Source organism: Rhamphochromis longiceps, linkage group LG7, assembly GCF_057381845.1.
Source record: "Rhamphochromis longiceps isolate RC_006_pf linkage group LG7, R_longiceps_female_GT1.1, whole genome shotgun sequence".
NCBI lineage: Eukaryota > Metazoa > Chordata > Actinopteri > Cichliformes > Cichlidae > Rhamphochromis > Rhamphochromis longiceps.
The window spans coordinates 62,926,101-62,995,245 of NC_140563.1; the positions used below are offsets into that span (position 1 = coordinate 62,926,101).

Here is a 69,145-nt window from a genome sequence, read left to right on the forward strand (position 1 = left end):
GAGGATCAGAAACATGAAATCAAAGAAGCATTTGAGTTGTTTGACACAGACAAAGACAAAGAAATTGACTACCACGAGCTGAAGGTGAGCACTGGATGATGAGAGGAAAACAAGTTTGACAGCTAAGAACAGTCCGGTGACGCAGTATTTAATCTGCTGTGTTTAGTATGTTAAAATGTGCAATATGTCTGTCATAATGAACTCAAAAAACAGTTTTTCCTCACATGTTTACATCTGCTGTACTGCTGTTGGAATACAGAAACATCTCACTGTCACAAACTGTCAACAGGTGGCAATGCGTGCACTCGGCTTTGAAGTGAAGAAAGTGGATGTTCTCAAGATCCTTAAGGATTATGACAGAGAGGGAAATGGGAAAATAACATTCGAGGACTTCAGCGAAGTTGGTAAGTTTGCTTTCCCTGTATGTACCCCTGTGCAGACAGGGGCCGAGGGGAAGAAAATCTCTGACATCTTTAACTGAAGTGTTTCAGTAACTCTGATGCATGTTATGTATGGTTCTGCAGTGACTGATCGCATCCTAGAGCGAGATCCGAAAGAGGAGATCATGAAAGCCTTTAAGCTGTTTGATGATGACGAATCAGGAAAGATCAGTTTGAGGAACCTGAGACGTGTGGCGCGGGAACTTGGGGAGAATATCAGCGATGAAGAGCTCCGCAGCATGATCGAGGAGTTTGATACTGACGGAGATGGTGAAAGTAAGTCAGCACTTGCTCTTTTCTTCGACATTGATAATTATTGCTATACATTTAATCCCTAGAAGGGAAATGCGTTCAGTTTGTTTAAGTGAACAGGAGTGGATGAGCGGGACTTTTGTTTGTTTTGGTGTACGTACAAAAGAGGCGTATGAACACCATTTATAAGGTGCTCGTATGGAGACATATTTATCGTCAAGTAGTTTGGGAAAAATACATATCTTAATAGTTTTTTATCTTTACCGTTTACGACTCTGGCTACTGGCGCTCCTCTGAAAAAGAAAGCCTCAAATCTCAAAAAATTGTTTGTGGTTCTGTTAAGCGCTATTGAGTCTCTAAACTTACTTAATAATGCCTTCATGAGATTTTAACCATTAGAGCAAAATTACTCATAACCATCTCACAGACGTACCATTATGTTCAGCTACTTTCAGGACCATTGATAATTACGTAGACTCTTTTTCTCCTATTAATCTTTGAGTTAAATGATGCAATTACTTCCTCCAAACTGTCAATGTATCCATTTTTTTCTACCCTGATTTTATGTTTTTTTTTCTGATTTTAAATATGAAATATACTCAAATTTTAGAGCCAGTTAGGGGTTACAGTGGGATTCAGCTGGTGGGGGGGAACCCTTAAATTGGTTGTAATGGCTTAATGTGGGGAAAAGACTCATAACTCACAATAATTTCTACTGAGACCTTCAGTAGATTTTCTTATTGTAAAGGCTGTGATCAGCTGATCAGATGTACACAACTGAATTCAACCAGATGTTAGCAGATGTTTTATGAGTTGTCCTAGCTGATTTCCATCTTCTATGCTGATAGTAAACTATTTAAGCTGTCTTTTTCCTATACGGTATGAAGGTAGAATTAAGTCAGTGGATTTCAGCATCATCAGTGAAAATTCATGTGAATTTCTGCTACACTGAATGTAACCTCACACTGACCATGGACCCACAGCCAGTGTGCGCTAGTCACACACTGTTCTTTACTTTAAATCCATCACAGTACAGCAAACTAACTTGTTTACCTGCACTAACCTGCAGAGGATTTTCATGCAGCTTTTAAATAACACAACAGTTAGTCTATCTCAGTTTGATTTGCAGCATGTTTCACAATATGAAAAAACATAATGTCACATGTACAGACCTGATATCTGATTTAAAAACATGAGGACTGACATGTAAGCTTTTAAATATGCATAATCTGCATTTAAATCAAATACCACTGAGCAGTCCTTACCTTTAAATCTAAGCTCTCTTCTTCCTCTCCTGTCCTGTCTTTCTTGGCTTTCTAAACTTTTCCATCTTTCAGTGAAGTTAGCGCTCTTTCTTTTGTCTTCCCTGTGAAACCCAGCAGCTGGACCTGTAGGTAGCAACACACTGTGAGACAAACTGTACACAGTTTGTGTGTTTGTTGACCTGATAGAAACCTTGCATTTGAAATTACCTGACACAAATAGCTTGACCCAAATACATTAAAGCAAAAGTAATGAACCTGTTTTGAGTAAAAGTAAAAAGAAGTTGGAAAGATAAATACTGAAGTAGAGTAAAGATACCTGAAAATTGTACTTAAGCACAGTAACAAAGTATTTTTTACTTTGTTACTACTTCCTACTTTTGGAAGCTAGGTTGCACAGAGAGATGGGGGTGCTGGATTTAAATGCCTGCGTGTCAGGAAAATGTGAAGAAACAAGCGAAAAAGTAAATTAAGCAGCATCTGGCTGCATTTCAGTGATTTTGTAGACTGCAAAGCTTAGTGCAGAATTGATTAAATGGCTGAAGTGATACCCTTTCCATTTTCATTGTAGGGGGACAGAAGGTTTCAAACTGAATGGCAGAGATGTAGAAATGTCTGCATGTACCACTTTTTTTTTTTTTTTTTTTAAACCACTACAGTTTAAAACAAACCAACAAACAAAATACCCTTTGGGCAATTGGCTACCAGAACCTTTTCTGTAGTTTTATTCTTACAATTTAAGTCCAAAGAGTCCTGTTGACAGATTTCTTTCTTTGTCACGGCAGCTTTTTTTTTGTCATGTAAAAGAACAGTAAATTATGTAACATGTTTACACTGACAGAAAAAGGAGTTTCACAGCTCCAGCCCACTTAAGGTCAAAGTGGGCTGAACAGAGAAACTGTAGTCAAAATAAAAGAATTTAAATAAATGAGATAAAAAGATTACAAGAAATTCATATATACACATACATGCAAAAACGAAAGGTTTTTTTGTATTTTAGAGAACTGAAACTGACATTTTTAAAACTTTTTTTCTTTTGTGTTTGGTGCTCTCATTGACTGACTGGACTTGTTTACCCCCTTTCCAGTAAACCAGGAGGAGTTCCTTACAATTATGGGCGGGGAGTCCTGATGAGGGATTTCTCTGTTGCTGAGGACTTCTTGGTTGGATTGGTTGTCCAATTTGTGAGCAGTTAAGCGACTTGACTGTCAACAAGGACGCACAGCTTCCTCTGAAGCATCGCAGGTGGACAGAAGTTGTTTCATTGACCCTGAGGGTTGTACTTGAGTCATTCCATAAAAGCACTGAACTGTGTGACAGATTCAATGTCAGCCAAACTCATTTCTTATTGAAGGTGAAAGTTAAAGTATCAATATCATGCTAGTCTTTAAAATTAGCTAATTGTTGTTGAGTTTTTTTGTTGGGTTTTCCCCCCCATGTTTTAACATCTTTGTTAAATATTTACGGTAATGTGTTTTGCAACCATTTCACACCTTTCTGTAATTAGATCCTGTAAAAAGATCTTTTCACTCTTTTATAAACACATTAATTTACTGTTGGGGAAAATATAGACAAATAGCAGTAAAATGTTGTTGCTTTTATCAGAAGTGTCTGTATATTGTAAAGGACACCTATTTCATACATGGCTATTTTGAATGGTTGTATTTCCAGTTTACATGTGCATGTTCAAGTGTTCTATTTATTTTTGACACAATAAACTGGTTTCCCAGCAAGTCGCACCATTTTTACCCTTTTACTTTCTCTGAGTGCTGGTAAGTGTGTCTCTGTTGTGCGACCTAGTTTGTAGTGATGGCCAAATGAAGCCTTGTGAAGTATTGAAGCTTTTATTGAAAAATGGTTCATTACTCGAACCTTTTCAACACAGTCATCTTTAGTGACATCTGGTGGCCTAAAATATGATGAACACCTTAAATCTACAACTTACAATGAACTGTATGGGCAGAAATCTGTGCCATCAGAAACTGAATTTGAATAAGTTCAATTTGAATTTGAATTGCTCAGATTGAATCTGAATTGTAACTTGAATAAATGCTTTTGAAAACTGAATTTGAATTAGTCTAATTTGAAATTGAATTTATGGTTTGAAAATGATCATCACTAAATTGAAATTGCATTTTATATTTTGAAAATGAATTGATTTGCTTTGAAACTGCATTTTATCCTTTAAAAATTCAGCTCTCGAATAATTTCAGTTTCACTTCTCACCATTCAATTTCAGTTCCAAAATTCAGTTTTTTGGAACTTACATCCGGTTCCGGTTCAAGCGCAGATTAATAGAACTACGTTTTACTAGCGGACCGAAAGTGTTACTGACAGGAATCTATAGCGTCTTGAGCTGAATTAAGACTTCAGAAGTCATTCGTCATGTCGAATGACCAGCGGATAAACTCTCAGGTTGGTAATAAATTAATTACATGCATAAGAACAAGCGTCATGTTAACAAATGATAGCCGTAAGGTAACTTTTATGCTTATTGTAGCTGTTAGCTAAAAACGCTAATTTAGCTTAGTTTGCCCTGAATTCAGCTTTGACAAACAAATATGATCGACTGTTTCTAGTAGAATTCCAAAGTTGTCATCTTGTACCCTCTCAGAGTACCCCCTCTGTATGCTTGCAGAGACCCCTACAGTAGGGAAACATGCAAAACGGTGCCCAAACCTTTGTGTTTTAGCTTTATTTATGTCTTACACAGCATCCCAACTCTTTAGCTAACTTAATAACTTTAGCTAAAGTGAATAGTTAGTCTAATTCATTAGTGCAGCATTACTGGGTCACCTCTGTTTGAAGTGATATAATATGATATACAACTATCACTGTGTTTAACTACCATAATAATTCTTAGGGTACTGAGTGCATGCTTAATTAGATTTTTTTTTGTTTTGTTTTTAAAGCATACTGCTCCATTAATGTGTTTGACAGGCTGAAGTTGTCGGGTCACCTCCTAAATCGACCATCTTTTACAGGTGTTTTGTGCCAGAAATGGAGTGTCCACTGAAGACTGAAGATACTGAATCTCTACGCCTTGCCATTGATCCCTCTTGTGCCTTCATCTAGACAAGAGACATTAACTTAACCACTCTCATATGCTCTGTACCTACATCACCTTCCCTGACAGTTGTAGCTTGGCTCATCTGAGGGTGAAATTATAAGAATGTGTTATTTTGCAAAGTGCTCTCTAGGGTTCCTAAATAAAATATGGCATTGAGGTCATTTCTTTTGAATTAAGCCCTTCTTCTGAAATATAAGAACCTCTCCTGGTTTTAATGGCACTTTGGATTTCCTTACTTTCTGTTCCACTCCCAACCCCAAATAGATGCTGACAAGCTGCCACAGTAACATGGAAGAGGGAAAGAAGTTGGAAAGGACTACTACAAATAAACCTAATGCCTAACAATGTAAAATAATAATAATAATAAAGATAAGATGAAGTAACAAGTTTTTAGTATTTTGTTTATTCCAAATGATCATCCAGATGTCTGTGACATGTGATGACAAACACCATAATGGAAGGCCTTAGTCATCACATGCTTAAACTCATATATTTTTGCATATGCTGAACAGGCAGTCAGACATGCTGTAACTGTGGGGTAGAAAACAGCATGAACACCATACGGCAGGGGTCTCAAACTCCAGTCCTCGAGGGCATGGAAAAGTTGCATGACACTGGCCCTTGAGGACTGGAGTTTGAGACCCCTGCCGTATGGAATATGACAGGTGTGGTTGAACTGCATGAAGACTCTGAAGTTAATCTTCTCTTCTGGCAGGACAGGAATGTGGCCTTGTCCTGTGAGCCACTGTAAGGATGTACTTAGAGTAGAACTGGACTGTCACCGGCCTCAGGCTCTTCACCCTTTTCAAAGACAAAGCAGTCATTTAGTTAAAATATTAGATATTGTTTACCTGTAAATGCACAAAGTAAATTTTGAAATGTAATTGTTGTTAAGAGTGAACAAGCACTGATAGTGTAATCTACAGCTGTGGCCAAACGTTTAGAGAATGAGAAGTGTTGTTTGCTTATTTACAAAGTTTGCTGTTTCAGTGATAGTTGTATATCATATTATATCACTTCAAACAGAGGTGACCCAGTAATGCTGCACTAATGAATTAGACTAACTATTCACTTTAGCTAAAGTTATTAAGTTAGCTAAAGAGTTGGGATGCTGTGTAAGACATAAATAAAGCTAAAATACAAAAGTTTGGACACCGTTTTGCATGTTTCCCTACTGTAGGGGTCTCTGCAAGCATACAGAGGGGGTACTCTGAGAGGGTACAAGATGACAACTTTGGAATTCTACTAGAAACAGTCGATCATATTTGTTTGTCAAAGCTGAATTCAGGGCAAACTAAGCTAAATTAGCGTTTTTAGCTAACAGCTACAATAAGCATAAAAGTTACCTTACGGCTATCATTTGTTAACATGACGCTTGTTCTTATGCATGTAATACATTTATTACCAACCTGAGAGTTTATCCGCTGGTCATTCGACATGACGAATGACTTCTGAAGTCTTAATTCAGCTCAAGACGCTGTAGATTCCCGTCAGTAACACTTTCGGTCCGCTGGTAAAACGTAGTTCTATTAATCTGCGCTTGAACCGGAACCGGATGTAAGTTCCAAAAAACTGACTTTTGGAACTGAAATTGAATTGTAGAACTGAAACTGAATGGTGAGAAGTGAAACTGAAATTATTCGAGAGCTGAATTTTTAAAGGATAAAATGCAGTTTCAAAGCAAATCAATTCATTTTCAAAATATAAAATGCAATTTCAATTTAGTGATGATCATTTTCAAACCATAAATTCAATTTCAAATTAGACTAATTCAAATTCAGTTTTCAAAAGCATTTATTCAAGTTACAATTCAGATTCAATCTGAGCAATTCAAATTCAAATTGAACTTATTCAAATTCAGTTTCTGATGGCACAGGCTTATATTATAACTTATACTATAACTTCTATAATTATAGCTATAGTATGTGTACTTCTTATGTACATTTTAGACCTGGGAGCAGAACTGCTGATAAACTGTTTTTATTTAGGAATAGGCAGAGCGTCCACTCTTCCTGGCTTTATGTCTGTAATTATGTCACACACTGGTTTGCTGTCACACAAAATCACCACCAAAACAGCATAAATCCCACCAATGATTCAATTCCTTAAAAGCCACTAAATCAAGTACTGAAGCAGTCGCATGGCAATTGAAGCTTTGATCACGTCATTGATCATGTGACTCTTTCAGACAAACAAAGCCTCGATACAGTGTTTCTGAAGCAGTGTGTTGATTTATTTATTTTTGACACATGAGCTTCAGCTTCAAACGCGCCATCACTTCTAGTTTGCGTTCGTATTCTCTGCCATTTCCTCGTTATAAAAACCTTTTCTTCTGTTTTGTGGCCAGGCACAGGCATAGTACTTTTTCTTTGGTCTTAACCTAGAATTTAGTGTGTTCTTCTTTTTCCCGGAGGAGTGGGGTTTTTGTTTCTTGTTTTGGCCTTGGAGACCCTGAAAATTAATATGCTTCCTTTTCCCCTCCTAATTAAGTTAACAGTGTAAAGAATTTGTAAATTGTTTTTTTGGAAATTGTAAAATCTTTGACACTGTTTGTAGTCTGAGCTTATATAGCTCGTGCTGTTGCCCTTGTTGTGTTGCACCCCTCATGAACCCTAGACTTTGCTTCATAGTTGAGTGATGCCTTACTCAATAAGGGGGGACATAAGGGTATCGGCCCTCTGCCGGGGTCTCTCTAAACATGTTTTAGATTATCCTGTGGGCTCGGTTGTTCAGTTCAGGTCATACGGTACAGAAAGTGGACTCCATTTTCTTAATTTTGGTTGTTTTGCAACTATTTTTGATCTTCTCACTGGGTACCAATTTATGGTTGACAAGCCATTAGCCAATGAGCATGCAGTTTCAGTCAGAGCTGACCCTGTTCATCGCATCTGGTTTCGAAACACCAAAATGATGTCCTGCCAGCTATATCCATACTATATACTGTAATGTGACTGTGATGAGCTTTGAACTCTTCTTCACTGATCCAACATGAATGACTGATATGAGGTGTGCATGACTGCACAACCAGTGAGACTGTGGGTCTTGATTAAAAGGAAGCAGTGGATATTTAACGTGTGTGAGCAGGGAGCAGGATGTTACATGCTTCAGCTGTGCCCTCCTCTGGAGGGTGGGTGTTGTTCAGCTGCTTAGGGCTGCCAGTAACAGTGAGGGGATTGGTTGTTCCTAAATTAAGAGTGGAGGCTTGTTGCATCACTCGACTTCCAACCAGGGCCACCTAACTTCATAGTTGAGTGATGCCTTACTCAATTATGTAGAGACTTGCTGTGGGATTTAGGAGGGATTTCACTGTGTTCAACTGAAAAAAAGCATTTTCCCTGCATTTTCTGTGGTTGTTTTAATCACCAGTTATTGCAATACTGTTATTGCTCACGAAAGATGACTAATAAAAACAAATTTCTATGTAGCAAAAATAAAGGGCATGTCTACTTATTTTTTATGTAGTTAAATATGGGCTAAAAAGGCGAGGCTTGTGGAGTGGGTACTGAAGACTGTTTCACTCTGGAAATTAAGCATGACATTTTGAGCATCGATTGTTAATCTCTTAACAGTTTATTTCTTTTTTAACCTCTCAGCCTTAAAATGCTCAGGGGGCAGGCGTGGACACCCAAATAAGTGGTTTTTAAAATTTAAGTTTTCTGACATTTAGTGGGAAGTCCTCCTTTATTAGCAGCATATGTGATAGCATGGGATATCAAATATCTCCTGTGTCTGTGCTCATGGGAGTGGAGCTGAAAAAGATGGCACAGTCCCTTGTGGAGCTCCTGTATGCACATCAGACATTTACTTGCATACTGTGCAGCTTATCTCTTTAGCAGCGGGATGGTGTGGGGTGTACTTAGGTTTTCACAGGACTCTGTAGTCCTGTGAAAACTTTCCAAATGGCTGCATAGTAATATTCAAGGTCATGTTAGTTACACTAAATTAGGGCACGCCTTTGCCTCGTGTACATTGCCTCGTAGTGGAAAAAAAATGACATTCAAAATTAATGGTACACAATATAATTGATACACACTAGTATATCAAAACCACAAATTACTACAAAAAACAGAGTATTTGATACCAGTTACTTAAAATAATATGTAAATCCAATCGGTCTCCTGGCTCGGCAGTTATGAATAAAGCAAACAAAGTGTTTGCTGTATGTTAATGTCTCCACCTGCGGACAGAATGCACACTTGCATGCAGTAGTTTTGAACCAAGCTTGTACAGCCTTCCTGCTTTACTTCGACTGCCCACAAGATGGAGTGATGTGTGACAGCACATTATGCACCTGATCACTGCATGCACTCTGTGTCCTTCAGGTCTTTGTGAGCACTACTTCTGGTAAAGTTTACATTTTAATTTTATTATTTTATGTTAAAATTGAAATTAAAAAAAGAGGACCGTGGATAAAAGTACAGTAAAATTTTAGTTGAGTGTGATTTACAAACTGCAAATGATGTCACAGCATAAAGCCACTAAGCTCATGTTTAAAACAATAAAGGACACCTTCCATACAGACTATAAAAAATAGATACTGCTAAGAAATCTCATCTCATAATGTGATGTATGTGATGAAATAATAACGCCAGTTAGTCAAGGCCTTTGTCACACACTGCACTTGTGATGCAGAATACTGCCCACAGAGCTTTTCGGCGAATCCTCATGAACTCCGTCACTTGACGCCCCACAGGCTTCTACATATTGGTTTGGATGAAGGCATCTGGATCGCATTGCTTTACACTTCATCTGTCCCAGCCCCCATCAAGTACTCAGATGTTTAAGATGATTGGGGTTGAATAACCCAGTTTGCTTTGGTACTACCCTGTGCCAATGAGTAAATGAGTCTGTGGTTTTTCTCTTGAGCAGTAGAGTTGAATTCTGTAAATGGGATAAATGTTAGTGATGCTGTAAAAGGCTGAGAAACAAAGTATTGTATGTATGTACATGACTAGGCTGAAAGTCATCACTAATGTTGATTATATGAACGTGCATGTGGTTATTACAGTGAGGCCCTGAGCTTAGCCTTCCTCTGGTACATGCTCAGCTGTCACGTCCCGGACTGGAGCAGCACATGCTCTAGAAATAACCCAACCCAGTTCCTTCCTAGTTACAACCTCAAAGTCGCCCCCTGTGGTTTCCACTACATGACTTTCCACACTCACTCTCTTGTATTACTAGTAGTAATCTGTGCTGATGAGAATTCTACAAATGCATCAGATGGCAGACCAAGATCTTATTGCTCTGTGATTGGGGGTAAAAACATAGGTTACCTGTGGTTCCACATGTAGATGGGCTAATTGGCTTGGTTAAAAGGCTTTCTGGTTTCTATGAACAGTCCTTTTGCAGTTGATGGTTTAATCATGTCTTCCTTGAATTCATCTAAATAATCTGTGAAGTGAGAAAACCATCTGCTAAAATGTAATCTTGAAATAATTTGATGGGATCAAATAATTTAGGTCTTTATTCAGGTATTAACTGCATTTGTACAAAGAAAAAAAAAAGTCTTAGACAATAATGGTGGGCCATACAATATTATTACCAAGGAATAAACAAATGGGCCTCTTGCACAGAATTCTGTGGTTTTATCTTATCTACTTTGTCATAATGGTTAAAAACAGATGATTTGTATGGGACACATCAGTGAGACTAACATGCTAGGATTGTTTTGAGGACTCAAAAAAGGTCCTTCGCCAGATGCTCCTCCATTATTGTCTAGTATTTGGTTGTACGGAAATAAACTGTGTGGCTGTTCAGTTCAGTTGCTTCAGGTGCTCTGCTGGGCTCTTCTTCCCTTGGTTCCATCAAGATCGCCAGAGGTCTCTGTTATACAACAGCCACAGAAATCTGATGTTCATCTGGGTGTCATGAGATACCATCAAAAGAGTAAGCAACTGGACTGAAACACTGGAAAATCAGTGGCTTACTGCAAAAACATGAAACATGTCTGCAATGGATGATATTCTTCTGAGCTAATACTTTATGAATCTTTCTTGTTCCTGTGATGGATTTCAATGGTTGCACGAGTATAGTGTCATAAAATATAATGATAATCTAGTGTAAGTGTCTGCCATCCACAATGTCCTCACCTCTCAGCACAACGGGGTCTGCACATCTCTTCACTGTCGCCCCAATGCCATCTGGGGCACCCTTGCCATGGGATGTAGGGAATTCCATGTTGCATTCTTGAATCTCAGTTGGAGGAAGGACAGCAAAACTGTTTGCTTTGACCATTATATCTTTCAGGACATGATCCATGTCAGTCCATATGGCTGCTGCATCCTGGTGCTTGGACTGAAGTTGTGAAGAATCCTACCTTTTCATGTTTGGTGTAAAACATGCCCGTGTGAAGTGTTATCTGTAGGTTTTGTCCATAATGGCATAGTTGTATTTCTGAGCTGAATTTGCATTTCCAGGCCTCAGAAGTCAACATGCACAATAACTGTTGTTTCATTGCAACTTCTTATGTTTCTGTACTCCTCATGTTTGATTTTGAAGTAGGTGGACATGGGCGGTTGTTTCACTTCTTAATTTGTCTTGGTTGAGAACCATAAACTCTGACAGAGTACCACTATGTTTCTGAAGTTTGGTGTGAAAGTGAGCTCCATCTTCTATTTGCCTTTGAATGCTTTAATCTCTTTGTAATGCATTTTTTCAAGCTATGTATCTTAATGATTCACCAGCAAGTAGCTGCCTACTACTGCTCGGTTCCTCAAAACTGATGTTTAAAGGAGTCTGTGGGTTTATGTTTACATACTGCTGGACTTGTTGATTTTTTCCCTTCAGATCACCAATGTTCTTTAATTTTTCCTCTTAAATTCCATTTCTCCATCTTTCTCTTTCCTTTCTGAGCTTTGACTGGCTGTTAATTTTCTTTCTCATTTTTTGATACTCCCTGATCATACTTCCCTTCTTCTACTAAAAAGTTAAGTTTTGCCATTCTAGCCTGAAATTGACCATTTTATACTTACTAGAAATTTTTCTGACACGTATTTATCCTTAAGTGTTATTTATATGCATATATACAGATTATGTATTAAGCAACAGATGCTATTACAATGAGACTGTAAAGCTAAATTATACTTTTGTTGTATAAACATTGCCTTGGTTTGCCTTTTAGTTAACTGGGTTAAGACTTTTATGCATGTTTTTAGCCCAATAATAAGGTTTTATCTGGGGGACATGTTTTGTCCATTATTTTGAGAATCGCTCAGCTACATTTGGTTTCAAAACACTTTAAAGACAATGGATTCAGTGAAAAGTCAGAAATTATTGACATTCAATCACTAAAACTAATTTTTCAAGAATGCAAGTAAGTATCTGTTTTCTGGCATCTTAATAAAATGTTTTTAAAAAGCCAAATATTTTTACTTTACTTTTTTCAACTTTTTTTTTAAAACAGCATGGATAACGACTATAATTATATTTTAATATTAAAAATATCCTTTTGATTAAACCAGTCAATTAACCATTACAGATAGATTTTTTTTAATTATTTTTTTTAAAAAGGAGTTTGGTAATTATCAATACTTTTAATTTAAGGCAGCTGTGGAATAAGCCTTACTTTCTGTATTTGCAGGAAAATACTGAAAATGTCAAATATTGTTAATTACACAGGTTGACCACCAGAGGGAACAACAAGATTTCTTGTTCTTAACCAAAAATGTCAGTGTTATTATGTATCTTAATTATAATTCACGTCTCACAAAAATGTATCTTTTTTTTTTTTTTAAAGAAGCTGGTTGAGTGACTATTTTCAGACAGTCCCTTAGTTGTATGACCTAGACATGCACCTCATGGGGGTTGACTTAAAATGCACTTCATGAAATGTAACAGGAATGCCTCCTTAACTGTGGTGTCTCTAGCTGTTTGTGTCCAAAACAGAGGGTAATCTTAAAGAGGTGCTTGTAATCAAGTCCCAGTCCAAAGATAACTACAGTTTTTCATCACTTCTTGTGAGCTATGTTTACTGTTCACTCAGATTTTGTTGTTATGCAAAGTACATAAAAATATCGTGGTAATTTTTAAAAACTTCAATATCCAAAGTTATTCCTATTCATGAGAAACCATCTAATAAATTCACAAAAATGTATCAGCAAGGATATCTCAACATTTTATATTTTTCAAACATTTTCAAAATAATGATTCTACAATACTTTAATTTTGGTGATAAATGGCAGACAAATATTAACAAATATTTTACTAAATAAAATATTTGTTAATATTTGTTTACTAAATAAAATATTTGTTTGGAATAATTCTTTGTTTAGTTGGGTTTGTGTATATCTGTTTGGACAAAACCAGACCAATGTTTAAATTTGTATGTCAAATGCTTCAAAACTGCTTCAAAACTGATGGGAAACAGTGCCAGAGTTCAGATCTGGTGCCCACCTGTCAGTCATTAGGCGAGCTATCCCAAATATGTGACAACAGTTACCCTCTAACCCTGACAGGGGAACATGGGAGGAAAGACCACTGGACTGTTTACTGTTGTGCTTGGTTATATCTGTGTGATGGCTGCACTCACAGCCACACAGTGGTAATATCACCATGTTAGTGTAGAGGCTTATAAGTAACCTTGCATTCACATTTCTTTCTTTAAATATAGGAATTTATTTACAGAACAATAAATAACTGGTTTTGGTTTAGTTAATTCACATATCCACATAACACTGCATTCTAAAATAAGTGCGCACATTTTAGTTTACACTGTTATGTATGATTAATCTTTTGTTTTCTGAGTTACCTTAGTTGCAGCTGTTCCAGTCCCTTGATTAAGGAGCCAAGAGGTGGAAAAGGGGCGGAGCGAGCTTTGAAGGAAGACTACAAATTGGTTCATACCATAATTCAGGACCATGGGGGGGAATTGGAGTTGATTATGTTTGGTTTAGTTAGGTTTTGTGTGTTTTACCCCTTCTCCTGTTTTTGTGGGCTGATCAGCCACTATTTAAGTTTCCCCTTTGTCTCATTAAGTGAAGTCAGGTTGTTTGAGTTATCAGTTGTGTTGTTAACTTTGAGTAGAGTTTTGTTAGTTTGACCTCTTTTATGGGCCCAAGATTTTGATTCTTTTTGCATGAGTTAACCAATTATGTTTTTTGGGTTAAATAAAAAAAAATATTTTTGGACTTTAACCTGTGCCTAAGTTTCCTTCACTGCTCGGTCCATCACAAGTGGTGTCAGGAGTGGGATCAGCAGTTGAAGGCACAGGATTTTTTTTCTCTTTTTTTCCCCTCTTCACTTATCAAGCCATGCACAGAATGGGAAGGAGTGGCAGAGGAGCAAAAGGAGATTGTCAAAACCAGCCAGTTGGAGTTGTAGAGCAAGTAGAAGGAGGAGAGGAAAATGGAGCCTCTGGAGGGGTGGATAGTACTGAGAGCCAAGGTAAGGAGCCGACAATGTCAGAACTGATTTCCATGCTTCGTTCTCATATGGGTCAGCAGGAGGCCCAGGAAGCAAGAAGAAGGGAGGAGTTTACCCGCCAGGAACAGCGCTTTAGAGCACTGCAACATCAGTTTCAGCTGTTGCAGGTTGCAAGCTCGTACCTCCCCGGTCCCTGAGCCTCAAGTGGAGGAACCTGAACAACCAGAGGTAGAGTCCTTTGAAGAGGAGAATCCTCCCTGTGCTGGCTCCAGTAATGAGCAAATACATCCTCAATCAGGTCAGTCTCGCTTTTATGAACCCAGGCTGGAAAAATTGACAGAGGAGGATGATATTGAACATTTTTTAACAACATTTGAACGCATGGCTGTAGTTTGCCGGTGGCAAAAAATGGACTGGGTTTTTCATCTGATTCCTTTACTCACTGGCAAAGCAAGAGGTGCGTATGTTCATATGGATATGGATGACTCTCTAGACTATGACAAAGTTAAAGCAGCTATCCTTCAAAAATATGACATTAATCCTGAGACACATAGACTGAGATTCCGTTCACTGGAGGTAAAACCTGATGAGAATCCAAAAGAACTATATGCAAGATTGAAAGAGTTATATGAGAAGTGGGTGAAGCCAAAGGGAAAAACGGTGCATGAGGTTAGTGAAATATTAATTTTAGAACAATACTTGAGAATGCTGTCTCAAGTATTGGGGGCGATCGTGGCTCAGGGGGTTGGGAATCGCATCTGTAACCGGAAGGTCGCCGGTTCGATTCCTGGGCTCTCTGTCCTGGTCGTTGTGTCCTTGGGCAAGACACTTTACCCTACTTGCCTACTGGTGTTGGCCAGAGGGGCCGATGGCGCGATTATGGCAGCCTTGCTTCTGTCAGTCTGCCCCAGGGCAGCTGTGGCTACAACTGTAGCTGCCTCCACCAGTGTATGAATGTGAGAGTGAATGAATAGTGGTATTGTAAAACGCTTTGGGTGCCTTGAAAAGCGCTATATAAATCCAATCCATTATTATTATTACTCTGCATGTAATCATTAGTTCTTATGAATCCTTGGGGCTTTTCCAAAGTGTGTCTTTGTGATTTGGCATTATATAAATAGAATTTGAACTGAAGGTAATTCAACAGAGGGATAAAGCATTTTAATTTCTTATTTCATAGCATAATCTCATCTAAATGTTTTTAAATAAATTGGCGGCACAGAACACCACTGTCCATCCTCGAAGCCAACAGACATGCTGGGTCTCCAACTCCAACACAGCACCCGAAGGACACAAAGGGAGGTACACAAATAAACACATAATTTTGCTGTGTGTTACACGCACAAAAGACCTAGGAGACAGCAGCCAATGGCAACAAGAGGGCTGAAGACCCAAGGCCACACATCTCGTTGACAACCATGCGCTCACCCCAGCAGAAGGAAGAGGGAGGCCATGTTCCTGCATTGTAACAGGAACATAAAGTGATAATATACCACTGAGAGAGCCAAAACCAAGTAATGGCCCCTGAGACAATATTTTTGTTATGTTTTCTGGACGTGTGAAGGCCATGAATTCACAAAATTGTTTGTTTAATGGTCTTAAATACCATATCTGTGTTTCATTTTGGGTGTGGTTTATGGCTCAGCTGGAGGATCAGGATCAGGGGACAGCGCCGAGGAAGGCTGGCTGGCACAGCTGATACCTGTCACGCTAACCACACCTTCCCCATTTCAGTACCTGCTGGGGCCTGGAGGTTCGAGCCCTGTGGTGTGAGCCGAGCTGGAGCAGAGGGCTGAAAAGCTGCACATACTGAGCTAAAAAATAAATACAAATCACTGCCGAGCACCAACTCCTCCTTTTTACACACACTTGCAAACAGCTTACTGAGAAACCAGAAACAGACTGTTCACCTTCAAATAAAAAGTTGGGCCTTTTCAGTTGCTTTTTATTTATTTGTTTTGTTTCTATGACTTTTCTACCTCAACTCACAAGTCGGGAAAACTCACAAATCTTTTTCATGAACAGTTGGTTGTTCTAGACTATTGGAATAAATGGCATTTATGATTCTCCTGCGATGCGATATAATGCTAATACGGTTCTAGTCCTGGCTGGGACATTTCTGCATGGAGTTTGTATTCTCTTTGTGTGAACTTCCTACAGGCAGTCAGGTTTCTTCCCAGAGATATGCATGCTAGGTAAATGGTACTAAAAAGGAGGACAATTTTGCAACTATTTAATTATATAATTGGCAATAGGCCAGTAGCATAATTGGGTATAAAAAGAGCATCTTGGAGTTTCAGAGAAGTAACGATGGGCAGAAGTTCACCAGCGTGGCTTTGTAGTAGAAGAGTCCGGGTGCTGAGCTAGGCTGCCTGCAGTCCAGACCTTTCATCAACTGACAACATTTGGAGCATCATGAAACCAAAAATGGGACAATGAGAAGCCAGAATTTGATTTTTTTTTTTCTGTTATTTTGTGAATAAAAGATTGATTTATAAGATTCTAAAATCATTGCTACTCATCTCAACTCTTTTGGAACTGTGATGGAACTGTGGAGAGTTAGACAATATCTGTGCTGTGCATGCTTTATATATTCACCTCCACCACAACCACCTCTTATTTATAAATCAAGTACTGGATTTTAAAACAGTGAGTATGATTCTGAGACTAATGACTTTACATACAGTAGTGTCACAAGTATTATGTTGTTCAGCAATTCTTTGCAATAAAGTATTTCATAAATTGTATTGTATAAGATAAAAGAAATGCTTAATGCTGATGGAGGAGCTGGAGGAAAACACAGACATGAAGAGGGAATGTCTTGACACACGCAGTGGATTGTGGACTATGCTTGGCAGCTGGGTGAAAATGGATTCGTTTTCACACGCTCATGGATTTCACAGTAACTTCATCTCTCGACATCCCAGCTTCACCCAGCCACACTGCTGTGGACCCTCAATGGCACTGAAAGAAAAAAAAATTCCTCCTAACAACATTGTAGTTTCCATACATTTGATCATTTTATTGGAATTTGGCAAAGTGATGGAGTGACTTTTCTATTATAGTGGCACATACTTTGCAATAAAGCACACAGAAAAGTTGTAGTTGGACAAAAATAAAACTTGCCTCTAGTAATAACATTTTTAGGATTAGGGTGTGCCCCTGCTATGTGCCTATTGTGGGGAGGGAGCCTGTGACCACTAGGAGTATTAGGAGGTGGTCAGAGGAGGTCTTAGCAGAACAGCAGAGCTGTTTTGAGGTTGCAGACTGGGAGACACTCTGTGAACCTCACCTTAAGGACATTAATGGGCTTACTGAGTGTATCACTGAGTACATAACCTTCTACATCGACTTCATTTTCCTAGCTTGGACTGTCCATTGTTACCCAAATAACAAGCCGTGGGTGACAGAGGACATCAAATCACTCCTGAATGGCAGGAATGGGGCCTTCAGAGTGAGAAACAAAGAGGAGGTAGCCTTACCTGTAGTCAGCCTGCAATCCACAGCCACACCACTCTCTCTCCACATTGCACCATAGCCTCCTGTGAAAGTCCTGACACTCCTTCGCCACCTTTTACTTTCATTCATTAACAAGTTCAGAGACAAATGAGAAGATTCCACTCAGGCAAGTCTGCTGGAACAAAAGAGGTGAGTCCCCGTGTCCTTAAGGCCTTTGCCCCCAGCTTGTGGAGTCTTTCATAAACTGTTCATGATGAATCTGAGTCATTCCTGACACCACGTCCCAGTGGCCCCCAGGATTACAGACCTTTGGTACTGGATGTGGTTGTGGTTGTGGGTTGTGGTTAACTGCTTCATCAAGTGGTGTGAGCGGAATCATCTGCAGCTCGACATGACAAAGATCAAAGAATTGATTGTGGACCCCTTTTTCAATCCAAGAGGTTGATGTGGAGGACTATAAATAGCTTGAGTACACGCTGAGAATAAACTAGGCTACCTCTATTTTAGAATAGAATAGAATAGAATAGCCTTTAGTGTCACTGTACATGTACAACAAAATTGTGTTTTTTTTTTATTTTTTGCTTCTTCTTTTTTTTTTTTAGAATAGAATAATTTTTTTGAGATGGTTGAGGTCTTTCAACATCTTTTGGACAATGGTCAGGATTTTCTCTGAGTCTCTTGTGGCCAGTTCCATTCTGTATGCCGCTGCATGCTTGGGCAGCAGGTCGAGGGTCGCAGATGCCAACAGACTCAATAAACTGATCCGCAGGGCCAGTAACGTTGTGGGGATAGAGTTGGACACCGTTAATATGGTCTCAGAGGGGGATGTTGTCCAAGATAAAGACAATGGTGGAGAATACCTCTCACCCACTCCATGACCTGCTGGCCAGTCACAGGAGCATGTTCAGTGACACACTGAGTGGCACCACTGAACGATCTCCACCACTAGTATTTCAAAAATAAAACTATTAAGACACTAAAAATAAATTTCCTGTGGTGGGAAACTATTTTATGCAACTTTGTATTTACAGTTTTGAGGGATAAGCCTCTTAAATTTCTCTAACTAGAAATATATGTTTAAAAAAACAAAAAAACAAACAAAAACCGATTTTCAATGTTTTTGTAGTTTATTGCACTTTTGTGCAATTTATGTAATTAATATGCACTTAATGCATACATATTATTAAAATATGGGCAATAATGGTTGTATTGATGTTTATCAACTTGAAAACTTCCCAAAAATGGCACTAGAGCATGTGAAAAATATAATATAAGCTCTGGTGGACTTGGATGAAATTTCCCCGTGTGGGACTAATAAAGGTATCTTATCTTATCTTATCTTATCTATGGTAGGTCTTAAAGGGTTAAGGATATCAGAGACAACATAAGCAGCCTGTTGAATTTTCAAGTATATAAGTTAAAACTTTATGCTCACACTCAACAAATGCAGCAAAGTTGACCGGACAGAACTCCAGGCTCATGAGAACATAAGAAAGAGAAACCGCATTGTTTGATGAAATTGCAGTCATTAACTCACTACAAAAGCAATCACAAAGTTATTAATGTTAATGGTAGTACCAAACAATATTATTTAGGCCAGTGTTGTATATGCTAATGTGTAGCTCAAACCCTGAGTTCCTGCCATGATGTTAGTCACCACTATTGTTATCATTCAGCCTGTTTAACATTGTGTGTGTGACATGCTGTTGAAAAATACAAGAGTACATATAATATTTTAATTGATTTTATAGTATTCAAATTCTTATCACCAGTGGTTGTTTTTAAATGTAATGGAACCAACTAGTAAATGTATGATTTTGTGATAGCTCTAATTTCCATCTAAAATTTCAGTTAATCTGCTTTGGAATAGTTGTCTCCAGTCTAGAAACAAGTAGGGCTGTTGTCTTTGGGGTTTTCAGACACTCAGCCTGCACCCTTGTCTGATGGTTTCATAGACTAAGAAATTCAACCGAACACACTTGTCCCCTTTCCTCCCTCTGCTCAGAAGTGACAGGAGTGGACAGCTGACCTAATCCTCTGCTGCAGATGCTTGGAGTGCTGATATCTACGACATGCTCACAGGTTTGATCACTCTCTCTATCTCTGTAATGTGTAGAGCCAATGGTCTATGGGAAGTAATCCAGGGTTCTTACACCACGGCCCATGTAGGCTTCTGAGTGTCAGCAACACATTTCTGTCTCTGTAGCACACACACACACACACACACACACACACACACACACACACACACACACACACACACACACACACACACACACACACACACACACACTGGTAGCATCTGTGGCAAATCTAAATATACCATGAGTGATAACAACAGGTGAGCCTGCTCCTTCAGATACATACACTCAGCTGGCTCAGACATAGGGGGTCACTGGGTGTGTGTGTGTGTGTGTGTGTACAACTGTGTGTGGTGGTGGAATGGAGTGGGCGGTGTTTGAGTGTGTGGGGTATCTGCTGCTCAGTGCAGAGAGAGAGCTCAGATCCAAACACTGCCCAGTTCTGGGTACCCCTTCTTCTAAGCCAGCTGGTCTGGCTTAAAATCTCTTCTGTTTTTTCTTTTATAAAAAGAATCCTTTCTTGTTTGATACAAGGGATTGACTGAGCAAACCCACAGCTGGAGCTGCTGGGGAACCTTCCAGGTGAAGACTGAACCAAAAGCACCGGTGAGTTGGCGAGAGAAATATGTCTGTTAGTAATGGACAAATGGAAGGACTGAATTAAACTAGAACACTCTTGTTTAGAAGGTGATAAAGCGTTGTTATTACACGGGAAACAAATATTAACTTTGAAGACAATAAGTAAAGTTGTGGTGGAACTGGTAGACTTTCGACCACTTGGTGGCAGCAGAAACAAGCTGTTAACGTGCTAAATACAAATATCCATGAGATATGAAGCAACACTGACACTAAATATAGATGAGCTCTATTAAACCAAACCAATGATCATTCGCATTGTGTTTGCCATTCAAGTGAGGCTCATTTGATTCAGTGTTAATACAAAAATATTGGTTAGTGCAGCTTTAAATATTGCTCTTTGTTCAGGATGTTTGATGGGCTGGGGTTCGATGCTGGTGTTTAGGGTTAGGAGTGAATTGCACAGTGTGTTTTTGAACTGTATCTGCTTTTGTATGTGCTTGTTATATAGATCAGAAATGTGCAAACTGTATATATTGTTATTTGAATTAACGTGTACGACAAAAGATTCCAAATAAGTGAAAATTGCTGAAATTTAAGTACTGACATACATTTAAAAATTCACTTCATATAAATGAAGGCAAAATAAAGATACTTTAAAGCAAAGTTTTGCAGATAATACTGAACATAAAGGAATAATAGTATAAAAAGTGTAAAGGAGAACTTAAGGATGAGTAATATTATTTCTTTTATTTAATGTACTTATTTATTTATGTGTATAAATAACACCAAATCACAACAACACTCACCTCAAGGCACTTTATATCGCAAGGTAAAGACCCTACAATAATTTGAATCTAACACACGCACGCACACATGCACACACACACTACCAGTCAAAAGTTTTAGAACACCTAAAAACATGTTGCCTAATTGGGCAACATGTGATTTCTTCTTCTATAACGTCCTCCTCTCCCTTCAAATCTCAAATTTATTCACAGTATGAGCTGGCTACATTAATGCATACATGCATAATAAATCATCTGTCAATCAAACTTTATTCATATAGTGCCTTGCACACAAGTTTGAAGGCTCTACAGCTGACTGAAGAACTAATAATAAGAAAATGTAAACAGTATAAGAAATTGGGAGAAATGCACAAGAGAAATAAAGTTTTATAAATGAAAATTGTGGAATGATGTGCTGTGGTTAACAGCTAATATATAGACCAATGACAGGCAGATGAAAGTGTCACCGAAGCTGTTTATGCTGCCTGTCAGATAAAATAGGAAAGCTGATGACAATTAAAGCAGATAAAACCATCACTCTATTATGTATCTGTTTATGGTGAAATCCAACTAAACCAAGTAGAAGAAGCCATGTGTCTTTGGGTTCATTCAAAGAAGTCATGTAGTAGTGTTTGTGACCAGCTGTTTTCATAAAAAAATAAAATAAAATCTTATAATTATATGTGATATTGTACATGCTGCATTTATCCAAGACTTACAACATTTTTAACACTTTTGACTTTTTAAAATTTATACACTGCACAGCAACAGCTACCTAGTGATATGGTACAAAGCAAACATAACCAACATATGCCACATATGTCAGCATATGATGACATTAAATTGTTGCCATCAGGAATAAAGATCTAAAAATATAACAGATAAAATATTTAAAAATATAACGGACACTTCTTCTGTACTTTCATGGAAATAAAATAGACTTAATTTCTGAGAAGTCTTCCACTTACTTTCTCCATATGAAAAGGGGAATACACAAATTTCCACAAAGGGATTTCCCAGTAAAATGTTTTGACTTGTCATCCTGTCAGCATTTGTGAGGGGACCTATTAGATGCAAAGTTACTCCAGTAGTCTCTACTAGAGTAGCTTTGTATCATAGTTCAACAGAATCCTTATTAACCTAATACAGGGTGTTGGTGGAGCTTAGGTTCACGACTGAAGCCAACAGTTTTAGCTTGAGCTTCTGTTTTAAACAACTTTTTTCTGATTGGCTGCACCTCATGAACAAAAGACCTGAACAGCATGTGGACCAGGAGTCAGTGCTCTTGAGGAGACCATATTAGAGATCTACACTCTGCATGGCATCATATAGATCCAAGAGTAGAAAAAAATGTGTGTTTAATGCACCCTGAAGTGTTGGCTTTTTACTCAGTGATACTTGTACATACCTTGAGTTCAAGTGTTAAATATAAGCATTCACCAGTGAAACAGGACATAGATGACAGAAGATAAAGTCCCTTTGAAATAAAGACACTTAAATGTTAAGTTCACACTATGAGCAACAAAGGCTACATTCTTACCAACTTGCTGCAACGTCGTCTGTGGACTCGTGTGTTAGTGTGCCAACATGGCATGTTTCATCACAAGTGCAGCACTGAAAAATTATAGTCGAGGTCAGCTTTGTTGCTGTCAAACATTCATTTATAGCTTCCACTGAAAAGGAGTGTGAACACATAAAATACTCTTGAGAAATGAATAAATTATGACAGAAAGTGAAGAAAACAAAACAGGAACTATCACCAAAAAAATGAAGCCTAATCAACAGGTGTAAATTATATTATGTCTTTGACAGTTCAAATTCTTAACTTAGTTGTCTTGTTGCATGCTCAATCACCCAGGCAAGGAAACCCCCAAATGTTGATTCTGTTCATCTCGACGTAGCATTTTCAGTGGGAGAAATGCACTCACTGACTTCTTCATTCTCAAATGACTGCAGGTTTCCTCAACATTATAAACAGTCCATTTACATAATGACTGAAACTAGCACCACTGACGAACAATGGACTGTGAGGCCAATTTCCTGATCATTAATATGTAAATTGTCATGACCACTAATCAACAACCACTCATCATGAGTACCATTTGCAGAGAATTGGTGCACTTTTCAGTAGTTTCCACAGAGAGACAGTAGTGAGCCTGAACAAGAGTAAACAGTGTGTTCCCGTGTTTGTAGACCTGTTGAAAGTATGAATTCAAATGGAAATAATCAAGAAACAATCTAGACTATGTCTTTTCAGTCTAGATTGTGTAACTAGAATCTAGTTACACAATTATTTTTATTTAACCAATATATCTCGTTGTTTTCCCTCGCAAGTTTCGTTTATTTCATTTTTGTGTTTCTGCCTCTGTGTGTGTGTGTTTGTGTGTGTTTGTGTGTGCCCGCGTGACGATGCCGCCTCCTGACGTCCAGGTGCTCGTTGATAGTCAGAAGCGCGTGCTCTAGGAGGAGACTCACCGATGGAGTGATCCGCTGGACGGAGGGAAGTCACAAATAATTAGACATGCGGGAGTGAGCGTGGAGGTAAGCTGCTTCACCTCAATGCGCTTTGTGTGTGCGCGCGCGCGCGATGCTGGCTTGACACGGCATTTGACAAATAAACAAGAGGAAGCAAACAGCAGCGGGTTATCCTTCTCTGTCTGCACATCGGATTCAACAGTCAGAGGAGGCTCGCCGGTTTCGGGACAACTTGTATTCCGGGGTCGGCTCCCTGCTAACTTAATTTAATTGTCTTTATTTTTGTTCGGCTTGGTCGTACTATCGCGTAGTTTACATTTCGGATCGGTACTCGACTTGCCCTCCGGTTCAGACTGGTGGAGTCACTCGGGACCTTTCCTGTACCGTCGCCGCTCCGCCTCAGGAATGTTTCCGCTGTGCTGCAGCAGCGCAGGTAAGACAGCTGGAGTGAGTGCTTGGAGAAAGTTTGCAGCTGATGGAAACCACTGTACTTATTCATCCGCCTGTTTATCGAGGTGCTTATCTGGACGGGATGAATTCCTGATGAGGCAGGTTTGTTGTAAGTGACCACTATTAAAGGCTGAAGCTGTGTAACCCAGAAACTGACCAGCTGTAGCCAATATGACAAGAATCTTGATAAATAAATAATAGTTGAAGTTATATGTCTCCGGTACTGTATCTCCTCAGGTGATCTCGTTCACCAGTTCAGGATCTAAAGTTGTTGTGTAAAAAATGACTGTATAATCACTGAAAAAATAATAATAATAATAAATAATAATATTTAAATTTGGAAAGCAGGCAATATATATATATATATATATATATATATATATATATATATATATATATATATATATATATATATATATATATATATATGTTTTTTTTTTTTTATATAAATAAAAACACCCAGCACGCCCCTGCGGGCGGTTTATCCTTCAAGCTCGGGTCCTCTACCAGAGGCCTGGGAGCTTGAGGGTCCTGCGCAGTATCTTAGCTGTTCCCAGGACTGCGCTCTTCTGGACAGAGATCTCCGATGTTGTTCCTGGGATCTGCTGGAGCCACTCGCCTAGCTTGGGAGTCACCGCACCTAGTGCTCCGATTACCACGATTATATATATATATATATATATATATATATATATATATATATATATATATATATATATATATATATATATATATATATATATATATATATATATATATACATATATATACATATATATATATATATATATATATATATATATATATATATATATACATATATATATATATATATATATATATATATATATATATATATATATATATATATATATATATATATATATATAACTATAACATAACATCTTGCACCCACATAACAGCAGGGTGCAAGATGCTAGCAGGCAAGGCATACATGGAACGCCATAACCAAGTGGCCGGCATAGTGTACAGGAACATCTGTGCCGAGTATAACCTGGAAGTCCCGAGGTCAAAATGGGAGATGCCCCCAAGGGTGGTGGAGAATGACCGAGCTAAGATCCTGTGGGACTTCCAGATACAGACGGACAAAATGGTGGTGGCTAACCAACCGGACATAGTGGTGGTAGACAAACAGAAGAAGACGGCCGTAGTGATCGATGTAGCGGTTCCGAATGACAGCAATATCAGGAAGAAGGAACACGAGAAGCTGGAGAAATACCAAGGGCTCAGAGAAGAGCTCGAGAGGATGTGGAGGGTGAAGGTAACGGTGGTCCCCGTGGTAATCGGAGCACTAGGTGCGGTGACTCCCAAGCTAGGCGAGTGGCTCCAGCAGATCCCGGGAACAACATCGGAGATCTCTGTCCAGAAGAGCGCAGTCCTGGGAACAGCTAAGATACTGCGCAGGACCCTCAAGCTCCCAGGCCTCTGGTAGAGGACCCGAGCTTGAAGGATAAACCGCCCGCAGGGGCGTGCTGGGTGTTTTTTTATATATATATATATATATATATAAATTTTTTTTTTTTTTTTTTTTTTTTTGCTCATAGCAACTTTTAGAATTACATTGGTGAGATTACAGGAGACGAAACTTAAGTTTACATACAGCATGCATCCAGGGGGCATGTACAGAGGTGGTCACAGGGTGTCCCACACCCCCTTGTTACTTAAATTCTACTAGAAACACTGTCAAGCCTAAATGAAGATGTGGTCCCAGCTAATAATATACATTTATAATAGGGCACGCATCCATACACAAGCCTGATGTGTTCCCCGTTATATCTATGTAGTATTCTGAGATTCAGAATCAGAACACCCCATTTTTTTCAGTTATATATTGCAGTTCAAGTCGTTCAAGTCCAATGAATAGCTTGAAATGGTACCGCCATTGGTCTACTGAAGACTGGAAGAAGGTATTATGGACTGATGAATCAAAATTTCAAATCTTTAGTTCATCACACAGCATCTTTGTATAATGTCCAGTAGGCATTGGTTCTACAGTGTGGCATCAACTGTCAAACATGGAGGAGTAATTGTGATGGTCTCGGGCCAGCAAAACCCCATCAAGCTGGTTTGGGATGAACTGGACATAAGAGTGAAAGCAAAGCAACCTACAAGTGCCACACATTTATGGGACCTTCTGCAACAGATATGGTCCCATAAATATTTGATTTAAGCCACGGGTGTATTCAGCTTTTATACCTGCCAAAATTTGTGTCTTCCAACAACCAAAAGAACTGGGGATCTTTTGCTTGTTAGGTGAATGTTTAAACCACTACACTATAGAGCCACTCAGTGGCCCAAAAGACTAAATAGTACTTTCTTAAATAAAATGTTAGATTTTTGTGTTGTGTGTTTCTGAAACAGACATTTACTTGCACTCCAGTTCATCATAGCTTTGCACAGATAAATGTAAAACCCTTTAAAGATGCTGCAAATGTCTGTATGATGTCATTCGCTTATGCTGAGCATGTGTTTTAGTGTCTGTGCCACACAGTGACTCATCTGCTGCTTATAGAGGGATGTCCCTAACCAAACCACATGTATTAGATCAGGTTACACATGTCTATATCTGAAGCCTTAAAAGGAACTTTAATCAGAAGTTTAGCCTTGCATACTTATTTGTTGGTAAAAGTTTATGAGAGACTTTGAACTTTGCTATCATATTGCTCTGCCTCGTATCAGGCACCCAAACATAACCAATATGCTTTTTGCACTTTTGAAGCATTGCACAGCTCTCCCACACCACACACCAGCTGTTAGCCTGCTGTGTGCAGTACTCATGAGGTTGCTTTCCTCCCAAAGTTTAAATTTGCCAATAGTAAAAGTCTTCCAACATTTTTTTAATGTCCACTTCCACAGTAGGTAGAAAATTGAACAAAGTTTTGTGCAGAGGTATCAAAATGCCCGAGGTCTGAAATGATTTCTTTATGCCACCGCTGGACAGAACAGCCTGGATGTTTAAGTGTACTATAGTAGTTCCCTTATCAGTGTTTCTGTGAGACAGAGCTGGGTGGAGCCAGCTGGTTTACGGAAAGTAGGCTTTCAAAATAAAATGCCCTGGACTTTTCTCAGTGAGTTCTGTTTATTAGCAGTAGGTCCTCTAAGAGTGATGAGACAGCCATTTCTTCTGTAGCTCCATGTGTTTTTGTCAAAGTGCAAACACAAAACAGCTAAACTTGATTGTAGGTTTTTTAAAGTGTGAGCTCAGAAATGCTGTAGAAAACACAAAGGTAACATTTTTATCTTTTGGGGGTTAAACATTCTCTCTGAATTTGCATTTATATCCTGGTTCTTCCAGGATAAATCCCCCAGAGAGGTCATCTCCAAAGAAGATCAGGTTACCAAACCTCAGTGTAAAAGTGCACCCTATAAAGAAAGCGCTGTCAAAGACAAAATGGGTGCTTTATAGAACAAAATACAAAAAAAAATCATCATAATAGTATCCAAGTTATCACGTTTTTATGGTCATTAAAATCCAGAACTTCAATTAAGATTAAAATCCAGCAGGGAGAAATCAAGTGAGAGTTCATTAAATGGGTTCTTTTGCTCCAAAAATGTCTTTTGAGTGCACACCATTAAAAAAAAAACCTACTGTGTGCTGTGTGTTACTGAGATATTTAATGATTATCACATGGCTACACAACCATAAATACTTGTTGATCTTTGCACCACCATTACAATGTGTTATCACTGGGTCTGTCAACTTAGCAACAGTATATTTGTACTAAATCAGTTAAGTTGCCAGTGTTATCTTCTACAATAACTTTCAGATAATGTCACCTCATAATAAAAATCATAAAAGTTTCTTAACTAGCAGCGTCTCGATAAGCTGAGTAAACTGATGCTCTATTTGGAGTTGTGTTCACTGTCTTTTAGCTCTTTTTTTGGTCATCACCTTCACAGGTAATCAACCTGTTAGGAACAGTTTAGCAGAGGTCTAAACAATTGTTTCTCTCTACCTTGAGGAGTGTTGCTAGCAGGAGTGAGTCCACACATTCAGAACCAGTTCTGGAACTGGAACGCATCAGGTGTGACTTGCTCCTGTTCCTGATGTCTGGTGGTTCTTGTGAACTGGGATGCCTGGGATGGAGTCAGATTTCCGGCATGATTTACTGCTGTCCTATGCCTCACTGTGTCCACCAGCTAGTTGTTAACTCTGCCTGCTGTTTGTTGTGTCTGTGCTGTAGCTTAAATGGAGTTTGTTTGCTGCGAAAATGCTGAGAAAACTGTTTGCAGTCAAGAAATATCAGAGAATTCCCATCTGGACCTGAGATTAAATATTTTCTATGCATACAGCTAATTTCAAGCTTTGTGGCTTGTAGCGGAAAATCACATTTTGTGACTTTTGTTGATACCCATTTAGTAAAACATGGACAAATCCAGAGAACTGCAGTACCTGTTACCAGTGTTGGGCAAGTTACTTTGAAAAAGTAGTAGTTACTAGTTACTTCTTCAAAAACGTAACTGAGTTAGTAACTGAGTTACAAGATTCTAAAAGTAATTAATTACTTGAAAAGTAACTATTGTGTTACTTTAAAAAAATGTTTAATAATGGGGTCCAGGGTATAATTGGCCATTTTTAACTACTTTTGATTTGACCTCTGCATTTCACCTTTAAAAACTATTTACTTTGCCTTGTTTGGTATCATTCTTTTCAGCACAACCTCACATGTCTGAATTTACAGTTGTGTTTTCATTTTGACATACTGTATTAACACAATTGATCTAAAATCAGACAAAAAACATAAAATCTGAGTAGAAAAAGTTATATTTTTTACTGTAACAACCACAAACATGTTTATTGAATCATATTTCATAACTTTCAATTCAAATATAAATATAAATTTTAAAATCATACGCGCAAGTTTTGCAAACAACAAAGTTATTTGCACCAATTTACCTTTTACCCTTTTTTTTTAAATAACCTTCAAACTATTTACATAACCATCAACTGTTCTGCAATCAATAAGATGTCACACAAATTTTTTGTGCCACTCCAAAAAAATAATTTCTGTCCACCATAAAGGAGAACATCACAGATACCTGCAGGTCTGACAGCAGCAGGTGTATCACTACTCCGTTTTTCATTCAGCAGTCGCCTCATTGTTCTGACACACAACACAAAACTATCCACAACACTACACACTAACTACACAAGACAACACATTAACTACACACTCCAAACATGCTAAACGTCACAAATCTCTCACATTTCAAAACTCGGTCTCTCTGTCTCTCGCCGTCACTCCTAAAACTTCCCCCTCTTCCTAAACAACCAAATGTCATTGGCTCAATTGGCTCTTTCAAAGGAAGAGTACCCAGCCACTGGTACAGATATTTAGACGACACCTGGGTCAAAATCAAGACACAAGAAGTGGAATCCTTCACTGCGCACATTAACGCTGTGAATAAAAACATCAAGTTCAGCAGGGAAGACACAAAGGATAACTGTTTGCCTTTCCTGGACTGCGCTGTGCACATTGAAGAGAATGGCAACCTCAGCATCGAAGTTTACCGGAAGCCCACACACACATGGACCAGTACTTCCTCTCTGACTCCCATCACCCTCTGGAACACAAACTTGGAGTAATTAGGACCCTACACCACCGGGCAGAACATGTTCCCTCTAAGCCTGAATGAAAAAAGAAGGAACACACACATGTAAAGGAAGCACTCAAAACGTGCGGCTATCCTAAATGGGCGTTCTTAAAGTCAGCAAAGAGGCACAGAAAAGAAGACCAGACACCAGCGAGGGAGGATAAGAAGGACAGACGCAACAACATTGTCATCCCCTATGTAGCCGGTGTATCAGAAAAACTCAGGAGAGTTTTCTCCAAGCATGACATTCCGGTGCATTTCAGACCCAGCAACACGCTCAGACAGAAACTGGTTCACCCGAAAGACAAAACTCCTAAACACAAACTTAACAATGTGGGGTATGCTGTACAGTGCAGCGAGGAATGCCCAGACCTCTACATTGGAGAGACCAAACAGCCACTTCACAAGCGCATGGCACAACACAGAAGAGCCACCTCTTCTTCACCACAGGACAAGACTCAGCAGTCCATCTGCATTTTAGGGATAAAGGACACTCTTTCGAGGATGCCAATGTTCACATTTTGGACAGAGAGGACAGATGGTTTGAAAGAGGAGTGAAAGAAGCCATCTATGTCCACTGTGAGCGACCATCTTTGAACAGAGGCGGGGGTTTACGACACCAACTCTCTGCCATCTATAATCCAGTTTTGAGATCCCTCCCCAGATGCCTTAACGCCCACTCACATCCTGGGCCATCTAACCTCAGGAATTCGCATGATAAGGTGGGGCCAGGTTTCACAATGAGCTCACCCGAAACCCTGGCTGATTGGGACCCACACCCAGTTTCACACCTTGGCTCAGGCGATTAGAGGATCATCAGGGGGTCCTTTTGTCCCTCTGTGGGGGGTTACTCCCACTAGGTTTATATCTGGGACTCTCCACCATTTGACCTTAGAACTGAAGAAGCTTCTCGGATGAGAGGTGAAACGTCTTCAAGCAACTTAAAGAAGTCCAGACGCTTTTCTTTGCAAGCTCCTTTGACTACGATGACCTGGATGACTGAGAACCTTCACAGACAAATGTCATGGTGCGATATCATTTTTTGATTGGTCGACATGGTGCATTTTTCCACCAACATGAATGGACTGTTTTTTTGTTTTGTTTGGTTTCTTGTTTTTTGGTCATAAGCAGAGAGTGCTTGCTAGCGCTGTCCTTAGGCAGTAAATGTGACAAAACTATTGAGGAAAAAACGCTGCGTATATATTGTTTATCATGACTCTGGTTTTACGTGGCCTATCAACACAATTTAAAAACTGGTATATGTCACCTTGTTGCTTTGTCATCTTGAAGTGGTCATGCGATTGGCTTACCATGATTACTTTATTCTTACTCAGTCAAACAGCAGCACTCGTGCAATGTTTTGCCCCCTTAGCTCCAGGTGTTGTGCCAAAAGTGACTGCCACCCGCGGGAGCGCACACAGCTGCTTAAAGCTGTAGCGCCCAGATTACTTACAGCTACTTCCGTGCAGCTGATATAAGATGTGATAAGCTGAACACAGCTTCAACCGTCTGTTGCAAAATAGTAACGCGACCGTACCGCATTTTCTTGTTAGTGACGGTAACAGCGTTGTAAAGATACAAATAGTAATTAGTTAGATTACTCGTTACTGAAAAAAGTAACGCTGTTAATAACGCCATTACTTGTAACGCCGCTATTCCCATCACGGCCTGTTACTGAGAGAAGACTGATCACAGCAGGTGGTATTAGCAGAAATAACACTCATGCAGTCTTCTCACATGACACATTTGATTCATTGCATGTTGATTCCAGCACCCTTAGTTCTGCTCACTCTGTAGCTGCTGCTTTTCAAATGATTCACTTCCAGGTTGATCTAAAAACACTCAACATTAGACTCACTGAAGGCAGTGATCACATGGGACCATTCAGAATTCACCATCCACATCCTGTATCTGTCAGACCCCTCACACCCGCAGTCTCCACCCACCCCCACCCTCTCTGGCTCTATGTCTCTATATAGAGACATGCGGTGTCCTGCCAAGAAATACAAGGGCATTGCCGCATGTCAGCCATTAGCCGTTCCTATGTAACAAGACACACGCACACAGAAAAAATGTACAGCGCATAGGCAATCACATACACACAGCCACACTCTGTCTGTGAGGTTTGGTGTGTAGGAAAATAATTGCCGAGGGAGCAGCTGAGGGCTGCGTGAGACAGCTGATTTTCATCTTTTCCTTTGTTTAACAGTTGTTCCTCTGTCTGCAAACCAAAAACCAGCCGTATTGTTGTTCAGGGTAAAAAGTTCATTCTTGTATTTTTGGAATCCTGTTTTAAAACGAGTCTAAAAATACCTGGGAGGTTCGTGCATGTGGGCGTGTGGAGTGTGAGCTGGGTGTAGATTTGCCGTCATCCAAGAAAAGATCAAACTCTGCGTTAAATCACTGGCAGACAAGTGCCCACATACTGATTTTTATTGTTTTACGCAATCTTCCTTCACCAGCTTACATCTCCATTTGGCCTAAAATTCCCTACAATATGCTGACTGTGCTCGCCTGTGAGGCCCTAAATTTAAACCATGTTGTTCCTTGTAATGTCCTAAAATGAGGAAGGCTCACAGGCAGGATGACTCACACACGAGATATTCATGTAATGCTCTTTAGTCGGCATGCTGCTACTTGCTGCAGACGATTTTGATACTGTAAAATAACTGCTTAATTTTGGTCATTTGTTGTGGCAATACCAACAACAACTATGGGGCTTCATGTCATGAACAATCATTCTGTACAATACGATAATTATAATTCTACAACTGTTTACAACTGTTTATAACTTGCATATTTCTGTATAGTTTCATATTTATATCCTGTTTATAGCCTGTACATAGCTTGTATACCCACTACAGCCTGTACATACTTTTAGTTATAGCATATTCATAACATATCTTCTTACCTTGTACATTGTAACATACCCATAATAGACCCATTTCTGTAATATAGCTATATACCTATATTATTGCTAATATATATTTTGTAATATATCTATATCATGGCTAAAGCACTTCTGGATGGATGCAAACTGCATTTCGTTGCCTTCTACTTGTGACATGTGCAATGACAATAAAGTTGAATTCTATTCTATTATATTCTATGAGCTGTCTCTGTTTGTTTTTGACACAACAACAAAAAAGTAGACAGTAATGGGGACGAGGTAAAGAAAATTACACAGTGTAAGTTTTTTCTCCATTGTATAAGTGAGAACTGAGGCGGAGAAGTTTGTTTCTCTGTCTACAAAGGAAGAAGCCTTTTCTGTGTGGCTGTAGCTCATGAGGTAGAACTGGTCATCTACTAATTGGAAAATTGGTGGCTTGATCCCTGGCTGCTTCAGTCTGCATGCCAGACTTGGGCAAGATACTAACCCCAAGTTGCTCTTAGATGCATGCATTGGAGTGTGAATGTGTGTGAAAGTTAGATAGAAAAAAGTGCTTGTATGAGTGGGTGAATGAGGTATGCTTTGAGTGCTTCTTGAGAGCAGAAAATGTGTACAGTATATAAGAATCAGTCAATTCACCATGAAAAAAGTTACACTTTGGCATCTATTTAAGAGTGAACCCCATGAGATCAGGTGATACCTTATGATCAAACACTGGGTGAGGGCAAAGTCCCTTTTAACAGGAAGACCTCTGGCAGAGTATGGCTGAGGCAGTGGCGGCCATCTGCTGCAAACACAAAACATTGAAAAATGTCTTCTTACTCGTTGTTCTTGCTTTTATAACTCGGGCACACAGTATGAACCACTGAGGGGTTTTGAAGCACATGACGAGTGCAGAAGGGTCGTGATCAACATGAACAAACCACTAAAGCCAGCACTGCAGTTTCAGCTTTAATCATTTAAAGTGATGCTGCCTTTCTCTCCTGTTGCCAACAGCCTTATTTTATACAAAATCTTTTACTGAATTCTCAGTGGTCACATTGAGCGTTTGGTTGTTGTTTTATGGATTATTTATGTGTTATTTGTGACATGGCAGACTGATTCAGCTCACACATTTAGTGTGAACTAACACACTATACAAGAGTGTTTTGGTAGTAATTATTATTTGGATGGATCTTCTCAGAGTGCAGTCAATCTTTGTTCTTTAGATTGTGTAACATGAAAACAAGTAGAGATGTGAACACCAGGGCTGAAATGAGAAGTAGTTTTCATAGGTAATTAAGGTTCAGAACCTTCTGTTTTTATTTTTAGATTGGTTAAGCTGAAAAATAGTCACCAGTACAGTGTCCATTGACGTATACTCACCTCTTGCCCCTGCAGGCGGTCTATCTCTCAAGCTCAGATCCTCTACCAGATACATGGGAGGATCCTGCCCAGCATTTTAGCTGTTCCTAGGACTGCGCTCTTCTGGACAGAGCTCTTGGATGTTGTTCCTAGGATCTGCTGGAGCCACTCACCTAGCTTGGGAGTCACTGCACCTAGTGCTCCGATGACCACTGGGACCACTGTTACCTTCTCCCTCCACATCTTCTTGAGCTCTTCTCTGAGCCCTTGGTACTTCTTCAGCTTCAACTGTTCCTTGTTCAGAAGATGCCATCATTCGGTATCGCTACGTCTATCACTACGGCCATCTTCCTCTGCTTGTCTACCACTACTATATTCAGTTGGTTAGCCACCACCATTTTGTTGGTCTGTTTGTATCTGGAAGTCCCACAGTATCTTAGCTCAGTAATTTTCAACCACCCTAGGCGGGGTGTTCCATTTTGACCTCGTAACTTCCAGATGTTTTTGTATACAATGCTGACGACTTGGTTATGGCGTTTCATGTATGTCCTGCGTGCTAGCATCTTGCACCTTGCTGTTATGTGCTAGATTGTCTCCAGCCTGCACCTGGGGTCTTGCCTGGTGTGATAGACCCCAGCCTCTATGGATCTTGCACTCAGAGCTTGTTCCTGTGCTGCCATGATTTATGTCTGTGTGCTGTCTGTAGCCTTCATACCTTTTAAATAGTGATGATGATGGTTATAAAGATATGAGGCAAAAAAAGAAGTACACTCTGCAGCAAAGTCATTCTAGCTTTTGTTCAGAGAGCACACACCTTCGTCATCGCTTACATCGGCATAAATCCTTATTTTATTGTTCGTTTCATCCTGTGTGCCCAAAGGCTGACACCACCTTAACAGTCACACCTCTTCTGTCCTTGCAGTGCGGCGATGATGATGACGGCAGAGAAGCTGCCAAGAAAACCTGCCAAGTGTGTTTGTTTGTGGGTGTCTGTTCCTGCATGTGTGAACATCCAGTTAATTCAGCGTGCTCTTAAGCGCCACTTCAGGAGTGTGACACAGGTCACATGGCATACGCAGTCTCTCTTACTCACACACACACACACACACACACACACACACACACACACACACACACACACACACACACACACACACACACACACACACACACACTGCATTAACTGGTACTCTTGCTTTTATATTAAGCATAAATTTTCTATGTCCCCTGTTTAGCTCACATCCTGCTTCATGCTCTGTGCAACACAAGTTATTAACAAACCCTTTGCTTAGATTCATGCTGCTACTAAGAATTGTCACATTCTGCACCAAGAGGACAGGAGTCTCTTTTCTCTTAAATGTGAGATTTAGTAACACAACGCCACATACTGCTCACTGTGATTCTTCTCACACACTCACTGCATAGTCAAAAGTATTGGATCCCTCTTTGAGTTCATGTGTTTTCAGTCGATTTGCGACAGGTGTCTAAAATCAAGCACCTATCCATGCAGCCTGTCTTTACACATAGTTGTGAAAGAACAGATCATTTTAAAGTCTGTGCCTTTTTCCAGAGAATTAAATCTTTGCATGGGTCATTTAAAACAAAAAATTAGCCCCCTTTCAGCTGCATTAGAGGCACTGGTATGTAACTTGCATTACATTTTGTGAAATTACAGAAATAATCACAAAAAGTCGGAAGATGCTTTTGGAAGAAATGGAAGAAATGACATATGATGATGTCCTGTACCTTATTTTTGTGTTAACTGTTAGTCACAAGATAAACCAGTAAAAATGCATGTGCAGGGAAATGAAAACTGCCTTAGATATTATACCGTTGAGCTTAGAATAAGCAGGAGAGTATGGTTTTGTGTGTGTAGAGTTTGCAATGTCCGCTGTGTGGGTTTTCTCTGATGTCCCACCACTGAAAACCTGCTACATTAATGTTTTATATATCGACGCTGCACACTCTTAACATCACTAGTTTCACTTCCTTATTTCCTTTGTTTTTTCTTACCGGAATAATGGCTAGATTTCTTCTTGCAACTAACTCCTTGTGGTAACAGTGGGTACCCTGAGAGGTTAGCTCCTCATGTTGCCAAAGCAAGTGAAATTCAGTTGTACTGAAATCACTTACCGGATCTGTGACCGCAGTCAGCCTTTGCCTGATCAGTTTATGGTCTTGTTGATAGTTTCAAGTCTTACCAAATACAACATGGTGTTGGTTTTATAAATCATGGTCCTACTTGAAGTTCTTTTTAACTAGTTGCTGCTATTTGAGTGTGGGTTGTTTGTCATTCAGTTCTGTCCTTTGCTCATCAAGATTTTGAAGGCTAGATTAAAGACGGTACAAAAAAACACAATTTACTGAATAACTGTTAGTTATGTAAGTTCTACTTGTGTTATCAAATTGTAATTTTCATCAGTGAATTGTCCTTTTTTAAGCTCTGCTTAGGACTGATTTTCAAAGACACCAGTTTGAGGGTAAAGACTGTAGTTGGAGTTGGGTCGTGGTGTTTCCCGCTCTCTTGTCCGATTCAGCTCCGCCCAAAGAGGAAGTTTTCTGGTGAGCGGTTGAGATGTACCTAATTCCAGTCTGCGACTTTGGTTTTTCAAACGTAGATGTTTTTTTATATACCGTATGACATTGCCAGACTCCTCCGTCTTTATCATTTGCATTTTGACATGCCCAGTTGTTTCACTTCCTCCTGAGTGTACAGTAAACCCCTTGAGGAAGCTGGGTTTATGGGTGTGTCTGGGGGGATACAACAGCGGTGACATGCAAACAGACAATGTGCTGCCTGACCACGCATGCATGTCAGTTAAACTGTGCATTGTAGCATGAGAAGATACCCACTCACAATTAATTTTTTGGTAATTATTTCAATTATGCATGTATGTGTTCATACATGTTGCTGTTGGAGTCTGTTTTGGTTAATTGGGAGTGGGTTGAAATGTAGAAAACCACACAGACACACACATTTCTTTGTGCGTGTGTGTGTGTGTGCGTGTGTGTGTGTGTGTGTGTGTGTGTGTGTGTGTGTGTGTGTGTGTGTGTGTGTAAAATCCCATTTGTAAAACAAAAAACGTTCTGAGTTTTGATCATCAACACGACTTACAGACAGTGAATTTTGTAGTATACATAAGTTTTGTTAATCTCGATTTGTTTATTGCTGTTTTTCTGCAGGAACCACGCAACAGTTCGAAAGTGAGAAGTGAAAAAGCGTGAGGACTTGGAAGTAAATCGAAGGAACCTGAAAATACGACAGTTCTGAAAAAGAAAAACAGTCAACGATAAAAAGATGGGGCGAAAGAAGATCCAGATAGCACGGATTATGGATGAACGGAACAGACATGTAAGTGATGTAAGACTCTGACTAGCACTTATTTCACAGTGTGCTTCCAGTTTATTATTTTAATCACTGAGATATGAAAGAACAGAATCTTATGAGGTACACTTTCGCAAGTTTAAATTCAATTCAATTAACCACTCAGCCTCCATGCTGCCTTGTTGCAGGCAAAGGATAAAGTAAGGAGCTGCACCGGGCCAAGTATAAGCTGAAGAAGGATTATTTGAATTGAATTGAGCTGAAAATGAGTATAAAACATCTCCTTTAAAGTACTTAAAGAGTTTTTTTATATTTACCAAACAGTTTTTCTGGCTCAGCCTCTGAACTTAGGACTCATCTTCTTCCTGTGGTTCCCCCTCAGTCTTTCCCCTGTTTATTCTCACCACAGTGTATTTATAGAACAAGTTCATTAAGGGTACATTTTTAGCTCCACTTGAAAACTTCACAACTCGAACTGAAGTGTTTTCATGTCAGTTTCCAAAGTGCGCATTGTTTAAAATAAAAAATAACCTTAATAATTCACGAAGGAAAAGCTGCTGCATTTAAGTAAAAATAAAAAATTAAAGGATAGGATCAAATCAAACAAAAAGATCATACAGCAGAAAGAGGAATTATAAAAATTGATGAGCTCATTAAGAAAGGAGCTTCTGTGACATGCAATGAAACATTTATTCATGATTACTCTGAGCAAGAACCCTGTGCAGAGGGATGTCTGTGTTTAGGTGAACACATGAAACGCTGCTGTATATACATGTTCACGCTCTTTCTTTCGCTTGCTTTCACTCAAGTACAACACAAACCAAGAACACTTAAAACAGACAAGCTAGCAAAACCATGTCATGTGACGCCCACAAACACGACTGTGTGATTGTGTGTGAGAATCATTTCAAAATGTGCCAGCACCATCTAGCTCATGGCAAAATAACAACTGTGTTATAACTACTGATTGTAAATAGGTGCACTGACACACACGGGCGCAAACACACACACATATCTTTTCTGGGGGAGTGGTTCCTTTCTTCCTGTTATGACAGGAAATGCAGGCACATGTGCTTCCTGACCCCCCTGACAGGGCAGAACTGACCTCCCAGTCCTTCCCTGGTCTGTACCAAGGTATACCAGTGCCTCTTTGTGTGCAGGCTTGTGGTGTGAACACAGTAAAAGTATGTGTACTTGGTCATATTGATGACAATTATTCATACTGAAAAAAAATAACATTTCCTTTTTTATGTCAGTGGCTCAGTTTATGATGGCTAACATGTGTGGAAAATAGCAGCAAGCACCAGCGATTGCTGACCTGACACACTTGTACTCTTTGTAGTGCAAATGCAAGCTGATTTGCAACCCACCTCCACCCAAGCTACCAAGTTGTTGAGATAATCTTGTTATCCTGATATTTATTTATTTATTTTTTACTTTTCTATGCTTTATTCCTGTCTTCTCTGCCCCTCTCTGACTCTGATTTTAACCATATTTTCAGCATCAAATCATTGGAACATACATTTATCAGCACAGTGTGAAAGGCAATAATGTTACTTATTATAAACATTTGGCCTTCACTTGCCTATCCCGTTGACCGAGCAAGATTCTTGGTAGTTGTTATGTGTTTTTGAAGACAATATAAAATAATTTGTTGTAATACCTTTGACAGTAACCTAGCCACAGAAACCTGTAATTGTTTAAGCTGGACATTTTATCAGTTTCGTCTTTGACTGCTGACACCAATAGTTAGCATGGAGTTAGGAAGGATAAAAACATTATGCCTTTATCTTATATGCTTTTATTCTATAGCCTATGCTTTCATACTGAGATTCTTCTGGTGGCACACTGTACTTCAGATGTTCTGTTATTTTGTCAGGGCCACATGCAATATCTCAGCAGCAGTTTACACCTGTTCACAACCTTTATGGCTTTCCATAATTGATGAAGATGATTCTGTTGCATACCTAAATCCATATATATGACCATGTAAGTTATATATAATATGTCATAGGGTGACGATTTGCAAAATGGTAGATGGACTCATTAATAACTAGACATTTCACGGTTCTCCTTTTACCTTCCTTTCTTCCAGGTGACTTTCACTAAGCGTAAATTTGGCCTAATGAAGAAAGCTTATGAGCTCAGTGTGTTGTGCGACTGTGAGATTGCACTGATCATCTTCAACAGCACCAACAAGCTGTTTCAGTATGCCAGCACAGACATGGACAAAGTTCTGCTGAAATACACCGAATACAATGAACCACACGAGAGCAGGACCAACTCCGACATTGTGGATGTAAGTAAAACACACACACAACATGTATAAGCTGTTGACTTTGGTCTTTTCAGTTTCCTGATTGAGCAAAAAGAATTCTGAGAAACCATCCATTAATCTTTTTTATACTATTCTTACTTATTCTATTTGATGTGGACACCCTGTCACATCAAGACTACTTTCTCCCAACTAGCTGCCCCTCATATCAGAATTTCAGGAGCGGGACCACACCTCCAAACATGCTCCCTCTGGCTCTCATCTATTTATGTTCCCCCAGTTCTACAAGCTGTTCATTCTCGTTTACGTCCCTCCCCTTTTCAGTTCTTTAACTTCTTTACTTTTATTTAGTACGTGGGGATCTTCCAGGCCCAGGAGCCACCGCCAGTCCCCTTCGAGGCCTTCCCCAAACCGCAGCTCAATTCATGTTTAAGCCATTCGCCTTTATCTACTAAAACACTGTCAAACCTAAAATGAGGACGTGGGCCCAGCAAGTTAAAGAGCAGTTTTGAACAACTGGTGGGTGGAGCTTATGTCCTCACAGTCAGTGTTGTGTAGCTAAAACTCTTTCTGTATAGTTTATTAATCGGAACTATGATGCTTTGAGGATCTGACCTCACTGTGCAAATGTGTGTGTGACCTACTGTATAACATTTCAGCAACACACAGTACTAAAGTTTGTGCTGGACTGAACCTTGTTCTGCCTAATCTTAATAGTCACAGTATTAGGAAAAGAGCACAATAGCAACTGCCTCTGCAGACACATGCAAACACACACTCTGTGGAAACACGCGCCCACGTTTTGGACACTTGCTAAGAACACCATGACACCAAGGTCAAATCTAAGCTGTAAGATGTCAGAATCCAGGCAGTTCTGAATGAAACGTGACATATTGCTAAACAACAGATTATGTTTAGGAAATGATGAGGAAGATGACTCAGACAATTAAATGTAAACAGCCAAGGTTTGTTCTCATAAGCAGGGCTATCCTGTTGAGACGAGAAGGCAGAGGACTGTGTTGATGCCGTTCTCTGCTCTCTGCCTGCACGTGGACACACCGTATGCGTGCATCACCTGAGCTTTTCCCCCACATTGCCGACCACATGACCTTTCGGGCAACCCCATCAGAGCCAGCTTTACGCACTATGTAATCCTCTGTAATCTACTACAATCCTGTTTAGCTCATTACTATAATCTATACCTGCAGTCCCTTCATCTCTGTGCTGTAAAGACACAGTTTGAACAGCAGCGTTATTTACTGCTCACTGCTGTCGTTGCCACTGTAACCTCTGTACAACTTATCCTCCCTCGCTACTGTCCAGCTTTCTTTTCCTGTGTGTGTGCACACTTTTTCTTTTGCCTAGCCATGGCGTTTTTGTTAGTTTCCTAACCTTCGTAAAATTGTAGTGGAAAGGAGTGATGAATGAGTGGATCATTTTGATAAAGCCAGTGGAGTTTTTCTTCTCTGGACTCATTTTAATTCCAGCTCTGTATGTAAGGGTGCCATTGTTAATTTGTTTTGCCAAATGAAATGGACTGAGACTCTAACTTAGCACTCAAGCACTTTTTACTTGAAGCCTCGCCCAGTGACACAAGTGCTTTTCTCAATACCTAAGCATCTTATCTGCACACACACTTCGATGGATGCTGCAAATTCATTCTAGTCTTGAAAAAGCCCATGATGAGTGGATGGAAACCTTTGAGCACAACTGTAAATTTGTGCCCCATAATCTATGAAAGACGGACCTTTTTTTTTTTTTTTTTTTTTTTACTTTTTTAAATGTATTATGATACAGTGCTATAGTGAATTGCCATACACCCTGAGCTGTGGCTGCATGCTCAGGCATGCAGTCTGAGAAGAAAGCTCTCACTTTAGCTGTCATACAAATAGCCTCACATTTGATTATTTGGTTTATCGAAGAGTTCATGCTCCACTCACTGACTGCAAGCTTTCTCTGATCATTGTATTGTGTGAGCCTGGGGTGAATGTCCTTCACTTCTGTGAAGATCATGATATTGTGTTAGCACACATCTGAATGCTTCAGTGCAGCAAACTGGCAAAAGTTCAGCTTTTCTGGAGGTGCACACATTCACTGATGATCAGTTAATCAAGTGAATTTGATTAGCAGCACCTGGCTGCTAGCTTCTCTCTTAATTCCTGTGGAAGCAGTAAGATTGAGTAAGGAAGCAGTTGAATGTCCTGTGGAGACTATTTTTCATGTAACTCCATGTCATGCTATAAATTATAGATATTAAAGACTAGACTTGACCACCATAACATCATCTATTGCATTTTTGACTGTTCAATATGAAGGCTTGGTATGTTTAGGTCTGTCTCAGGGTTGATTTTTATTATTTATTTACCTTTTTTTAGCATAGGACTGATTATTTTTGCCAGGTTCATAAGCTAACATGCCAGGAAGTGTAGAAATGAACTTAACCCAGACTTCTTGGTCAGTCTATACCACACAGTAACCATATCTTTTGTGTCCTAATCCCTTTACAAATGCCCAAAAAGGGACCAACAGCACAAACAAAGGACTAGTATTCAAATGTGTCAGTTATGTAAAAAACATTCACCCACAGCTGTTATTAAGTGCAGAGTATCTTTAAAGACCAAGAGGATTTTTTTTAGTTCAATTTTATTTATATAGCACCAAATGACAACAACAGTTACCTCAAGGCTCTTTATATTGTAAGGTCAAGACCCTACAACGATACGAAGAAAACAGAGAAAAACCCAACAATCACATCACTCCCTATGAGCGAAACGCTTATTTATGTACTGGAAAAACTGAGTTGGATGGGGAATGAAGTGTGAGTTCTAGATGATAGTATGTCCACAGAGATGTGAAAAGACTCCGCCAATGAAATATCTGGCAGGCAGGAATTTAGTAGAAGAGAGGCTCCTTTGTTTTGGTTATCTTTTTTTGTTCTCATGTGCTTGTTTGTGTGTGTACAGGCTACTGGCCAGATAACTATCAGCTTATTGTTTTGTGTTCATTTAGACTGGGAACATTGCTGCTATTTATAAGTCTGCATTCCTCACTTTTACTCTGTTAACCTTCTTTTGCTTTAGCCCGCTGTGTGTGTTTGTGCGTGCGTGTGTGTGTTAAACTGTGGATCCGTGCCGTGTTCTGATTAGAAACAGATGAAACCTACACTCACATATGCTTGCGGAGTGAGTCCAGTTCCTTTGTGTTGGCTGAGATCCCTCCCTGCTAAATGGCTGGAAACCGGTAGTGGTCTAAAAATAGCCCAGAACACAGCTAAGAATAGCCATGACGGGCAGTGAGTGTGTGTGTGTGTGTGTGTGTGTGTGTGTGTGTGTGTGTGTGTGTGTGTGTGTGTGTGTGTGTGTGTGTGTGTGTGTGTGTGTGTGTGTGTGTGTGTGTGTGTGTGTGAACCACAGGAGGAAAATAAAGAATAGGAAAAGAAGCAACTTCAGACTGAGTAACCACATTGAAGTTCCCCACAACCTCCTTCTCTTCCCTCCTTCCTTTTCCCCTCTCTGTCCAGTCCAGCACATACCTAACGAGAGGAAGTCAAGGACTTCATGTAAAAGTGTGTCCGATATTTATATATACACAATGAGATGTCCTTTTTTATTTCTCATTTAGCAGTGGAGGAAAAGATTAGATCCATAACTAAATATAACAGCAGCATTGCAGAAGCACTCTTGTGAGTTAAAACTAATACAGAAATACTGAAAATACCACATTAACAGTAGAGCGAAACTAATGTTACACTACTGTCTCACTTCTTTAGTGTTGTGGATAGAAATCTGTGTGCTGTTAATGTAGTTAAAAAATAATCACACATATAAACATTTAGATGTGTGATTACGGTTTCATGGACAGGTGTGGACTGTTTTTAGTTTTTCGTGGCAAATTAAGGGTCAGAAATTTTTTCCAGGTCCTTAGTTATGTTACATCCTTTAAAGGAAATGATCCCCTGGGCAGCATTGGGGTGTGGTCTGTAGCAAGATGGTTCTGGGTTCGAGTCCACCAGCTGGCTTGGGGCCTTTTTGTGTGGATTTCATGTTCTCCCTGTGCCTGCATGGGTTCTCTCCAGGTATTCTGGCTTCCTCCCCAGTAACGTGGTCAATTAACATGGTCAGTGAATGCTTATATGTCCCTCTTTGTTAAACAAAGTGGGTTGGAGACCTGGGTGTTCTCTGCATAGGTGGCAGTAGGATGGACCTCTCAGTGTGTGGTCTAAAAAGGTATTGCTGCATCACTGAGCTGAAAAAAAAGCAGACCTATCAGACAGAGCAGAAACTTTGGAGGTGATGAAAGGGACATTCTTCAAAAGAAAGGTAGTCAGACATACCTTTCATGAGCAACATTACACAACATCTGATTCTACAATTAATATAGAAACCGTCATAAAGGGGACAAAACTGCTTAATGATATATGAACTTTTCCAGTACTACAGAATCATGTTGGAGTTTTTCCCATCCTCTACAAACTGTCATTCACCAACCTCAGTCAGAAGTAATAGGTTTACAGCTGATAGCTACATAGAAGCTATTTCTTAAGGAAATCATGAGGAAATTTTCAGAGAAATGCGTAGAAAGTTTGGGATCCATAACTTGAATGTTTACAGTTGTTTCTTGTGTCTTTGTAAATAATGTTGGTCTAATTTTGGACAAAACTGCAATCTGCTGCCTGCGATGGTGTAAATGTTGCATGTCATGTTCCTTGGCACATGCTCACTTTCAGAGCAACTGCGCACACACACTGACGCTCACATAGATTTAAAGTATCGTCTGATGTTAAAGAGAAGGAGACCGCTCACGAAAAGAGATGCCAATGGAGCAAGTGAAGCCAAAAAGAGAAAACAAAATGGATGGAAAAGCAATGAATGGTGGAGTTGGGTGGGAGACGGGCAGCTGATTTGATATTATGGGATCTCCCTTTCCCTCTTTCCTCGTCAGCTGTCTCCCCCTAAGTTGCAAATGCCAAAGCAGGAATCTGTTCCAGCCACCTGCCGTTACACATATTCAGCCCTGACAAACACACACTCCTCATCAGTGGTTGGAAATAACTAAGACCTCAGAACATGTACTTATGTATTTGCATTATTATGTGAAGACTGTGATATCGCTTACTGTCCAAATATCTGGTTACTTTGGAGCAGTCAGGGATCAAACCACCAACCTTCTGCTCTACCTCGTGAGCTACAGCCACCCCCAAATAATGCTTTTGAATTTCATTAAAACACAACAAGACTAAAGATGTAATTTAATGCTCTTTGTATTCAGACATATTTTGTACAAAGAACCTAAGAACCTTGCACCTGATTTAACAGCACTGTCTGACAACACCAGCTCACACCACTTAATGAATGTGCTGTGATCTTGGCTATATTTACAAATGATCACTGAGCGACAAAGTTAGACACAACAGAGTGACTCTCAAACAGGGCCTAGCTTTGGTGTGGGCACAGCTGCTGCCCAGAGAGAGAGCTGGAGGTCAATGAGGGCAAGAGTTCTGCTATAGAGCAGTACTCTCCATAGATATTTCACTAGGTGCCTTAAAAGAAAGGCACCTAATGCTGTATAAATGAAATAGAATTGAACTCTAATGAATGTTAGCTGAATATTTGCGTGCGATTCTATCAGTCTCACCACTGGCAGCTAAATTTCCCCACTACCTTTTACAAGTAATTGACTGATTGAAAACCACCAGTTAAGTTTCCTCCATTCAGTTTATACAGTAAGAAGCAATGATGTGTATTGCAGTACCTAGAAGTATATGAATCTGTAACACATTAGCTTCGTCTCGGCAAACTACAACACTAGTCCCTTGGAAGAATTTAGTGTATACTGTGTACTTGTATGTTACAACTTGAATTGCTTTTTCTTAAGTATCTTATTAGATGGATGCAGTAGAGATGGACAGGATATATGGGAAACAAATAGGATTCAGTCAGATACGCTATGGAAAGATGAGTTGGATGGAATTTTGTAAGGTAGATCTTACAATAATACAACAGAGAAAACCCCAACAATCATAAGACCCCCTCTATGAGTTAGCGCGTTGGCAACAGCGGGAAGGAAAAACTCTCTTTTAACAGGAAGAAACCTCCAGCAGAACCAGGGTCAGGGAGTGGCGGCCATCTGCCGTGACAGGGGTGGGTGAGGGGAGGAAGACGGGACAAAAGACATGCTGTGGATTGGAGGTGGGTTTCAAAGCAGCTGTTATGTGCAGCAACTGTAGGCAAACCAAAGCAGCTTAAATGATGTGCATAGATTTGTCTGCCGGATGGGTGAAAGTGAGCGGGTGAAGTTGCCTGGCTGCAGTTAAAGCTTGACTGCATGGCTGCTGATGTAGCTGACAAACAGCTACAGATAGGTTTCTGTTAAAGAAAAGAAGCTGCAGACTGAACTACTTGTGAGGCTTGTTAGCAGATTTGGCTGCTTGGTTGTGGAACCTTTTAAAATCCTGGAAAAGTTTTTTGTTTTCTTGTCAGTGATTGTCTCTTAACAACAATCGCCTCATCTTGCACACTCTCCCCATGATCACTTATTCTAATTTTCCGAGAGAGAGAGAGAGAGAGCGAAAGAAACTGTGTGTGTTGTCTTTTTCTTGATCTTTGTGAACATTTTATCCACATAACCCTGATGCTGTAACCTCAGAGGCTAATTGTACAGATGATTGTGCAGACTGCCAATTACTCATCAGGTTATCGTCATTATTATAGAGGTAATTTTTCCTGTGATAATTACTGAGATTAATTTATCTCTCAGCCCTAATTACAATTTTGTTTTTCTTCTATCCTCTCAAATGAATCATTTCACAATCGCTTTGGAGTTGGGTCAAACCTAAATTTGAAACCAGCAGACTAAGACTAACTTTAATGCTTAAACACTGTTTACAGATGTAATACCAGTCATTAGGAGACCTCTACTTTACCTTAAATTCACATTTTATTGCATAAACACGTGAAGTATTTTTACAGTTTGCTCCTTTAATAAGTTAATAAGTAAAATGTTTCCACCTGACTTCCTTGCATTCAGTCTTTATTTCCACTAAAAAAGCAAAGTGAGGCGTAATGTAGTAGCACTGTGTGCTCTGTGTGTATTTGATGAGGGAAAAGTAGGCTAGTGGAGTCAGTTTTATGTTTTAATAGAGCAGCCAGATTGACAAATTGCAAGGGAGTGACGAGGAACACTGCGGAGCACAGTGGCAAAAAATAACCTTCTACGGCCATCCTTCCAGTAGCCACACTGGTATTGGTGGAAGCTGCCTCACCCCTCCCCTCACTGCAGACCCTAACCCCCCCTCCCTTTTAAAGCACAACAGGTGTACATGACTGGGATGAGTGGGATAGCTGCTCCAACAGTCATATTTGTATGTCTGTGTTTGAAAGAGGCACTGCCATGCTCATACGGTGACAGACTGGACTAACGGGCTGTGAAGCGCTGAAGCAGGCCACCAAGACCCAAACCACACACATGTACAAACAGACGCACACACACTCACATCACCATCATCATTATCATCCAATATCTGTGTAAGAGAAGAGATTTCCCAATATTCACATGAAGCATCTGACCTTTGAGACACACACACACACACACAAATTAAATTCTGTTTATTCTTCACACATAACATGAGTATAAAAATTCAGAGACCTTTTTGTGAATGCTGTCACATGCTGGTGAAACGAATATGTTGGGTTTGATTGTACCACTTGCATTTTACACTGCTGTCTGGCTTATAGAAGTCAGTTTGGAACCTCACTGGTGGGATAGCTGCTCATTTATCGCCCTCTTGTGGTTGGAAATGTTTGTTCTAAGTTCGACCTCTTCATTAGAAGAAGAGTCCTGGTGAAAGATCAAAACTTTCTCAGAGCAGACTAACTAACCACACAACCAGGGCCTTTAATTCATAAAAATCATATTTAGATTGCATGTTTTATAGTTTTATAGAGCTACTAATTGTAGTAGTCACAAGTAGCAGTGCAGTGCCAGTCCGATGCCTGTATAAACGGAGAGGCTACCATCAGGAATGGTAGTCATTGTTAGTTTGAATATGTGGGTCATCAAGAATGAGATTTCCATTCCAGATTCTTCTGGACCGGATAACAATTACTGCCTCTGATGCTGTTGGCCAACATGGTGCTGGTGGAAACTGTACTACTGCTGGCTGAATACATAGCAACAGAAATAGAGGGAGGTGTGTTAGGAGGCAGCGAGAGGGAAAGAAAGGCAGGGGTGTGGAGTTGAGAGTAGGGACTATGGCTGCTAAAGGGAAAGCTGATATGATGGAGAGAAGGATGGTCGATTTTGACTTTGGACATCAAGACGACTAAGGAAGTGAAGGCAGACGTAAGGATTTAAACGATTTAAGTCAAAAAAGGAAGAATTATGCACTTAGTTCAGGGAGGAATTGAGAAAGGCTCTGGGTGGTAGGGCAGACTTACCAAATGACTGGAAAAGTACAGTTGAGGGAAACTGCCAGAAGGTGTTTGGTGTATCAGGACAGAGCAAAGACAATGAGGAATGTTGTTGGAATGAGGAAGTTTTAGCAAAGGAAAAGTGCGATAGCCATAAAGAGAAATAAAGTAGACAGGAGTGCTGGGAGGCTAGATGTACAGCAGAGAGAAGGGAAGCAACAAAAAGGCTTATAGTGAGTATGGAGGAAAGTTAGCAAATGAAGAAGAGTTGGATGAAGATTTGGTCCAGGTGACATACCTGTGCAGTTATGCAGATGTGTGGGAGAGAGGGTAATGGACTTTTAGACCAGACTGTTTAACACAAGAGGGTGGACAAGCTTAGAAATGAGGACATCAGAGGGACAGCTCAGGTTGAGGGATGTGGAGACAAAGTTAGAGAGGTGAACCTGAGATGAGGTTTAGGCCATGTGCAGAGGAGAGATAGTGGACACACTTTACAAAAAATGTTGAAGATGGAGCTGCCGGGCAGGAGGAAAAGAGGAAGGTCTCAGAGAAGATCCGTGGATGTAGTACATACAGTAAAGTCACCCTGCTGTGTTTGACTCTTTTGTTTGTCTTCTTTTATCCAGACCCTGCGAAAGAAGGGTTTAAACGGCTGTGAAAGCCCTGACATCGAGGCTGATGACTCTGCTGGCCAGAGCCCAGAGTTGGACGATAAATACCGGAAAATCAATGAAGACATTGACCTGATGATCAACCGACAGAGAATCTGTGTATGTTCACACCTGCTCTTTTTGATGCATAGCGTTGTTTTAAGCAGCTTCGTGTTTCCTTACCAGTGACGACTGGCTTTGTTTGTTCTATGTGCAGGGTCTGCCCTCCAACTATGACATGGGTATATCCATCCCAGGCAGTAATCAGGGTGGGCTGCTCTACTCCCATCAGGGCATAGGGGGCAGTCTAGGTAACCATAGCCTGCTGCCCATCTCTCACTCATCTCTGCAAAGAAACAGCATGTCTCCTCAAAGTCCTTCCAGCACAGGAAATGCAGGTATGTTTGTGGTCAGTAGCTTTTTCTTCAGTCCTCATCAAAGACCTTATTAAATGTTCAGCTGTTTTGGACTGTAACACAGCTAGAGCTCAAAATGGGCCTTTGGGCAAATAAGCAGGCTGGTCCACACCTAGCAAATACTCGGTGTTAACCTACCTAGCACGTGTTTTCCTGTTTTTTGTCTTCTATTTAAAAATCTTTTCACAATCCTGCTGATTTTCCTTTCATAGACAGCCTGACGCGCTGCAGTGTTTCCAGATTTTCTATATGAGAAAAAAAAACAGTATTGGCCAACATTTGGTCCAGCAGTGACAAAAAGGTGTAGCAGTCAGGCATTAATGGCATTTTAGACTTAAGAATACAACTTAAAAAGTGACTCAGCCGTGAGTGTTTTCCTACTTTTTTCTATGATAATGACAATCAATAGATATGCTAAGGCCATAAGAGGATCATTTTCCCAGTAATCTTTCTATTGTGGGTTTGCGTTAACTTTGCATTTCCTAACACGGTTAGTAAAACTACAATTTTGCCAGCTGTGTTAGGTTCTCTTGAATCGTCTTTTTCTTTAGTAGTAATTTATTGGGAGCCCTATATAGTATGTTCATTTGAATAATTATTATTCTTAAGAATGAAGACAATCTCTGCATATCAGGTTTGGAATAACAGCTGAGCTCTACATGATAAATAGTTTGCAAAAGTTCCTGATCAAGAATCTAACACCCAAAGTATTATGGCGTTGTATAATAAAAATGAACAACAAAACCCAGATTGTATACTCATTTGATGTGTGTGTTTCTGTCTGTAGGACTGATGGGTTCAGAGCTGTCGAGCACTGTTTTGTCAAGTGTGGGTAAGAACGCAACTCTGTCTTATTTCTTTATATATATCTCTATCACTCTCTTTGTATAGATAGATCTTCGTCATAACAGAGTAAACTGAACACTGTCTTTAGGTCACCTAAATATTAAATGACATAAACGTGTGAAAAGTCAGATAGCAGAGCAGCCATAACTACAAATGTAGATGATGTTTTACATAACAGTCGGTTTTAGGCACTGAAAGAACAGCCAGTTCTTGAGGGGCTTCATCTACATTCCTCCACTCCGTCAGTTGTTGCTGCTGTGGTGAACATGATAGTGTAGTCTTCTAGTGGAAACAGGTAAAATGTGAGTGTAGTGGATCCAGCACTGCTGATTAGGGCATCATTATGTATATGTTTGCGCCACCTTGTGCTCAGTATGAGAAGAAATATGCCTGCTCTAAACAGTAGGTGTTACCAGTGGTAAATGTCATCAGGGCACTGACTGCAGCAGCATTTCCTTAATACAGTTTTAGTTGCTAGAGATGCACTATAGCGCCTCCTGGAGGGCAAGGAGTACATAAGCTCAAATACTCTGTTTTTAAGGGCTGAGTAAATCAGGGTGATGATAGGTAAATCCTGTGCTGTAAATCTCCTCTCTCTTAAAAGTCCAGCTGAAAACACACCATCCTCTTTCAGGCTCTTCTCACACACTAGGATCTTGACAAGATCAAAACTGGTAGCACGTGGTTGGGTGTGCAACTTTTTTTTTTAACCTGGAACCCTTTGGTTGCTAAGATATAGAACATCCATTGATGAAATATCTTGCAAGCACCTCAACAGCTTACTGCTGCTAGACCCACAATTAAAAAAGGTGCTTCTCAGAGTGTCATTTTTCATTTCATTTGGTAATTTGAGGACATGCATGAAGAAAACTGTAGCGATAATGTCTCTTCTTGCTATTTAGCACTCGTGTAAGTCTCCTCCCCTGTGACTGGACAGCTAGGTATCTCCCCTGTATCCAGTTCAGATGAGGAATAAAGCAGTACATTGGGAGTCTGTCATTGCTCATTGTTCAGCTGCTTAAACTCTAAAATATAAAATTCATTTCTGAGACAGACAATCTTCCCTCTCTGGTTATTGACTTCAGCTAGAGTTTGCAGTTATAAAACTTTGAGTGGATGAGCACGTTTTCAGACTTTTTCATTGGAGTGATGCACTTTGAACTTTCTCCCCAGATGTTCCGTTAAAGAGTGCTCCAGTAGCATTCAATCAACTATACATCTGCAGATACTGAAGTTAAAGACACTTTTACCAGCCTCACACTAGAAAAAGGGAAGATTCACCTATTTTATGTAAAAATGGTGTCGCACGAAATCTTAGAACATCCTGCTGAAGTGGTTGGTCAGAATCAGAAGTTTGAAAACAGCAATGATAAATATACTTCCATGAAATATAGGCACAAATAAAAATGGGTTTGGGGTACAGTAGTGATTTTGTAGTCATTTGTAATGAGAGATACCTTTTTAAAACTTTGCCCGACCAGGAAACGACAGCTACAGCAACCACTGCACCTCCCCTGGACTGCTGTCTCCAGGAGGCGCCCCCAAGAACATGCAGGATAAAAGTCCTTCAATGAACATGAGCCGTAAACCTGACCTGCGAACACTGATGCCCCCTTCCAACAAGTGCAACAACATACCAGCTGTTGTAAGTGCTTCCTTCTGCTTAGTCTTTTGATTTGTTTGATTTCATAAGTTGATTTTTATGTGCGGACTCATTTGAGTTTGTGCTTTATTGCTGCCCTGCAGTGTGAGGACTTTGACCTGATGTTGGTAAGTAGCTCTGAAAAAAATCTGATCAGCAGAGAGAACCATACTTTTCATGTATGCCTCCTTCTGCTAGTTTATAGATGATATACAAGCTACAAATATGTGAAATTAGTGCCAATGTCATTTACATTATTACCTTAAGTAAGGGAACTATTTGTACTTTAGAGATATTTGAAAAATTCTGCCGCTGAAGTGATTTTAAGGAACCATGAAGAAAGGCTCCTGAAGATGAGCTTGAAAATTTAGGATCTCTAAAGGAGTTATTGGCATGACCAGGTCACCGTGAATACCAGCAAACGCTAGAAGTACCACTTGAGATTACTGATTTTCTAAAATGAGCAAATCATGATTACCAGGCATGCCAGATAACCATAAAATGCTGGCCCTGAATCAGCTGTCACTGTTTAGCTTGGTGACATCTTACCTTTTCTTTGCAGAACCAGAGAATAAATCACTCCCAGACAGCTCAGACCTTGTCAACCCCTGCTGTCACTCTCTCTGCCACCACTATCCCCAGTCAGGGGATGGGTGGGTACCAATCTACACTTTCCTCATCTTATGGCACAGGTGATTACAACAAAAGCACACTGCTGCTGGACTCCACAGGTTTCCTCGTCTTTGCTCAAGTTTCTCTTTTTGTCCATCTTCAGATTTCTCCCTCAGCAGTGACCTGCCATCGCTGTCCGGTTTTGGAGGTTCTGTTCTGGGATCAGTGAACTGGCAGCAACAGCAAATACAGAATCTACAACACTCAGCACTGGGACACATGGGGTAAGCAGCTGTGTATATTACCTTCAGGCCACAGGCCAAGCCTTAGAAAGAATTGTCCAGAATCAATGCAATAATTTCAGCTGTTAGTGTCCTGGTTTATCCAGCATACACTGGAAAAAATGAAAATTAAAAAAATAGTTTAATTAATAGTAATTGTTACTTAATTATTCAGAAATCCCCTTAAAAAACAGACATTTCCACGGAGCCCAAGTGCAACATGATCACATTTCTGTAAATCAATGTTTCCATCCACTTGTATGTTCAATTGGAAACAGCAGCCAAAAACAAGAATCTTCATATTCTCACCAAAGAATTAAAACAAGCGTTTAATCGACATTTCCTCTAAAGACGTTCTTAAAATTTGCTTTGCTCTGAGTTTAAGATGCTGTTTCTCTTGCTTTGATCTTACAGGAATTTGTGCCAGAACTCAAACCTAAACCTCTCCTCTGGCCATCAAAACGTCCACATCAAGTCTGAGCCAGCCTCCCCTCCCAGAGACCGGATGGTTGGAACAGGACTTGAAGGAGGCATGACCACAGTTGGATACTCCACCACAGGCCGGGGGTCCCATGAACAAGGGCGTTCCCCTGGTGACAGCGTGTCCAGCTGTGGGAGCTCATATGAAGGCAGCGATGAGCGAGAGGATCACCATGGGAACGACAGCTTCCTCCTCCACCCCCTGTCCAGTCATGAGGAGCACCACAACCCATCAGTTAAACGGATGAGGCTATCAGAAGGGTGGACGGCATGATCAGAGCCTCTCTACAGCCGGGGGAGGAGTATTAGTAAAGTTACCGCATAGTGTTATTATTATTATTATTATTAACATCATATTCTTCTTGTACTGAGTGGGTGTGCTATATGTGTAACATGTACATGGGGGTGGGGCTGCTATGTGTGGATACAGTGATTGCTCAGCTGTATTTCCAGCATATACTCTTGGTAGACTTCACACTAATGACTGCTTGAAGTTCAGAACCAGTTTTCAGACATCGAGAAAGAAAAGGAAGAAAACTGTTTGACTTAAATCCAACTTTTTACAGTTTTCAGAGCTTCATATTGTCCAAGGAAGTTTTTATTCATTTATTCATTTGATAGTAAAAGTGAACCAGGCCAATCCCAACCAGAGCCAGATTCTAAAACATCCAAAAGCTTTAAATGAAAGAGTTCAGTCAAATTAAAGAAGTGCTCAGTGAGTTAGATGAGACTTTTGTCTGGGCCTAAAAGTATTCATAATCACTTCTTCTTACTGTTCCAAAGGCGGGTGTTCATATCATTCATTTCCCAATGTTGAGGTCAGTGAATATATGAATAATCCCAAAGAGTCAAGAAAAATGGATGTATTAGAGGAATGTAGGAGTGTAAAAAGAACAATATAAAAATTCTCCTGAAAAGGAAATACTTCAGTAAATCACAAATATGTGAAAAAATTAAAAACAACTAGTTTAAACTTCAACTAGTACAAAGAAAAAAGTAAGAAGGAAATATCCAACTGTTTTCATTCAGAAGTAAAAGCTTGAAATTGTTAAGAGTTTCTTTTCCCCCCCACCTTTTCTACAAACACTGTTGGTCCATGATATCATTCAGGAGCCAAACATATTGAAGCTGTCAGAGGGGCTGTTGGTGTACATGTATTGCTTGTTTTATGTGTGTGTTCATGTGTGTGGGTATAAGCAAATAACATATGTACATATGTGCTACTTATGAGCATATGTATGCAAAGCAACAAAAAGATCAAGGTGAGAAAATCTGGTACTCTGAATAGTGACTCTAATGGTGAATTTAATGTCAGGTGGCTAAATGGAGCATCAGTTCACTGCTGCAGGTACAACATATTTATGCACATAATCAATCACTCATGTATCCAGAACATATGGAAAGTAAAGTGTGGCGAAGAAAATGGGTTGAAAAAATGGGAGTATGAGTAAGTGCAGGAAGAGAAAGTGATGTCAAATCGTGAGAGGTTTCATTGTGAGGGAGAAGAAAGTGATCTGGAACAAGTTGGATAGAAAACAAGTTTCATTTATTGTGAAGACAATTTCAGAGCAAAAGGGGGGGACTACAGTTAATTCAGACATGATACCAAAAACATCAGAAAACACTGAAGCAAAAAAAGCTGTGATTGGAAGTAACTAAGTAAGTAATTCTGACAATGACCCACCTCAAAGTATTTTAGTTAAAATGTCAGTCACACAGGCTACATATACACAAAATGATGTATATTAGCAGAAGGAAGCTAAAAGCTGTAGGAATTTTATTATTAATTAGAATTGTATCATTAATTATTATTATATAAATAATAAAACCAAAAGAAATGAGGAAATTACACCCAAATTCTGGTTCTAAATGTAGTTTGTAAAATTAAACAATAGATTTACTTACTTTCTTTTTAAAATGTTCAAATGTAAGTAATCTGAAGTGAAGTATAGTTCACAATTTGGTATCCAGTTTATAAAAAGACAATCTAAAAGTTGTTATTCCTAGGAAAACAAACGAGGTCGTGTGTGGAACCAGACAGCAGAGGGCGCTCGCGTGAGGCGACTGCAGCAATGAAACTGTTATTCGTGTCTTTGTAATTGATGCATGAAAGTTAGCATGTGCTGATAGCTTTGCAGGATTTAGCAGTCAGGGTGAGGATCCTAAAAGCCATATTGACTGGGACAAGTGATGCTTTGCTGCACAGAGTTTGTAGTGTAGTGTTTTTCAAACTAAACTTTGCTTGTTAGATCAGATTGATATTTTTGGATGTCTGCAGTCCCGTGTAATAACAACGATATAAAAAGCAGCAGCAGAATGCACACATGCACACCGTTTCCCATCAGATGTTCAGGGAGACGTTTGCTCTAAGGTAGAAAAAAGTTTGTTTAGCTGGTGTCAGACCCAACGTGATCTCACAGCGACAATCCGTCAGAGCACAAAGGACAAAGCTCCTGTTTTCCACTTACCACTTTCATCATTTTTAAATACTAGCAGTGGTGGAAGAAGTCCTCAGGACGGTTAAGTTCAAGCGAAGTACCAGCCAAAAATGTTACCCGTTAGACTGTCCACCATGGTTTAGTCTAGTCAAGGGCGTAGATTTGGCATGGACGGATGGGACAGTAAAGAAAGACATTGAGTTGTTGTGTGGGACATCAGTAGTCCATGTCTGTTGCTGTAACAGTAGTTCATGTTTAGAATAAGAAATCCCAGCTCACTGATTTGATAGAGGCAATAGTGCCTAAAATGTTGCATAATTTTGGTGATAGATCTTTTACTTAGAGTAGTTTTATGGACAAAAACCACCAGGTCATTCAGTGTTCCCGTAGTGCTAATGTATCAGAGATGTTGGTGTACTATAACTGAAGTAATGTTAAGTCTTTAAAGTCATATTCTTTTATTGTCATGACTGTATTTGAAGCTATTTTTATTTTTGTATGATACCTGATTTATATGGAATATGGCTGAAGTAAACTAAAGCCTAAAATACTTAGTCATTTGTTTAATAATAATTTAACATTATATAATTCACATATAAAACTATGAATTGTAATTTTAAACGGTTTAAAAGCATGTAGAATAGCATATGTAGGCAAGTATATTTCTCCTTTTTTTTTTTTATCAAGAAGCAAAGACAAAAAGGAAAAAAATAAGAAACAGGGCAGCGTTCAGTGGTTGAATCATCCATCCCCACCAATGCCAAAACCAAATCTACGCCCTTGAGTCTAGTGCTTCCCATGGTCATTTTACAAGATTGTTCATGATTTTACCTTTTTATGTAACAGCAATAATAGAAGCACATGTGAATACATTTTAGGATTTGCCACCATATTTAGTAAAAAATGTACTAAGAACAAGAATTTTGTCCACCATACACTAAGTTTATCTTTGGATATAAAATCTTGCAAAATAAAGAACAAAACATACAGTTATGAAAAGTTAAAGTACTTGGCTACTTTCCAGTACCGCGTGTTTGTGTTTGTGTAACTCTACAAGTGTACATAAGTGACTGAGTTGTGCCTTGCATGTCAGCTGGGTCTGACGCCAGCCACAGACAGGCTGAAGGACTGCAGAGTGAAATCCACTTATTTTTAGTTTTTAATACTGAAGAGATGCTGGTGGCTGAGGCTTGTTCACATTTGAATATTTTGGTTTTAAAACTGTATATTTGGAGCTCAAACCCTCAGCCATCATCTCTACTGTAAATCCAGCGAATAAATTCTCTCACTGAAAATCCCTGTAGCTGTGATGGGATGAAGTGATGTCTGTTAACCAGGGCAGAGCCCAGATGTGTTCACTTCTGCACCCTTTTCCTTTTCATCAAGCTGGTCTTACTGTACCACAATGAAGTGAGAGCCAGGAGCTCATCCTTGGGCTTCAAGTGGAGTGGCTTGTGTACGGGTGGAGGTGAAGCTCACAAAACAGGGAGATGCAGTGTTGACATTGTGAAAGCCCCTCTGTATCTGTTTTCAGTTTGATTACTGCCTGTACCTGAAGCGCCCCAATGAAATAGTTTCATTTCCTCTTTTTGGTGACATCAGTGAATGTCCTCTGTACACTGGGGGAAATGTACACTTTTGGCTCTGTTATGCCATTGTTTCATGCACTAATGTTTCTAATAACTATTAAGTTAGATATTCAAAGAGATTGTTAGCGGCATAAGCTGGCCTTTGTCGCCAATTTGGAGACAATGAAAAACAAATTAAACACACTGTTGTTGCAGATGTACAGCAATTCCCTCACTCAGAAATGTGGTAGTATTTGTATTTTGCAAAAAAAAAAAAATATATATATATATATATATATATATTAAAATATATTGGTCTCTGTCTGATTTGTTATCATTGCCTCGTTTTAACAGGATTGTGTGAAGACAGATATACTGCAGTTTCAGTCAAAATGATGAACCCTACTGAGTATGTACAGTGGGGCAAAAAAGTATTTAGTCAGCCACCGATTGTGCAAGTTTCCCCACGTAAAATGATGACAGAGGTCAGTAATTTGCACCAGAGGTACACTTCAACTGTGAGAGACAGAATGTGAAAAAAAAATCCATGAATCCACATGGTAGGATTTGTAAAGAATTTATTCGTAAATTAGGGTGGAAAATAAGTATTTGGTCACCTCAAACAAGGAAAATCTCTGGCTCTCACAGACCTGTAACGTCTTCTGTAAGAAGCTTTTCTGTCCCCCACTCGTTACCTGTATGAATGGCACCTGTTTGAACTCATCATCTGTATAAAAGACACCTGTCCACAGCCTCAAACAGTCAGACTCCAAACTCCGCCATGGCCAAGACCAAAGAGCTTTCGAAGGACACCAGGAAAAGTATTGTAGACCTGCACCAGACTGGGAAGAGTGAATCTACAATAGGCAAGCAGCTTGGTGTGAAAAAATCAACTGTGGGAGCAATCATCAGAAAATGGAAGACATACAAGACCACTGATAATCTCCCTCGATCTGGGGCTCCACGCGAGATCTCATCCTGTGGGGTCAAAATGATCATGAGAACGGTGAGCAAAGATCCCAGAACCACACGGGGGGACCTGGTGAATGACCTGCAGAGAGCTGGGACCAAAGTAACAAAGGTCACCATCAGTAACACACTACAACGGCAGGGAATCAAATCCCGCAGTGCCAGACGTGTTCCGCTGCTGAAGCCAGTGCATGTCCAGGCCCGTCTGAAGTTTGCCAGAGAGCACATGGATGATACAGCAGAGGATTGGGAGAATGTCATGTGGTCAGATGAAACCAAAGTAGAACTTTTTGCTATAAACTCAACTCGTCGTGTTTGGAGGAAGAAGAATACTGAGTTGCATCCCAAGAACACCATACCTACTGTGAAGCATGGGGGTGGAAACATCATGCTATGGGGCTGTTTTTCTGCCAAGAGGACAGGACGACTGATCCGTGTTAAGGACAGAATGAATGGGGCCATGTATCGTGAGATTTTGAGCCAAAACCTCCTTCCATCAGTGAGAACTTTGAAGATGAAACGAGGCTGGGTCTTCCAACATGACAATGATCCAAAACGCACCGCCCGGGCAACAAAGGAGTGGCTCCATAAGAAGCATTTGAAAGTCCTGGAGTGGCCTAGCCAGTCTCCAGACCTCAACCCCATAGAAAATCTGTGGCGGGAGTTGGAAGTCCGTGTTGCTCGGCGACAGCCCCAAAACATCACTGCTCTCGAGAAGATCTGCATGGAGGAATGGGCCAAAATACCAGCTACTGTGTGTGCAAACCTGGTAAAGACCTATAGTAAACGTTTGACCTCTGTTATTGCCAACAAAGGTTATGTTACAAAGTATTGAGTTGTATTTTTGTTATTGACCAAATACTTATTTTCCACCCTGATTTACGAATAAATTCTTTACAAATCCTACCATGTGGATTCATGGATTATTTTTTCACATTCTGTCTCTCACAGTTGAAGTGTACCTCTGGTGCAAATTACTGACCTCTGTCATCATTTAGGTGGGGGAACTTGCACAATCGGTGGCTGACTAAATACTTTTTTGCCCCACTGTATAGGTGTACACATCAATAATTTTTAAACTTTCACATACGCTCACATATAATAATATCAAAATGCATTAAAATGGTTTAGTGATGGCATAGTCTGACATTATTTTATTTATTAAATTTCAGTTCAATTTTATTTATATAACACCAAATCACAAGAGCAGTCACCTCAAGATGCTTTATGAGTAAGCACTGGGCGACAGTGGGAAAGATGGCTCCCTTTTAACAGGGTAACTCCACCATTCCTCACTGTGTTACTGGAGGCCAAGCTAAGTACGCATCTGGTTATGAGATCCAGATCCCACAAACAACATAAAATAAATTTTGATTTGAGCTCTCGATTTTTGCTGCATTGCCCAAAATAAGCAAGAAGACTTTAGCTGATAAATAAGTTTTAGGGGGGGGGGGGGTTTCAAGGATTCAGCGAACACCTCCAGACTTTCAAATTCAAATTCAAATTTTATTTGTCACGTACACAGTCATACACAGTACGATATGTAGTGAAATGCTTGGACAACTGCTCGTGACCTAAAGAGAACAAAAAAGGAAAAGGCTATGAATAAGATAGGAAATAAATATGAAAAATTAAAAAGGGTAAATTTAACTAGGAAGGAATAAAATATAAATTAAGGTTAAAAATGAAATAACTGTACAACACAAATTAGAATGAAGGGTAAATTTAACTGGGAAGAATAAGATAAAGATAAATATATAAATTAAAGTTGAAAATAAAATAACTGTACAACAAAATACACAATACACAATATAGAACTATATAAGAATGTATGAAGAAATCTAAATATAAATAAATATATACACAATAACAGCAGCTGTACAAGTATTAACCGGAAATGAAGAATATAGTGACCAGTGTTGTGCAAAACCAAAGTCCAGAAAGTCCAGTGTGTGTGTAAGAACTGTATGTGTGGGTCAGTACTGTGTGGTGGTGTGATTGAGAGACCGTATCGCCTGCGGGAAGAAGCTCCTCCTCAGTCTCTCTGTGTTGGTCTTCAGGGAGCGGAATCGCTTTCCTGACCTCAACAGAGAGAACAGTCTGTTGTTGGGATGGCTGAGGTCCTTCACGATCTTCCTGGCCTTGGTCCAGCACCGCCTGCTGTAGATTGAGTGCAGGTCAGGGAGCTCGGAGCGGATGGTGCGCTCAGCTGACCGCACAACCCTCTGTAGAGCTCATCTGTCCTGCATGGTGCTGTTCCCGAACCAGGTTAAGATGTTTCCCGCCAGGATGCTCTCTATGGTGCACGAGTAAAAGTTCCTGAGCACCTTGGAGGGCAGTTGGAAGTCTCTTGGAGATAAAGACTCTTCTCTTGTGATTCTCAAAGACTGGATTGAACTCATTTTACACTAGAAGCACAATCTGTGCTGTAGCCTGCTCTGCTCCAGTATCTTAGGACATTACCACATGTCAGTCACCGTACAAAGTTGTTCTTACTGACCACCTTTATCCTACTGTAACAGATTCTTGTTCTAATGGCAGTAATCTTTTTCTGGATGATGATTCCCATGAACAAATCCATTCATGCTCATCAGATCACAGCAGAGTTTAACAGCTATTGGAGCAAGGTGTTAGACATCCTCTCACCAACAACTGGTTGCAGGTGATGGCTGGCCCTCCCTGAGCCTGGTCCTGCCAGAGGTTTCTTACTGCTATTCCTTCCTTTATTATTGCAGGCTCTTTACCTTACAGCATAAAGTGCTTTGAGGTGAGTGTTTTTATAATTTGGTGCTTTATAAATAAAATTTGAATTGAATTGACGGTGCTGAGAATGAAGAATGTTGTTCAACCCTCACGCAGAGAAATGGAGAATTGCTGTGTAGGAGCTGGTCTCACAGCTGTAGCTCAGGAGGTAAGCAGTAAATGTACTCATCATAAGGTTGTTAGTCTTCCCTTTGTTTTTTCACTCACTAGTATTTATCTTCTTTATCTTTCTTCTTCTTCTTTATTCTTTATTTGTCACGTGCATAGTTATACAAGTATAACACACAGTGAAATGTAGCCTGACACGCTCCTCGACATGTGCAAAAATTGGGGGGGGTGTAGAGGATATCTGGATAAATATATGATAATTGCAAGTAATCCATACAGCACAAAGAAATCTTCTTGTTTGTTTCAGCAGACTAACCACCAGAGGGCAGAAAAGACCGACAGCACTATAAACATTGGTTCTCATTTGTTAGGAATTACACCCTTTATTAGTCCAGTTTCAGTGGATATTTCTTGGTTTAAAAGCCAGTTTTACTAATTGTGTTTTTCATTTGTTACTAATCAAGTGTTTAAAGTCTTTGAATCCTTAAAAAGTATACATTTGATCTCTCCATGTACTCTGAGGCCTTATACAACTGAACTTAATATGACAGCGTGTGTGTGCAGATTAGAAAAGCCTGCGTACCTTCACCACTTCTCCCAGATCTCTAATGCAATCATAGATTGCTTTAACTCTGCATTTATTCACTTGCCTGTAAATATACCTGTTTAATCTTTCCCAGTACTTAGCAAGTGGGTTTATGATTCTGCCGATCCATGACAGAAGACTCTGCCTAAAATTCTGCTTTGAAATACCCTAGGCACCACAAGTAAGCCAGCAGTCCTCTATTGTGGTGATACAATACTACAAGGTCATTAATGTCTGTCTATGAGGTCTGTCTGCAAACTGTTTGTTACCCTCAAGCTATAGCTGTCTGTGAACTTTGCCTGCTGACATACTCACTTTTACAAGCTGATATGCAGTGACCAAAGTGGGAACTTATCATGGGATTTTCATATGTGGCTAACACAAGAGAAGCACCTACCGTCTCTACACATCTCCTGCTGTGGAAACATCGACAGCCGCCCCTCCACTTAGTGCTCGGTCGCAGCTCACTGTAACACCACACTCTGGTCCGGTTTGGCCACCTCTGGAGGACATCCAGTCATCTCAGATATCTCCTGGCTCTGGCCGATGACATATGCCAAAGTCCCAATTGTGCTCTGCACCCTGCAACCCAGAGCCTGGTCCTGGTAAAGGACAGTAAGGAGCATACTAGGGAAACAAATCAACAAGTTTGACCCACTGTAAAATGTTGATGTACCCTGCTTTCCAGTGCACAACCACCCAAATAACCAGTTAAGTTCTGGTCAGGTGTCTGCTCTAAAGCGGTTGATGCATCTGCCTCAGGGGTTACAGTTTGAGTACTGAAGAGGGGATGGCTGCCCGACAAGCCACTCCAACATCTCTCTTCATCCTGCCACTTCTTGTGATAGCCTGGTTGCCACTGGATTGGCTACTGCAGCTGTGTACCCTCTGCGCTCTCTCATCACTACACCTCTTGTCTGCCCTTTGTGGAGATAATTTCGCATAATTTCTCAACTGCACTGAACTTTTTAAACAAGATCGCCTTCAACAAATCCACTGGGGTTCAAGTATTCTGTCTGTAAACACTAAACCGGTTTATGCTTGACAATATTTTCACAGACCGGCCTTTAGGGTGTTGCGGATAAATACAACAAAATAAAACTAGTAACGGTACCGAAAAAAAGAAGATTTATTCATAACACACGTGAAAAGACCCAGGAAAATTGGGTTAACGATAAAAACGATAACAACGCTGAAAACCCTGAAAACCATACATTTCACACCTGAGCCTCAACTCTCGCCGCCCGGTACCAAACGACTCACGGACCAATAGATAGTAGAATAATACTTTTCTTCTCTCCAGCCATTTCTTTGGATGTTTGGCCTGTTTCAACTTTCTGAGGAAGAAGAGTTTCTGTTGTGCCTTCTTGTCTAGCTGGGGAATGTTAGTGTCAGCTGCACAGAGAGAGTGACTCCCCAACAACTTCTAAGCTTCTCCCCATCAACCTCCTCCAGCTGATCCAGCAGAACACCAATCACTTTGCTTTTATGGAAAGTAGGGGTGCAACGATACTCGTATCGATATTGAACCGTTCATACAGTGCTTTCGGTTTGGTACGCATATGTATCAAACAATACAAATTTTTACATTTATTTTATCAACTTTTCTTCTGACGATGCTGTCTGTGTTGAGAGCTCAGTGGATCTGCGTTCGACTACTCCGCCTAGGCTGCACTGTCGAGCGCATATCCACTGAGCGCAGCAAGCTAGCAAGACAGAAGCGAAGCTCGTTGCAACATGGCAAATTGAACCTCCCTCATTTAGATTTGGCGTTTGGAACTATTTTGGTCTTCATGTGAAGTATGACCCTGAAGGTAAGCGCGTCATGGACAAAAGTAAAACAGTATGTCGGATGTGCCACACAATGCCCAATTACATGGTGGGAACTACTGCGTTAGCGCAGTTAGCTTGTTAACGTGTTGTTGACACCGTCCAGTCCCACGCACGGGGCGATCCGCGGTAGCACGTTATTGGAGATTTGCTGTGTTGTGGCGTTAACGTCATTTCAAGTTAACGCTGACAGCACTAGTGGGAACACAATGAATATGACTGCACATTTACGCCGACATCATCCTAACCTTGTTGGAGGTACCGAACCCCACCAGTTTCATATGCACATTCACTGAACCCCTCTTTAGTGAAAAATAAAATATGATTTTTTTCAAATTCAATACATAGATACGTTTTTTATTCGTGCACAAAATGAGCCGTGCATGTCACGGTGGAGGCTCTGCCGAACCTCTGAGACCGACTCACCGAACCCCTAGGGTTCGATCGAACCCAGGTTAAGAACCACTAAACTAACCCTTCACTCATATTGCACTCGTACAGCATGACCTCTGAAAAGTTATGTTATCTGCAACTCTATTACAGGTACTGATATTTTCTTATCATCACTACTAGATCAGCGGTCTCCAACCTTTTTTGCGCCACGGACCGGTTTATGCCCGACAATATTTTCACGGACCGGCCTTTAATGTGTCGTGGATAAATACAACAAAATAAAACTAGTACCGCTACTGAAAAAAAGAAGATTTATTCATAACACACGTGAAAAGACCCAGGAAAACCGAGTTAACGATAAAAACGATAACAAAATAACGCTGTAAACCGATAAAAACCCTGAAAAGCATACATTTCACACCTGAGCCTCAACTCTCGCGGCCCGGTACCAAACGACTCACGGACCGGTACCGGTCCGAGGCCCGGGGGTTGGGGACCGCTGTACTAGACAATACTTTAGTTGACAAATTGCATAACCACTTTTATACCACTAGCACATGTTTTTCAAGTCTCAAGGTCATCTTTACCAATTCCAGTGATTATAAGAAATATTGTTTATATTTTCCCTACAAGAGACAGTATTGCGCTCGATTGGGTCTACACAAATTTAATGAGAGTTTATGAGCCACATCTATCAGATAGTCATTTGTAATGAAAGATAAGAACATTTAAAATACAATAAGTTGAAGTAATGGTTAATGGGACATTTTTAAATTGGTGAATTGGGGCTGTGCCCCAGTTTGTTGTTGTGAAGAGAGCTTTCCATTAGGGGTGCAACGATACACAAAATTCACGGTTCGGTTCGATACTTTGGTGTCACGGTTCGATATTTTTTCGATACAAAAAAATGTTCATGCTTTTGTAATTTGTCATTTATTAAAATTATAAATAGATATTTTAACTCAAAAGTACAGTTTTTAAATTAAATGTTGCTGAAACAACAAAGTAATAAAAAAATAAATCTATCTGATTGAGCAATCACTCATCTTTGGAAAAGAGAGTTTATTACAGCGAAATGGCTCTTTCCAAAATAAAAGCTATACTATACGCTTCTTCTGGGCTATATTCTCAGCAGCATATTAAACATATCAGGTCCCCATAAGGAGAATCATGTGCTAACGGCTGTCTAAATGACTCGGGTAAAGTTTGTAGCATGCGTGCTTGTTGTTTTTGTCTGCTTCCACTTGTCTTTGCACTAGGATGATGTCGGCGTAAATGTGCAGTCATAGTCATTGTGTTCCCACTAGTGCTGTCAGCGTTAACTTGAAATGACGTTAACGCCACACACAGCAAATCTCCGTTAACGAGCTACCGCGGATCGCCCCGTGCGTGGGACTGGACGGTGTCAACACGTTAACGAGCAAACTGCACTAACGCAGTAGTTCCCACCCATGTAATTGAGCATTGCATGGCACATCCGACATACATGAAGACCAAAATAGTTCCAAACGCCAGATCTGAATGAGGGTGGGGAGGTTCAATTTGCCATGTTGCAACAAGCTTCGCTTCTGTCTTGCTAGCTTGCGCTGTGCTCAGTGGATATGCGCTCGACAGTGCAGCCTAGGCGGAGTAGTCTAACGCAGATCCACTGAGCTCTCAACACAGACAGCATCGTCAGAAGAAAAGTTGATAAAATAAATGTAAAAATTTGTATTGTTTGATGCATATGCGTACCGAACCGAAAGCACTGTATGAACGGTTCAATATCGATACGAGTATCATTGCACCCCTACTTCCCATAAAAGCAAAGTGATTGGTGTTCTGCTGGATCAGCTGGAGGAGGTTGATGGGGAGAAGCTTAGAAGTTGTTGGGGAGTCACTCTCTCTGTGCAGCTGACACTAACATTCCCCAGCTAGACAAGAAGGCACAACAGAAACTCTTCTTCCTCAGAAAGTTGAAACAGGCCAAACATCCAAAGAAATGGCTGGAGAGAAGAAAAGTATTATTCTACTATCTATCGGTCCGTGAGTCGTTTGGTACTGGGTGGCGAGAGTTGAGGCTCAGGTGTGAAATGTATGGTTTTCAGGGTTTTCAGCGTTATTTTGTTATCGTTTTTATCGTTAACCCAATTTTCCTGGGTCTTTTCACGTGTGTTACGAATAAATCTTCTTTTTTTCGGTACCGGTACTAGTTTTATTTTGTTGTATTTATCCGCAACACCCTAAAGGCCGGTCCATGAAAATATTGTCAAGCATAAACCGGTCCGTGGCGCAAAAAAGGTTGGGGACCGCTGATCTAGCGTTGGGATGGACTCCATCTATGCCATCAGAATGAAGAAGAAGACACACAGTATCAACAACAATGTCTCCCAAATGGTCCAGGACAACAGGAACAACCTGGGCCGGGTCATGGGGGCAGCAGCCTAAGAGGAGAAGCCCAGACCTCCCTCTCCCTGGCCACCTCCTCAGCTTGTCCAAGGCATTCTCAGGCCAGTCATGATATATCTCTCCAGCATGTCCTGGGTCTGCCCCAGGGCCTCATCCCAGTGGGACATGCCCAGAACACCTCAACTGTTTCCATCTTTGAAAAGCAGAGATGAGATTCTGAGACCACTCAGAGAAGTGGTGGCTTCCACCAACCCAAATTTCCACATGGCAAAGAAACCTCAATACACACAATGCACATTATGGAACTGAGGACACTTTATCTATTTTTTATTTTATTTTTCTTTACATTTAAATTTATGTTTATTTTGTGTTTAATTAATTGCCTATTTTATTCAGTCTTTTTATTTTGTAATTTCTTTTAAATTTATTGTTATCATTACTTTTATCCTAAGATAAAGCGATTGTACTAGTATAATGACAATCAACAAATGATCATTCATTCAAATTTACTGTCCACCTTTGCGTAGTCAATTATTGTAAATTTAGGGAAATTGGAAGAAATAAATACTAAAACAATATAATAATACCCTAAGCCCAAAGATCAAACAACCCACTTTGAGCAAGGACAGGCATCTGTTGCAATTGGTTAGTGGTGAGGGGAGGAAGACAGGACAAGACAGACTCAGACTGCACATCCTCCTCACGGTCACTTGGGAGGGCCTGCTGAGGGACAGCTAACCAGTGCTAAGCTACTTTGGCCAACACTGACCACCAAGATCTAGTTAGTTTTATGGATTATTTTCAACAGTGTGGAGCCAGGACTCCAGTTTACAGAGCTTGGTTTTCAAAGCAATGAACAAGCTACAATTATTACAAGTACCATTAGCTCTAACATAGGGCAAAAAAAAAAACCCTAAACAGACGACACCTGAGTAAATCATTTAACATACCCATACACTGCATATAAAAAGCAGAGGCAGACACATCATCCACTGGTTTGTAAAGTCCTGTTATGGAGCCTTGAGTTTCACCACAGCCTTGTTGGCGTGGATCTGACTGAGAAACCAGGGGGCAATGCAAATCATAAGTTAATGTCTTCCTTCAATCAAAATGCAGTCCCTACATTTAGCTCGTAGCTCGTGCGGTAGAGCAGGTCATCTACTAATCGGAAGGTTGGTGGTTCGATTCCTGGCTTCCCCCTAATCTGCATGCCAAAAATCCTTGGGCAAGATACTAACCCCATGTTGCTCTCCGATACATCCATTGGAGTGTGAATGTGTATGTTAGATAGGCACTAACACCTTAGAAAAAGTGCTTGTGTGATTGGGTGAATGAATTAGTTGTATAAAGCTCTTTGAGTGCTCAGATAGAGTAGAGGAGTGCTACATAAGAACCAGTCCATTTACCATTCCCTAAAGTGTACCTTGCTTCACTATTCTCTTGACTCTAAGCAAGTGATTCCTGCCCTCCAGGAAAACAATCATGAGCAATGATACTAACAATGTCTGTAAGGCATACACCATTAACAATGACATTTAAGGCACTGTTTAAAAAGTACATGCTTGCATTAACAACAGCCAATGTGTTATTGTACCTTGGCCCAGTTCAGTTCCTCTAAACAGGCCAAACCTTTTCCAATAAGCCAGTCACTGATTTCAGCAGCGGTAATATGGTAATATGAGCATATTTTATGCCACTGTTTATAGACCCAGATCAACGCCAGTAAATTTTGCATCAACATAACTACATATTAATGCTTGACATGTTTGCTGCTTGTGTGGCTGAATAAATTCTGCATCACAGCTTCAGTGTGAACTCTGTCTCCTTGTGTCTCATTTTGGCAGTCTGGCTTAGCTTGTTGGTCATCCGCAGGTGAGCAGGATTCTACAATAAAGGTCAAAGGTTCCAGTACGTTTCATACTTGAAGTAAGATAAATTCATTGGAAATAAAATGAGCCACTGTGCACATTAGCTCAAAGATTAAAACGTATGTTAGTCCATGTGGTAACCTTTTTGGGTAGGTTCAGAAGCAGTTTAAAACACACAGATCTCACCCAGCAAACCTCAGCTGTGTTTAGAAGTCATCAAGGACAGCCTGCCAATTGGCCAACAGCCCAGATTCCTGTCAAGCACTTTGCATGAATGTGTACACGAGTGCCTGGACTTCACTGTCTGCAACATACGCAACTTGCTAAAACACGCAGACACAGCAGAAAACAGGGCTTCATGTTTGTGTGCTGCACAATGAACAGACAGCTTAACCAAAGTTACACTTTAATTATTCATATTAGAAAGATGTCTGTTCAGAGGCATTGGACACAAGGTAACAAAGAGATCCTCCACTTAGTTGAGAGAAACCATCAGCTGTGCTGAGATCAGTGTAGCCACAAGATATTTTTTTCACATATCTGTATTTGCTACATCTTGCATGACTTTGTTGTGTGTGTGTTTTTTTTAATTTGGGGGGGACCAATTACACAGTAAGAGATTTGTAGGATTTGAGTTTCTTTATTTGCTTCTCATATTTAGGAGTATTTTGTGTTATTAGATTGATGCACATTTCTTTGTACTTTGTTTTTACCTGTGTTCTCTTAAACTGTGCTGAGCTGCCACACACTAAAACTGCAGCGCCAGAATCGTAATGTTGCACTTATACCTGTTTGTGCGTTTGAAAATGGTCTTAAAACAAACCCGTTTTCTTTTAAAGCAGTCCTGCCAGGCTAACTAACATGTGACTAAAGTTGGAATTATCTTCAGTACTTTCAATATAGTATACTGTTTTAGTCAGCCAGACACTGAAAAAGGCAACATTTCAAGTCAAATAACAAAGTAAGATTCATCTTTCATGGCAACACAATCAGGTCCTTTTAAAAATGTAAAGCCTATCTGTATGTCTGTCTCTTGGCACATGCCCTGCGTTGTCTCTGCCTGTGTTTCTTCATCCAGTTCAAACCAGTTTCTGTTTATCAGCCGGACAGAAGCCGCCTGTATAGCGGAAGCCAAAACACTATTCATGTGACCTCTCATCATTGTGTACTGGGTGGGTGGGGTTGTTTCGTGTGTGTGTGTGTGTGTGTGTGTGTGTGTGTGTGTGTGTGTGT

General features: G+C 40.0%; 2 protein-coding genes across 6 annotated transcripts in view; both read left to right on the plus strand.

The window, feature by feature from the left end:
- The window catches only part of cetn3 (centrin 3), a 5,393-nt gene extending 1,372 nt beyond the window's left edge, over positions 1 to 4,021 (plus strand). For both annotated transcript variants that reach the window (XM_085414758.1, XM_085414757.1), the window contains 4 exons: positions 1 to 84; positions 290 to 404; positions 525 to 716; positions 3,042 to 4,021. The exon at positions 1 to 84 is cut by the window's left edge. In XM_085414758.1, the coding sequence (XP_085270884.1) occupies positions 1 to 84; positions 290 to 404; positions 525 to 716; positions 3,042 to 3,085 (435 nt within the window). In that variant the 3' untranslated portion in view covers positions 3,086 to 4,021. The remainder of the gene's footprint in view (positions 85 to 289; positions 405 to 524; positions 717 to 3,041) is intronic.
- Positions 4,022 to 20,313: 16,292 nt separating this feature from the next.
- mef2ca (myocyte enhancer factor 2ca) lies at positions 20,314 to 57,329 on the plus strand. Of its 4 annotated transcripts, XM_085414759.1 has the most exons (11): positions 20,314 to 20,530; positions 23,719 to 23,829; positions 37,247 to 37,415; positions 39,484 to 39,687; positions 48,701 to 48,844; positions 48,942 to 49,122; positions 49,928 to 49,972; positions 51,468 to 51,631; positions 52,191 to 52,320; positions 52,404 to 52,524; positions 52,936 to 57,329. In XM_085414759.1, exons 3-11 carry the CDS (start codon positions 37,362 to 37,364, stop codon positions 53,273 to 53,275), a joined length of 1,383 nt encoding a protein of 460 aa, XP_085270885.1. In that variant the 5' UTR covers positions 20,314 to 20,530; positions 23,719 to 23,829; positions 37,247 to 37,361; the 3' UTR covers positions 53,276 to 57,329. The 4 variants fall into 4 exon arrangements, with proteins under 4 accessions (XP_085270885.1, XP_085270886.1, XP_085270887.1 ...); XM_085414760.1 differs by lacking the exon at positions 23,719 to 23,829; XM_085414761.1 differs by lacking the exons at positions 20,314 to 20,530; positions 23,719 to 23,829 and adding an exon at positions 23,909 to 24,196.
- The last annotated feature ends 11,816 nt before the right edge of the window (positions 57,330 to 69,145 follow it).

What these genes read in the sequence shown, in the direction of transcription:
- mef2ca (XM_085414759.1), top strand. Translation starts at nt 37,362, where the DNA reads ATGGGGCGAAAGAAGATCCAGATAGCACGGATTATGGATGAACGGAAC. An exon ending in CCAACTCCGACATTGTGGAT is followed by an intron (nt 39,688 to 48,700) that starts GTAAGTAAAACA and finishes TCTTTTATCCAG; the next exon opens with ACCCTGCGAAAGAAGGGTTT. An exon ending in TCAGCACTGGGACACATGGG is followed by an intron (nt 52,525 to 52,935) that starts GTAAGCAGCTGT and finishes TTGATCTTACAG; the next exon opens with GAATTTGTGCCAGAACTCAA.